Here is a 70,601-nt window from a genome sequence, read left to right as displayed (position 1 = left end):
GTGTAACTTTCTGTTCAAATCTATCTGTCTGTCTGCCTGTCTGCCTGCCTGTGTAACTGTCTGTCTGTTTTCTGTGTAACTTTCTATTCAAATCTATCTGTCTGTCTGTCTGTCTGTCTGTCTGCCTGTCTGCCTGCCTGTGTAACTGTCTGTCTGTTTTCTGTGTAACTTTCTATTCAAATCTATCTGTCTGTCTGTCTGTCTGTGTAACTGTCTGTCTGTTCTCTGTGTAACTTTCTATTCAAATCTATCTGTCTGTCTGCCTGTCTGCCTGCGTAACTGTCTGTCTGTTCTCTGTGTAACTTTCTATTCAAATCTATCTGTCTGTCTGTGTAACTGTCTGTCTGTTCTCTGTGTAACTTTCTATTCAAATCTATCCATCTATCTGTCTGTCTGTCTGTCTGCCTGTGTAACTGTCTGTCTGTTCTCTGTGTAACTTTCTATTCAAATCTATCCATCTATCTATCTGTCTATCTGTCTATCTGTCAGTCTGTCTGTCTGTCTGTCAGTTTATCCATCTAACTATCTATCTGTCTGTCTATCCGTCTGTCTGTTTGTCTGTCTACCCATCTGTCTGTCTATCTATATATATATCTGTCTGTCATACAGACAGATATATATATAGATGGAATGAATTGTGTGTGACATGATGATCCTTTCAGTGTCCTTTACAAGTGAATGAGAAAACTTAACTTATATTAAAGATGTTTTTCACATATTTTCATCCCTTCTCATTTTTATTTCACGTCATGTTTTTGCCGAGGTCTTTGTGTAAACGACCAGCATCGTGTTTATGTGAGGAGGTGAGATCATCGTGTTTGTTAATAATATGTCACAGCTAAAAGCACGTCTGTATAACATGAAATCACATCATTTACACTGAGCAGGAAAACATCATTTGTCCTGCATACATTGAAAGAATCCAGTTTACTGTTGCCTGACAACGAGCTCAGGAGAAGTCATATGTTCTGAGAAGAATGATTTATGTTTGAGCAATCAGAGACTTCCTATGGTACGGTTGGATTGATCAATACGTCTATATTGATTCATTCTCACTGTCTGGATTCATGTGTGTATGTACACACATTGATTTACAGCGTTTATGTTGAACTTGATAACGCTCTATGTTTATTTCATTTGGATGTTTTGATTCTAATCTCTTCCCACCAGCTTTGAGCATCACAAAAAATATGAATCTATTGGTGGATTAAAGTCGGCTGCAGGTCAGCTGTTTCAGCAAAGCTTCATTTTTGGGAAAAACCCATTCAACTTATCGCGGCAGGATTTGCGTGATGCTTTCAAATTTTAAAGCTGGATATATTTTATGTGGTCACTTGAGGGAAGCGTCCACGTTCAAAGCCGAGTCTCAGGAGTGTTTAAGGAGGAATAACATTTATTCTGCGTCAGAGCGTCTGATAAGAAATGAAACCCCTCTGACATTTTGTATTGATTTCTCCCTCCCTGCTGCCTCCCCATCTCTTCGTCTGCCTGTCACTCTTACACACTCTTGTGAATGAAGCGACTAAAACACACATAGACCCGCATGCAGCAGCAGCACAGCATATCGTATGGAGTGGGCAGCTGACATTTCACTGCGAGCAATCTGCCAGTCAGAGTTGCTCTCACGCTAACACAAATCTTTTCAGTGATTGTGGGATTTTTTTTCCTTTAGCCCGGTTTACTCGATCGAGCACACGTGTGCTCTGATTTCTCATTACATAACGCTTCATTCCCCGCTCTGACTTTCTGCCATTTAGCTCTCCATGTGTGCGATGAATCAGAGAAGCCGCCGCAGTTTAATATAGCCCACACGTGCAACCTGTTATGCAACAAGCCAATCATTGTGTAATTAATAGCTGCTGTTTTCTCCTGTGTGAAGAACCCGCGCCAAGAAGGAGGGAGATGGCAGCTCGTTAGCTGGCAGGTACACAGAGGTGATGACGGCTGAAATATCACCTCGCTCACACACATATGATCGACACACTGTGTGAATAAAATCCAGCGCGTGTCTGATATTTAATCACTTTAATTTTGGGGGATAAAGATAAACAGACCTTTATTTGTGATTGGTAGAAAAACAACGAAAGGCAGATTAGCAGCACAGACGAAACACAGGACAAAAACACGCTACATCAGTTTGTATCAGCTTGTTTGAAAAGACGACAAAAGGATGTCTTCCAACGATAAAATAAACATGATTGACGGTGATATTGACGTTTAAAATGCGTGAAAACCAGCCACTCCCCCAGGGAAGGTTTTGGCTTCACTTCTAGGGGAGCCGGCATGTCCTGTCATGAGCGTCTACCTCGCGGCGGCACTTCAGAGTGGAAGAGTAAACAACAGAGACCGGTTGAATGTCTGGAACTAAACACAAAGAGCCGGTCACCCGAAAACGTCTCGTCATTGGGTGTTCCGGAGTTATTTCAGGAGGAGCAATGGTGTGAAACCACAACACACAACGCAACTAACTTGTTCAACCAGCTGAAAGAACAGCACAAAGGGCAGCGTGATGAGTGCATGAAGGCCGAGAGGAAGAACGTCGCGACTAAGGGTGATTCACGACACGATAACGATAATATCACGATACAGCGATTCTGCGATAATAGATATATTACAAGACAATCATATAATGATACATATATAATGAATTAAATTCTAGGTAGATAGCTGAAGGATTAAAAAGTGTGTTCTTAACCGCATTATGTCTATTTATATTTTAAAGAGACGACAAAAAATGTATTTTTTTAGACGTTATATTGAAACAAATTATAAATACTAACCTATCAAACTCGGGGATAACAAAACTCCCCTGAACCTCATTTCCCAGAGTGCATCATTCCAACAATCTTCACAAACATAATGCCTGAACCTGCTGCGTTCAGCTCTTTTCAAGCCACACGAGATGCTAATATAAGCATGACACAATGAAAATGCTAATAAGATGATGTGTACCACGCTCACCATGCTAATGCAGTTTGTTTGACTAATTTAGCTAATTTGCAATGATTTCAATGCACACCTGAGGCTGATGGGAACTGTAGTCAACTAGAGCAGATGCGCTTTATTTATTTATCAACAGTTTGTCATCACATGACTGTCACTGCTCAAATGTGGGGACTATTAGAAGACGAGTAGAAAAGCACAACACGAGTGTAATCCTACACACTTTATTTTATTGTTAAACTTTGCGCCCGCCGTTATTTAATCTACCTCTGCAGCTAACGTGGGCTTAAGATATTTAATGGAGCTTAGCTGGAGTTCAATCAGGAAGAGTACTCCATTCAGTCCTCCCTTATGCCTTCATTCATTCCCTCTCCTGCAGCGGCACGTCTTTGCTGCTATCCATTCATGCTCACGAACCGGAGAAGAAAACACGCCGGGCGTTTAATCTGAGCAAATAAAGTCTGAACCACACTTAAATACACAAGTCAATAATATGCACACCTGTATTGTAGTGTAATCAGTCTGGCGTAATGATTTCTCTTTTGTCGCCAGAACAACAAGTGTAAGATGCATTTCCAACAGCTGTTTTGTTTGACTCGGATTAAAGTACAACAAGTTCACACACACATGCGGTTACATAAGCGTGCATTCGTGCGTCTCTATTCCCTGCAAATTTACTGCGTACTCAAAATCTGATTCACTGAAACTGTCAGAATCTGGGTGCTTCTAAAAGTCAGAGAAAAAGCCGCTCGTTTCCAGCTTTCCTGCCAGACCTCCATTGCAAAACTGCTAATTTAAGCCCGAGTGTGTCTGCACGTGACAGGCGTACGTGTAACCATAGCGATCAGATAGCAGGAGCGGGGAAAGATGTTTTTAGAGACAGTCTAACGAGGGAAGGATTATCAGTTCTGGTTTTGCTGAATTGACACCGTCAGTAAAAAGACCTCAGCGTGCATGTGTGCATATGTCTTCGTCCTCGAGTGTTGCTAAGAGCAATATAACATGGCACCTTGTCATGGCCCAAAATGACAACGTGCAGTTAGACAAGCAAGGTGTGCGTACGCCTGGAGGGAGCTGGAGTTTTCACGCCATCGTTACCTCGCCTCCTCGGGGAAAGAAAGTAACAAGACAAGGAAGTTCGGACTCGAAGAAAGTTGAGGAGAAAATGTGATGAATATGTAAGGACATGTGGAGAATGTTATGAATAAAAATGGACCTCCAGTATAATCCAGAAAATATGACACAGCTGATTTTGACACTACCAGGATCCACTACATGAATATATATATATATATATATATATTCAAGCCAAATGTCTGCAAAGTTAAGCCACAAAAAGTCTACAACTCAAAGGTTAATTTTGCTGCATCATGCCCGACTCTGCAAGCGGACCTGCAGGATTCTGATTAGTCGTACGGTTATGGATGAATCAGATCTGCATTGCCACCAGCCGCTAATCGATTGTTCCTTGGCTCAAGGCCGATCCGTCCAAATAAAATTCACAGGAAAGTTCTTAAAGACATCCTGCAGTCAGTCTGAGTCAGGAGTGAAAGCAGGTCATGAAGTCCTGAATGTAGGAAGATGCTGCAGATGAAATTAAGACCCACATCTGTGGGCTAAGCAAGTTAGCCCACATGTGATCTCATTCTTTCGGTCACTACACAAAGCCGATGACCGTATGTGGCGGCTGGAACGTTGTTGCCTCCTTCCCGGTTTCATCTCTCTACAATCACCCTGTTGTTTTGTTTTTGCCGGCAGAGAGCCATGACCTCACACCTTCACACACGGCTGCAACACGAGGGCGTCACCGAGATTATTGATGAATAATGCGGTGGTATTGATTATAACAAATCTTCGCCACTGTCAGTCAAAGCTCTCTGTAATCGATAGAAGCAATTATATTTGAAATTGGCGCCATAGCTGTGGAGAAAGTCGTACAAACAGCTTGTGGTTTCGCCCATTCTACATTCCTACAACACCCAGCATGCATTGCGCCCCTTCCCCTGAAAGGAGCGGCCCAGCGAGAGACACTGGACTGAAATACTACCGTTTCGCTGCAGGCGACGGCTCAGAGCGGGACAGAATCCGAAACACGACAAGAATATACCAGTAGATCGTCTAACAAATCTTCAGGTCTGCAGTCTACATTTCAAACCTGACGATTTCTAACAGGACATGACATCAGAGGCGGGTGTCCCAGATTGAGGACGTGTTTTACGTAGTCTGGAGGAGGTTTTACAGGGCCCATTGGAGAAGCGGATAGCGTCCTCCAAAGGAGAATATTCATAACAGCATGATAGGACTGAGGTTGAAAATCAGCGCACTGGCCCTTTAAGAGGTGTTGAAATTCTTGAGTTTGTGTGCCTGATTCTCTCAGTGCTCAGCGCATTATAGCTCATGTATTAGCTAAGAGTTAAAAGGTCAATTCTCTCTTTGCATCACAACAAATCCTCATGAATGACTTTCTTTGTTTACTACATTACGTAACGTTTTTGTAATCTCGGAGGGAACGCAAAGAAAAAAGGCAAAAACAAAAACAACAAGGTGATTGTAGAAAGACCGGACGGGACTATTTTCACCGAGGGAAGGAGGCAACAAGTGACTGCGAGGGGAAAGTGTGAAGCAGTCTCTCTGATCAGAAAGGAGTAATAGGAAAGGGTTCAGGTGGAGGACAGAGACGTACGCAGGAAAAATGACTGCCATGGTAACAGCAGCTCTGGCATCAGGATGTGTGCCTTAAATAACCCTCGTCTATTCCCGTCTGTCTGTGACAAACAAGTTTATACTACGTGGTGCAAACTTTGACTTCCTCTTATCCGTAATTATTCTCCGTCACAGGCAAACACACATTCCCGAGATAACCTGCCATTAATTAGAGACATCAGTTAATTAAGGCCAACTAGCTTGATTGACGTGTGGTGGGCGTGTAGCTCCACACATGCAGCCCAGAGGCACACACACAAGCAAGTCTCCTCTACCAAACAACTACAACTATGATACTGCAATTTCTTCTTCTGAACGATATAAAAAACAGCTGCAAGAGAGGAAGTGAGCGCGTGAAAGAGTCAAAGGAGAGAGCTCATCTGAAGTAAGGGGTCAGAGTGTACAGCAGATGGCGGCCAGCGGCATCCACCGCAAACATCCCTCCGAGTGTGTGTGTGTGTGTGTGTGTGTGTGTGTGTGTGTGATCGTATGTAATTTACATCCACATCTGCCGCTAAAGCTCTTTGAACGTTACGTGACTCTGCTTGAGAGAAACTGTCAGAGTGTAGATCGCTGGGCAGCCCACTTCTACTAACAACACATCACATTACTCACAGGACTGGTGCAAAATGTCAAAGATTGGTCATCAATAAGCTTATTATTATTGATTATTTACAGGGTTTGAAGCAGTGTGTATAGATAGAAAGTGATGTAATCAATGTACAAGGTATGGAAGGTATAAAAGTATTGATAAATGTTCAGTTTCAGCTGTTGTAAAGGAAAATATCAAGCTGAAAAAAAATAATACGAAGACAAGCCAACTGGTCCAATAACAAAGTTCTGATCAGCCAGGCGACTCCTCCAGAGACTCTGAAATGCTGCTCGACATACGGACAACAAAATCCAGAACCTTCTCAAAAGCAAGATCGTATATTCAAATAGATGCAACCCTCCCGTTCTCTAGGGAAAACTCCAACAACTGGGCCCCCCACTGAATGCAGCATCCGACATCCGCCTGCTGAGAAACTCCAGCTTCTCTCCAAAGCTGCTTTCCCACTGGTCAAAAAAACCTGCTCACACCCGTCTTTTTTGCTTGATAGGAAAGGTTACAATCAGCATTCAGACCCGGGTAATTATCGCCTCGGTTCCGCAACACAAACCCCGTGTCGACACGCTAATCTCCGCCTCCTTTCTGTCGGTGACTTCTGCGACTCCTCGTCATCTCAGCTATTTCCGCACCGTCTCCGTCCGAGCAGCGCCCAAAGTTGTTGGCGCCGACTTTGATACACAGACTGAATAAGTAATGGATCAAATAAAGCTCTAACCACTGTAACATCTTCATTGTTTACTAACCCTGTCTCCGGTGCGTTTGTGACGTCACACGGTGACGCAGCAGAAAAAAGACTGAAAGGAGTATACTTCACTGGCAATGGGAAAAGAGACAATCGGCATTTATTAGCGACTCCACAAGACTCCAAGAAATGAGAGTCATGCTCAAGCTTTGCATAGCTGGGAGCCTAACTCTTTCTATTTTGTGCTGCTCCAGCAGAGTGTTGACACTGCCTGCAGAACCCAAACCCATTACTGATCCAAACAGGTGGTGGTACACAAAGGGCAGCAGCTCCAGGTTGTGCATGACAGGGTCCCCAAGTAAAGGCCCAACCAGAGGATGCTCATCACCCTCCCAGAAGCGGCTCCAGGTGCGGGCCCTGGTTTTACCGCTCCGGCAGCTCGTCTCTTTCGCAGATTGAGAGTTTAAAAATTAAAATGATATTTGAAGCATAAATTATGTAGAAACTGTGGATGCAAACAGACAAACCAATCAGTATTTAAAATAACGACAGATTAGATCTACCACAGCCGACTGACAGAAAGACAGTACATTCCTCCTCTGCCCTCGATCAGCTGTGTGTGTGTGTGTGTTTTCTCAGCAGGGAGCCCTCCGTGTCACGTTGCCCCACATCTGCTTCTGCTCATGAAGAGTAATGCAATATTTATCCAATACAACATCTGAGTCTGGTTATTAAAACAAATACAATATGGAGCTGACTTAAAGGCCAAATCCTCGGGATCGGAGTGCTCCAGCTACGTGCAGACGAACACAAAATACTGGTCGGAGTTTACACACAATACAAACCGTTCGGAGCTTTGGAGTAAACGCTGGTGGCTCGGAGATCTTAACCCCCGCCCCCCCTGCTGCGAGCTCAGTCATCATGAGCTACTTTTGATTAAATGCAAACAGGGGAATAAATCAGCATTAGAGTTTGAGTGCTCTTACTTAATACAAGTCTTCGAGATAGTAAAGATTAGAGGATAAAGTGTCGCCCTGTTATTGCATTTTAAACCTAGGGAGTGGAAAGTTTTGAGTGATGAACAGGCGGGAATATGAGACGTGCTGGCTTGAGGTTAGAGCGATTGGAGACACTTCCTGTAGCCTGAAGGTCACATGGTTGATCCCCATAATGTCCCTTCAAGGAAACCAAGGTCAGAAGAGGTCAAATTATAAGGCTTTCGATGACAACTGGAGCATTTCTGCGAATGGGATATGATCAAAAGACCAAGAATTGCATAATGTTAATATTTTTCAGTCGATTGTTACCTAATGTCCTGGAAAAGCTGGACACAGAAGTGTGTCGTGCTTCTATTGGGGACTATTTTCAGCCTTAAGACTAATTCTATTTTAGTTGCGGCGCGTCGGCCAACGCAGGCGGCACTCCGACCATTTGGTATTTTCCTAAACCGAGGAACGCACCAGGTGGTATTTACAGTATGTCTCGCTGGTTTGGTTTGTTGTTTGTCACAGCAGAGGTGCAAACAGGTGGTGGGGTTATTCAAATGAGGCAGGACAATGCGACAAAGTGTTTTGTGGAAGAAGAGGAGACGTCACTTTTTTGCCCGTCTATCAGCAAGAACAAACGTTATACTCAGAGAAAATTTGAATCGAATGCTTTTACTTAGAAAGAACCCTTTCCATCCATCCATCCATTATCTTCCGCTTACCCGGGGCCGGGTCGCGGTGGCAGCAGGCTAAGCAAGGCGACCCAGGTGTCCCCCTCCCCAGCAACGTTTTCCAGTTCCTCCTGGATTCCGAGGCATTCCCAGGCCAGACAAAAAAACCCTATATCGAAGCAAACACGTATTACAGCTACCTCACCCTGATCAGGGAGACCTGTTCTACCCCCTGGAGCCAGACCTGGGGGGGGGGATGCTCGTTGGCGAGCGTCTGTTGGCTGGCTGGGCTCTGACGTGGAGCCGCCGCCTTGTGGGCCCACAACCTGCAGGGACAGGCATAAGGGTCGGGTGCGTTGCAAACCGGGGCGGCAGGCGAAGGCGGGGGCCTTGGTGTGCTGATCCCCGGCAGCGTAGAACCTTTTCATCAATCACTAATACCGGAATAATTGGTGTATAAGACGCACTTTCAACGCTACCGCAGGCTGAGCTCAACTACCGCACCAGTAGCTAGCAGGATTGCAAACTCGACATGGTGAAAAGAGACGGTGGGCTGTAATTTGTGTGTTTTGAATGTGTTTCAAACTAATTGAAATAGCAGCACGTTTTTATTAAGAAAACCTTTTTCCCCTCTAGGATACCCCCAAAACAGACTCGTCTTATATTCCGGTGCACTTATATTCCAGATTTTACGGTAAGTTTCATCGGGCTTCGGATCCAGATTGCTTGATTTTATTAAGTGCGACTGCTCTACCCCATGAACCCTGTCATACCGAAAGAACGTCCCACAGGAAGTCCAAACAAGGAAACTACATTTCCAATAAATCATGATTAAAAAGCTGCTTTTATCACATGATTTCAGCTCCACGGGCTAAATCTGAGCTAAAATAACTCTCAGGAGGAAAAATATCTAATAATTTTAATAACCATTTCTGCTTGGGTACATATCCTCCTCTGTCTGCCTCACACACACACACACACACACACACACACACACACACTCACACAGATGTTGTTTATATTTTAAAAAAAGCCCTCCTCCTGTCTTTCCCAGAATCCCTTGTTGATTCTCCCAGCGTGCTTGCAGGTTGCAGGGAGAAGAAGGAGGAGCTAAAATGTCAGAGGTCACCTGACAGAAATGTTTGATCTCTCTTCTCCTTCTCCTCTCTGCATGTCTTTTTACGATCATCTACATTTTCTCCTTCAGAGCGGAGATCAAGTTCAAGACGGCGGGATGGAGCGTACGTGCGCTTTAACACGCTCCTTCTCGTCTCCGGGGTCAGAGCGGTTTCATCCTGGGACCAAAAACACTTTCAATTTTAAAAGCCAGACTTTTTCCACTCGATAAGATCACACAGGAAAGCATCAATTTCATGGCTGAACGTGGAGTCTGCACACTGATCTCTGCTCCCAAGTCACATTTTTATGCACTAGTCATGGGACTTCCCTTTATCTAAATCGAGCTGTGGTTATTTCAGGTCAATAAAATCTGTTAAACTGACCACAAAATCTGTATTAAGCAATGAATTTACAAAGCATGCCCGAATGGATAATCATCTAAATCTGCATTTTAGCGCTTGCTAATATAATCCTTGTTCCCATCCTCTTTTAGGGAGGTCAGAGGTCAACGTTTTTAAGAGTCAACCTCCTTAATCTATGTCCCTTCTATTCTCAGGAGTTGACCTCAAGTTTGTGTGGTCTAAGCTCCAACAATTTGTCATCTGAAACTGTAGCTCCATCTTCTGGACAATGTTAGAAATGACACTAAACTGAGGGTCCTGAAGGAGCTTTTGTTTACTTCCCTAATACGGCTCGAAGCTTGGAACATTAACGCCTGTCAATTACAGATACAGTCTTACACTTTGATTTGGTCGTCACTTGCAAGAGGATTGGAGAGGAGCTTGACTGAAAGGTTTCTCTGAATCCAAACAGGGTTGATTGACAGCCTCTTTAAAGGCCTGCATGCTCCGTCAAGCCTCTTCAGCTTTTGATACTGAAACACAATCTCTTGACAAAGAGCAGGGCGGCACTGTGCTTTTGATTCACGGTGTAGTCATTGTACCTAACAGCTGCAGGGATGACTGCATGGATGTCAGAGGTACCGGCGGCCTTAAATGGAGCCACTTGTGTGGTGCCAGTCCTTCAAACGACTCTACTCATTTGGCAAATTGTTTTCTGACGTGTTCTTGTTAGCCGACGTTCTTTAAACAAACTCAAAATCTCCTCATTGCTTTCTCTTTAAAGCACGTTTTAGAGTCCGTCTATGTTTGAGATGGTATTCCAAAGCGATCAGAGTTATGCGGCATGTGCTGAAGGTCAAATAACTATGACGAAAGTTTGCAGCGTCTATCAGTGGCTGCCCCAAACACTCCACTTGAAGAGGGAGCTATTGTCTGAGAATGCAGGCGACAACTGTCAACACCGGATGCAACCCCGTCAGGGCGGGAGTCTGTTTGCTGCACGAGTACAAGTGCGTGCTCGGGGGAAATTATAAGACAGAAACATTTTTTGAGTGTTATTCTGATGTATCATAAACATCATTTGGTACAACGTATCGTCCTCGACAATCTATAATCCGTTCAGGAAGTTCAGGCCTGCACGATAAAGGAAGTTGAGTTAAAGGAAGTGGTAAAACCATTCCCCAACACCCTGACAGTGAGGATTTCACTTCCCGGATCATAATGGGCTTAAATTCTTCCGACACTCGGGTAATCTTTTCCTTATCAGTATCAGAAAAGTCTAAGCTTACACAGGCAGACACTTCCACATGTCGCAACGGTGTCTGATGCCAACTTGGTTCAGTTTAACTAGTTCTACTGGTCTCTACTGATCAAAATGTTCTTTCTGAGGAATAAGTAAGGGGTATAAATAAAGCCACAACTGCATATTTGTTCCTGAAAACACACTGACATGCGAGGTAGGTTAAGTAGCAGAAAAAATAAGACGTATTTAGCTCGAGAGACGTTGATAGTTTTGAGTATTCTACTGCCATTTTGGATGGAACCACTGACGCAGTTCTCAAAGCCCAATGGCTTTGTTTGGTTCCCTGAAAAAGCCAACTCTTTATCATGTGATTCTGAAAATCTAACGCTGTTTGTACAGACTGGAGAGGTACGGCGAAGACATTTAGATACTCCTTGGAGTTCACATTTTCAAGCAGCAGTTTGGGGGCCTCTGAATCTTATTTTTGCATTGTAGTCCTTAAAAATGCCGTCTTTAGATCATTGCTCCAAATAAATCCTTTTCTAACACTATTGTGACTCTAAGTCGACCCTATTTATGGCTCAGCATGACTCATGACTCAAGGAGCCTCAGCAGCTGGGGTGTCCTTTCTTTTCTGAGGGTTTAACTCAGGATATCTGTTTATCCGAGTGATCCACAGCAGAGCTCGGCCACCCCTCTATCTTTAGTGAGCCGCGGCCTGTGAATGGAGGGCCCAACTTTATCTGGCCCACTGTCATCGAAGCTGCTGGTATTTTTAGGTAGTGGCTTGCAGTGGCAGCAGCTGCAAAAGCATTTAATGCCCCCCACCCCCGATTCCAACCCCTTCTCTGTCACTCTGTAGCTGTTGGACAATGAGTGTATCAGAGCTGACGCATGAACCAAGAACTCAGTTGAAAGACCGCGGTCATATTCCTCTCTGCCACCTGTAACCTAATGATAAACCAGGGAGACACAACCAAGAGATGATACGTTTGATCGTACACCACCAGGGCTGCCTCAACTCTCAGTGACCGGGACTAAATCTGAGCCAGAATCAAGGAACAAACCAAACCAACGGGCAACAAGCAAATGCTAAAGGCTCTCACAGAGCTTCATGACTGACGGAACGGATATCTGCCATCAAAGACTACTTCAAAGAGAGGCCAAAGGTCATATGTATGAACTAATAACAACTTGAATATTTCGAGGACACACTTTTTAAGTTTATATCAGGACATAGGCAGAATGGTTTAAGAGAGCGACTCAAAGGGGCGGTAAGTGTTTCATTGACTGTTCTTTAATGTTTTCAAATTAAAAACAAATGGTTCTTTCTTTGGTAATATTCTCAGCTGAGCCAGATTCATGTCAAAACTAGAACCATATAATATGCTACCCGAAGAGCTATTTTCCGGCAAAGACATGAGCACATGACTAATGCTCCATGCTGTTCAGAGCATGTGCATCGGATGGAAGAGCATGGTGCGTCATACAGCAGGGATGGTTGCAATTCTTAATACCAAAGGAAAGACGGTGACAACATGAGGGTAACAAATGAGCCACATGAGAGGGACTTAAGTTTTCCATTGACTGCTATGAGATCAAACCATAAGAATGCAAAGAGTCTTCAGAAAGAGCAGTGTGTCTTTGAATAATGGCTGCCTTAGGTCTGCAAAGGTATAGACAACAATGCAACAATCCAAAGATACAGCCTGACATGCTCCAAACGTACACACACTAATGGGTCAGTTTTGCCTTATTAGTGATTGCAGGTGTGTCACTGTGTGCTATTTGAAACATGGTCTCTGGTGTCTTTTTTAGGACAGACTACTTTATAAATACACTCTTCAATGAGTTACAGCACCAGCTGAAGACAACCCAGAGTGGTTCATGTTGGCCAAATACCTACTGTAATAAGCCACGAGTATGTGATAAACACCTTACTAAACCTCGGCTAAGCCTTGGCGACTTTATGAGGTAGTTTGAATGTTTAAAACATTTCCATTGTTTCCATTAAGGTTAATTGTCTTCTAAAACATACTCTCTCTTTATCTTACAGCTCCTTCACCAAAGATAAGTGGCTCAAATCAAGCAACCCAGCAAAAACAATTTCATTTAAACCAGAGATTTGGCGACATTGCCATGGATATTTTTGGAGGTGCTCCTCGTGTTTTGGGCTATCCACGCCCAGTGGTGGCAAAGTGTGGCACAGATGCCACTCTGAGGTGCCAAATTGATGGGGATCCCCGTCCTGATGTTATCTGGGAGCGTAAAAATGTGCAAATCCAGTCTGAAGGACACTACACGATTTCAGAGGAGGGAAAAGCTTACCTACTGACCATTACTGGAGTGACCCTGCAGGATGCTGGCCAGTATACTTGCAAGGCCAAAAATAGCATAGGTGAAACCTATGCAGCGGCCTCTCTTAAAGTGGAAGGAGAGGCCCAGCCACAGGACGGCGGGCAAAGGCAATTAGTGGTTAATGGTGTGAAGCAACCAATGAAAGAAAATGGGGAAATTGCAGGACACATGAATGGCTACTGCACAGTCCCAAATGGTGAACTGAGGAGAGAGAATGGAGAGGGGATGAATGGAGAACACAAGATGAACAGCAAATTTAGTGAAACACGAGAAGAAGTTGATTTAACGTCCAATGACAAACCACGATTCCTCATCAAGCCCCTCTCTCTGCGTGTGGATCGGGGAGAAGATGCCGCCTTCTCCTGCAAAATCTGGGGTACTCCTCTTCCTGAGGTGACATGGGAGAAAGATGGGAAGAAGCTAAACGACATCTTTGAGAGTGCACACTTCAGTGTGAACAATCAAGATGGTGGCTGGTTCCAGCTCAAGATCTACAGGACACGCATGCCAGACAAAGGTGTTTACACCTGCAGGGCCATCAACTGCAATGGTGAGGCACTGGCTGGTGCCGTCCTGCTTGTCGAGCCTGTTCCGGAGCGAGAGGAGAGTAAAAAGTCCTCAAATGGTCAAACGGGCAGCCAGTGGTCGCCAAAGAACAGGAGCGGGAGGCTGAGTTTGTCGAGGCTTACAGAGGACTTACCTATCAGTGCTTCTAAAGCCAAGAAGTTTGCAGTGGCAGAGGGGAAACATGCCAAGTTTCGCTGCTTCGTGACAGGGAAGCCCAAGCCAGAGATCATTTGGAAAAAGGACGGGGTTCCCCTAGAGCCCGGGAGGCGTCATTTGATATTTGAGGACAGAGAGGGTTACTACACACTGAAGGTTCTGTACTGCAAAGTGCAAGATACGGGACTGTATGTGTGTGCAGCATCAAATGCACTTGGAAACACACTCAGCGCTGTTCACCTGTCCGTCAAAGGTAGGAAGAACCTCCCAACTTTCCTGAAGTGAATCGTCTAACATTCATTGACAGCTTAAAAAAACAAACGAAATCATCATGCCAAACATCAGCACAGATTCTGAGCCATTTTTATTTTTTGTAAGTAAATATTTAAGATGAAGAACTAATGGTCCAAAGTGATGAATCATTTACTCACTGATGCATCCACATAGGAAACAAACATTAAGCTGATTGCTTTTTGTTTCTTGTTGAAATGCATGACATCAACGTTTGAAGTGGTTAATTATTTTGTCCTCATCCCTTCATAATGGAGAGATAATTGTCAGGGTCACATTCCTTTTCATATACACAGTCCTACACTGTGCCAGCTGCCTCTATCATAAGTGTCAGTTAAGTCTTAGGGTCAACATGCCAGTGCTTAATATACAGATAATGGAGAGGCATTAGAGCAACTGAACACTGCTTAAAAATTAATCAGCGCTGGCACGAGAGATTCAAATGAAGTCAAAGGGTTCTGGAATGAAAACGTGTAATCTGAAATAGATTGGAAAGGAGACTGAAGTAAAATACAGACTACATATAAATGTATGCAAGGAGAACTTTAAGCATTCTCATCAAAGGTGCCCGTTTACCTTGTTCTTCAGGTCCAGCTGTGAAGTTCAGGCGTCCACTAAAAGACGTAGAGGTAAGAGAAAGAGATGTGGCCGTGCTGGAGTGCGAGGTGCCCGATGAGTCGATCCCATCAGCCTGGTACCTGGAGGACCAGCGGCTGATGCCAAGCAGCAAATACGGGATGGAGCAGAAAGGAACCAAACGAAGACTGACCATCCATGATGTTGGGACAGATGATGATGGAGTGTATCTCTGCGAGATGCCCGATGGAGGAAAGAGCATTGCAGAGCTATCAGTTAAAGGTATGTTGTATTCTAGATTTCTCAAATAAAGGAAATCCCTCATGAGTACAGTGGCTGAATTTTAGAGCTTCAAAAAGGGTCAATAATAATTAAATTATTAATGAACTCGAATACAATATTTTGTCTACTCTCAGGTACTATTATTCGCAAACTTCCTCGGAAACTGGAGGTCCTGGAGGGCGAGAATGCTGTATTCTGCGTGGAGGTGGAGAGCGACGACATGGAGGTCCACTGGTTCAAAGACGGTTTGAAGCTACACGAGACTCACCAGACGATCCTGAAGTCTTTCGGCAAAACTCACATTTTGGTCTTTGTCAACGTGGCCTATCAAGACTCAGGGGTGGTGACGTTTGTCGCAGGAAGATCCAAGACCTCTTCACGTCTCAAAGTCAAAGGTAAAGTTTCACTACATTTGATATTGATTGGTATTGCACCTGCCAGGCACACCAAAACTGTATCTATTGTTATTCATTTCTCTTTTTAGCCACAAGACATTGCCCTCCTATCTGCCCTGTGGGAGTCAAAATGGAAGTGGATCGACCCAACAGTGCCCTGCTTACCTGGGTTCCTGCCCCCAACAGCCAAACCTCCACCCGATCCATCTTTGTCGTGGAGAGGCAGGAAGTGGGCTCCCAAGAGTGGCAGAAGTGTTTCACCTCAGAGACCACAACAACAGCTGAGGTTGCCGGTGACAGCGTGCCGTGCGAAGGCGACTACCGGTTCAGGGTCTGTTGCATCAACAAGTATGGACGAAGTGGCCATGTGGAGTTTCCCAAAGCTGTCCATCTGGGTACGTTTGTGTTTTATCTCTTGAAATATTTGATGAAGTTGTAAATTCACTTGACTGATAATGCTACTGTTCCCTTAGTTCCTGGACCGAAGATTCACAGTTCCCTCAAAGGCTGTGAGGTTGTGGAAGGAGAAGACGCTCACTTCTCTATCGAATTGTCTGCCACAATGGTTGGAACCTGGTTTCTGAATAGCGCTCAACTGCAGCATGGTGGCCGATATTCAATACAACAGTCCCAAACAAAGCATTCATTGGTTATCCATGAACCTTGCACTGCAGATGACACTGCAGAGGTCACGTTCATCGCCAACGGAGTGCGAGATTCAGCTGTGCTCAGAGTAAAACGTAGGTGTAAAAATCAGTTTTTCTGGAACATTAAGCATGTGATGTGTGTGTTTCTTTGGGGTTTATTTGTTTGTTTTGTTTTTTGTTTTGTTTGTTGTTCTTTGCAGCTGCAGTGGTGAAATTCAGTCCTGTGTCCGACATAGACAGCAAAAAGAAGGTAGACACTGGTGACGCCATTGTGCTCTACTGTGAGGTGTCCCACCCCTTCGCAAAAGTATCCTGGTTCAAAGATGGCAAGGAGCTCGAGGTGACCGACGGCCTAAACATCCAATCGGATGGGAACATGAGGAGGATTGTGATTCAGTCAGCTGATGCCTCTCACTCTGGAGTTTATACATGTGAAACTTCAGGAGACGCCATCAAATTCAATGTGGATGTTGCAGGTAAAAATGTACTGATTTATGTTCATCGTTTTCATCATATTCAATCAGCTGCTAGCGTGTCCATGTTTGGTTTTCTGATTTCTGATTTTAAAGACGCAAGTTCTTTTGTCTTCCAGCTGTTGACTTCCAACCCTCCCTGCTTCTGCTTTTTTAGGTCCTCAGGTGGAGTTCACCCCAATCCCAGAGGAAGAGCTCCATAAGAGCAGCATGGAGCTGGACCCCGTGGTGCTGCTCTGTCATGTCTCTGCAGATGATGCTGAGGTCGTATGGTAAGATGAAGTGAAGCAATGCCTGTTGGAAAAACTCAATTCTAAAATTGCCAACCTGTGTTATTTGAGCTCCAGTGTTTTACAGTCACATGTCTGATTTGGTTTGTCCAAGGTATAAGGATGGCTGTGAGGTTAAGCCCAGTGACAACATCACTCTGCAGGCAGAGGGAACCATGAGGAGACTGATCATCCGCTCTGCAGAGACATCGGATGCTGGAAGCTACACCTGCAGGGCAGGAAACAACAGCATGGAGTTCAATGTCAATATCAAAGGTACGTGGACATTTACATAAATAGATTTGCTGCAAAGTGCAGAACATTTCTCTTAATTGAAAATAAAAGACAGGAAGTTAAAAAGTTGGCATTTGCTTCCTCTATATACAAACACAGAGCCTCCAGTGATGATTGTGGAACCAAAGGATGATGTTGTGATGGAGGGCTACGTGTCAGAGGAGATCCACCTGCAGTGCGAGTTGTCACGTTCCAGTGGGAAGGTGTGTTGGTTCAAGGACGGCCAGGAGGTGGAGGAAAGCAACAACGTTAAGCTGATATCTGAAGGCCCTTACAGGAGGCTTACCATCCTCAGTGGCTCAGTGGAGGATGGTGGAGAGTATGTCTGCGAAACAGACGGAGACTCTGTCTTTTTCCAGCTTACAGTCAAGGGTAAGAGTGGATTCCCAATAATACCCGCTTCCTATTTTACCATACACCTATTACAAATGTATGGAATCTTGCAGTCAAGTAATTAATGTTTCTCTCCTCCTCCAGAACCGTTGGTAAGAATTATTTCCCCAAGTGAATCAGACTTGGAACTGACCCATTTAGCCCCCGAGAAGTTGGAGCTCAGCTGTGAGATCTCCCAAGCCGATGCTCCTGTCCGGTGGTACAAAGACAGCCTGGAGGTAGAGGAGGGTCCTAACTTGATCATGGAGGTGGATGGGGCCAAACGGCGGCTGGTCATACCCTCTACCACTGTGGACGACGCAGGAGAGTACATATGTGACACTGAGGATGATTCTGTGGCCTTCCTTGTGACTATTACAGGTAAGAATGAGGACATGAGAGTAACTAGTATGGTAAGTTTACTTTTGATGACCTTATTCCTCTGTCATTTAGAGCCACCTGTGATGCTAACTCGTCCCAAAAACATGCCTGACAAACTGGAAAGTTTGACCGGCAAACCGATCGTGCTGGAGATTGAGGTGTCCCGGCCAAATGCTGAAGTGAAGTGGTGGCTAAACGGCAGAGAAGTAGAGGAGAGCAGTAACGTGGCCATCACAGAGGACGGACTCATCCATTGTCTCACCATCCACTCTCCGACCACAGAAGATTCTGGAAAATACACCTGTGACGCTGTTGATGATAAAATTGATTTCCAGGTCAAAGTTTCAGGTAAGATGCATTCCCAGGTCAGCTTCTGAGATGACAATCTTTAAGACCACCATCGTGTCAAACTGAGTGTCAATGTGCATTCCTGTATCATCAGAGCCTCCAGTGAAGATCCTGAGAAAGTCAGAAATTAAGACAAATCTCAAATCCCTGATTTCTGATGACATCGTGCTGGAGTGTGAGCTCTCAAGAGCTAATGCTGTCGCCAAATGGTACAAGGACAACTGTCGTGTCCAGGACGATGAAAGATTTTGTGAAGAAGAAGAAGGAGCTTTCCGCTCGCTGGTCATCTTAAGCGCTGAACTCGGAGACTCAGGGGAGTACTTCCTGGATGTCGGAGATGACAGCATCAGCTTCCAGGTTACAGTAGAAGGTGGGGTTCATTGAGTGAGTTTTGTTATTTATATGGTTTGGTTTGAAAACTGTTCCTCAAATCATTCATCCGTCTCTTCCCCTTGTCCTTAGAGCCTCCAGTGAGAATCGTGAGCAATTCAAATGACCCTGACTATCAAGAGATGATGGCAGGGGACGACCTCATCCTGGCCTGTGAGGTATCCCGTGCCAATGCCCCCGTCCAGTGGTACTGCAATGACAGGCTGCTTACAGAAGACTCCCGTACCTACATTGAAATGTATGGCACTTTGAGGAAAATTATTATCTCTAATATCCAGCCATCAGACTCTGGGAAATATGTTTGTGATGCTGTTGACGATAAGATGATCAGCATTGTCAGGATTCAAGGTAAAAACTTAAAAGTGATGTCTACAAATATCTAACTGTCCAGATGGCAGGATAACCTATTACTTTCGCTCTTTCCTTTTTTATCAAAGAGTCTCCAGTTACGTTTGTGAACAAGAAGGATGACATTGTCGTGACGGGCTATGAAGCAGAGAGTGTGACCTTGACGAGCTACGTGTCCAAGGACAGTGCTCTAGTGCGCTGGGTAAAGGACTGGTCGCCTGTAGAAGGCGAGCGTTTCCAAGCACTCATGGAGGGCTATGAGCGCACCCTTACTATTAATCCATTGAGGCGCTCCGATGCTGGCGAGTACACCTGCGACGTTAACACGGACCAGATCCACTTTAGTTTGCTGGTGAAAGGTTAATATTTCAGCTTCATTTTATTATCAGAAAACATTCTTCAACACTTAAATTGGTTGAAAAGTCATTTTATTTTTGTTCTAATTACAGAAATGAGAATCAAGTTTGTTAGTCCCCTGCGAGACACTGTTGCCCATGCTGACGGTATGGTGACTCTTCGCTGTGAGGTGTGCAAGCCAAAAGCAGACGTCCAGTGGCTGAGGAATGGTGTGGAGGTGGTTCCAAGCAGAAGGTTCTCAATTCGGGCAGATGGAGTCGAGCGAAGTTTGACGATCCACCGTTTGACAAGGGAGGATGCTGGGGAGTACGCCTGCGAGTCCAGAGATGATCGGACTGTGGCAATGCTAAGAGTAGAGAGTACGTATTCCTGGACTCAGATTTTCTGTCTTTTCTTAGGTGAGGTGGCATGTTATTGATCTTTCTTTTGCCTCTTCAGTGCCTCGAGTGGTGGAGTTCCTTACAGAGCTCCACAACACCACTGTACTCGAAGGAGAAGATGCCACCTTCAAGTGTGTGGTCTCCCCTGAGGATGTCCAGTTGGTCTGGCTGATGGACAATGAGGCTATCACCCTGGGCGATCGTTTCCAGGCAAACCAGAACGGCCTGTGCCACACGTTGGTGATCAAGAAGTGCCACATGTTGGACTGCTCAAAGATTACAGCAGAGGCCGAGGGACATAGCAGCAAAGCCAGCCTCAAAGTTCAGGGTAAGACAATTTAAATTGGGGTGGAAAAAAGAGAGGATCCGGTGTATTGACAGCAGTTCCTTGACACACTTCTCTCTAATTTTCAGAGGCTCAGGTCATGTTTACCAAGAAAATGGAGGCTGTAATGGCAGAAGAGTTTGGGGACGCCACCTTGGAGACAGAGATCAGCCTCGAGATGGGAGAGGTCCAGTGGATGAGGCAAGGAGTGGTCATACAGCCCGGTCCCAGGCATACCCTGGCCCAGAATGGCTGTAAACGCAGTTTGACCATCCAGAACCTGAATCTGTCAGATCGGGGAACCTATCGCTGTGAGACTCTGCATGACAGGGCCCAGGTCAAGCTTAATGTGGAACGTAAGTGTACTGGTTTCCTTTAATGGCAGTAAATGTTCTTCTTATTTACATTTGACCACCGGCGCCTGAGAGAGTCTCAAGCATTTCTCAGAACTTGACCCAATATTTCAAGCTACATTGTAACTATCCACTCTTTACAATTTTGAGCATTACAATTAGAAGGAAGTCTGTTTAGTGTAACACTTTGTGACTAAAATCTCATCTGACACAGATTTCTGTGAAACTGAAGAACAGCACATATTGTAAGGTGTTTTTCAAAGTATGTCACACTGCAATAAGATACTAAGAATAGCAGTGCTAGGCCTGTATGTGTGAAAAGGTTTTTGCAACACAGCCAGGGTGTTATTCAACAGAGTGCTGAATGACAGAGTGACAATGGACCAAGGAGCTTCTGTAGGTGTTGTTCTTGTAATGGGATGAACTGAGCTGGGTCTATATTTGAACCACATTTGTTGTCCTTGAAACAAAGTGTTCTTTTCAATGTACAGTGATAATGTTTGCTCGGCCTTAAAGAAGTTTGATGTTATTTTTTCTCCAAGGATTAGGGAATTATTATTCACTTGCTTTTTTTCTGAATATCTGGATTGTAGTATAATATATTGTATGTATTTAAGAGACACTCTTTTCCAATCTAGCCCGTAAAATCATCATCCGCAAAGGCCTAACTGACCAAGAAACCTTTGAACGGGAAACTGCCTCCTTTGAGGTGGAGCTCTCCCACACGGATGTGGAGGGAATTTGGCAAAAGGACGGCATCCGGGTGAAACCAAACAACCAGTGGCGGGTGAGCACCAACGGGCTAGTCCACGGCCTCACCTTGTCTAACCTGACCCTGGAGGACACGGGCACTATCGTGTTTTCAGCTGAAGGGGTGCGCACGACTGCCAGGCTCACAGTCAAAGGTAAATACCGGCATGTGGATGTCAGTGATTGCAGATGGCATGGAAAAATTGACTCATGGAAAACTTTTGGACCTTTGGAGGGTGATGGACGTGTGTGCTAACCAAAGGGATCTATGTTGACTTTATGCACTGATATAGTTAGCTTATATTTAATTTTAATCAATTCTGGACATGGGTAAACACATGATTATTCATTTGTTGTTGAATTGACAGAGACTCCAGTGTCTATCCTGAGAACACTATCTGATGCCCGTGTGGAGGAAGAATTCCCCGTCACTATGGAGTGTGAATTCTCCAGACAAATCATCGAAGTCAGATGGCTTAAGGTAAAAACAAACCAGCAACAATTGCTCTTAACTAAGCTTTGCTCATTCTGTAAAGAGTTTAAGGCTCATGAGAAATACCTGTACCCCTTTGCTTTTGTGTGCCAGAACGGGACGGAGCTGAAGCCGGGAAAGAACTGTCGGATCTACTCCATGGGCCGAAAGCGATTCTGTCAGATCATGCAGTGCTCCCTGGCTGACTCAGGCACCTACAAATGCGACACCGGAGAAATAAACACTTCCTGTTCATTGGAGGTTTATGGTCGGTGTCTGAACATAATTATCATAATAAATACTGAAATAATGTTCATCATCTTGCTGTTTTTGGCCTCTAATATTGCTGATCTAAATGTCTTTCAAACCTCACAGAGCATAAGTTGGAGATAGTGCAGCATCTGGTGGACCTTTACATCCAGGAGGATCAGAACGCTGTCTTCATGTGCGAGGTTTCTCTGGAGGACATCACCGGGGAGTGGTACAAAGACGGCCACAAGATCCGGTCCACTTGCACCATCAAGATTCGCACTGAAGGTCAGAAAGGAGGGGGCTCTGTAAAGATACAGAAATACATTCTAGCTTAGGCCCAAAGAACAGGCAACATTATGTTTAATGTCGAAAGATGTAAGGAGACAAGACAACAATGATTACAGAGCTGCTACTTTATTATCGATATGAGTGTAAAGGAGGACCTCTGGTGGGCGCAAAGCGCATAGCAAGCACCATATGAAGAGGATAAAAACATACAGATGGTTGGAATATCAGAGGATAAAACAATATAAAGTGGCTTAGTAACAGCTTCAATATAGATCGATTAAACATGTCTGTTTATCTCTACAGGGACCAAACACTTCCTGCTAATGTGTAACGTCACAGCAGAGGATGCTGGGGAAATTCGCTTTGCAGCCAGGGATGTTGAATCGACAGCTTACCTTGAAGTAGAAGGTAAATCCATTTTCACCTCTATCATATATTAACTGCTTCTATTTTTGCATGTTAACAGATTAAACGTTTACCACACTGAATCTCAAACATTTTCAGAACTCCCTGTCTCCATCGTCAAACCCCTGCGAGATCGAACAGCCCTGGAGAAACACCGCGTGATCCTTGAATGCACCGTTTCCTCGCCTCGCAGCAGCGCCGTCTGGTACAAGGGCAGGGAGGAGCTGGTTCCCTCAGATCGAGTGGAGATCGTGGCCGACGGCTGCTCCCACAAACTGGTGATCCTGCAGGCGGCTGTGGAGGATGAGGGCACCTATAGCATCGAGGTTGGGGAGCACACGTGCAAAGCCAAACTGATGGTGGAAGGTAAGTTAGGTGGAGAATGTCAAATATCCGTTGGGTGTGTTTTTAGTAATATCATAATAACACATCTGTCCGTCTGTGTTGCTGCAGCCCAAGCCCTTGTGATGGTAAAAGAACTAGAGGATGAGGAGGTAATCGAACCTGATCCAGCATGTTTCCAGTGTGAGGTGTCCGTTGCCATTAACAAGCCCCCCGTTTGGACTCTGAACGGAGAGGCCCTGCAGCCAGGCCCCTCGGTGCGTCTGGAAAACCACGAGACGGTCCACAAACTCACCCTGAAAAACACCAGCGTGGACATGAGCGGGGTGGTGAAGTTTACCATGGGCAAGGCCAAGAGCAGCGCCACGCTCACTGTAATGGAAAAGTAAAGATAGAGCGAGTAAAGCAAGTGACTCAGAGAGAAAGAAACTAAAGACTGCAAAGACCTTTGGACATCTACTGCCCTGTCCTGACAGGTGGAAGTGACTTATTTTAAATTAAGGGTATTTTAAAGTATTTTAAACCTGAGGCATGCTACTTCAGTGAAGTTATTCCTTTTTTACAGTGTAGGTTGTATTTATTTGCCTGACGAAGATTTCCAATTGACTTTACATTCTTGTATTCTGATGAAAATCCCCTCAAATAAACTAAAAGTAACAGTGGTTAATTAGGCGTCAGTTGCATGTCATTGTGTTTCCTAACTAAGGGAAATGAACAGGCACTGGTACTGTCTCGGGAATGTGGACTAGATCATAATGGAAAATTGGTCGTTAGAAATTAACTGCGTTTTAGTTGTATAGTTACTTGCAGATCACACATTGTTTATTTGGTTTTATTAAACAGCATTGGAAAGCTACATGCTAGTGCTTGAGCCTCCAAGTCACGTCCGTTACGTGGCTCAAAGAACTCGGTGCCTGAGGAAAGAGGTCTGCATTTGGACCCTTCTCCAATATTTAGACTATTGTTTCTTGAAATTAAAGTTTTCCCATAACCATATTATTTCCGTAATTGCACTTGGAGAGTTGAACTTGTTATTTTCTGCCATTAAAAACACCGTCATTTTCACACCAAATCCTACATAATTGATATTTAGCTAGTTAGCTAGATAGTTGCACAACCTCTAGCCTAATTAGTTAACTTCCGTATTTTATAACTGAATGACTATCCATGTTACGGGTACAACATTTAAAACCAAGGTTATACGTTTTAATAACAAGTAAATATGTTTCTGATTAAAAAATTAATTAATTAGAACGTTTATTACTCTACCTGCCCAGCGGCTACAGGCTGAAGTTCGTCTTCTTTGAGTTTTAATGGCGGTTGGCAAACCAGCTTAAAGGCGCATTACCGCCACCTACTGGACTGCAGTGTGGATCAGTAGATTACAGGCTGACGTTAGCGAAGTTAGCTAATGGTTATTAGCCCAACTGCCACTCGCCGACTAGCTTACATGACACTAGAATTTAGCGGTTTTGAGACAGATATTTTACTAATTTGTGGCGAACAAATAATAATACTAAATAATAACAGTAATTATAATAATAGGAAAAATATTTAGACAGAAGAAATGCTAAACAAAACATCACTGGGACCATCTTTCATTTAGCATTTATGGGGAAAATGGCATTATTACATAGTAGAATCCATATATAATTTGGTATGATAAAACAATAGGTCAAAAAAATTAGGTTACATCTATTCAATCATGAGTACAGTAACATGAATATTCCATATATTAATGAAAATTTGTTTGCTTTATTACTGTGCAAAACAAAATATACATATCTACTGAATGTGAGAAGTACAGTATCAGTGAATGGGCCCCTGTAGTGACACACTTGTTTTATATGTAATCAAATGACTGAACATTCCTATAAATACTCTTTTTTTTTGCCAATGAATTACAGAAAACAACAGTTATCAGCATTGAGCCTAATTGAGACATATGATGATGGCTTACATTATACATACCTAAAATCCTGTTATGTGCCTACAACAGTAAAATACTAATCGTTTTAGTCATTTGCTGGTGTTTATGCTCCATATATTACCTATTAATATATGAGGTAACCAACCAGGACCAAGTAGAGGACCAACTCCATGGCAAAAAAAAACAGACGGAAAATCAGTAATTATTTAGAAAAGAAACAGGCTAATTTGATTGACAACAATTTGTTAAACATAGAAAAATAATGTAATAGCTCTTAATATGGTGGATTTATTTGTCATCCCTGCCCCGTCATGATAAAGTCACATCACAAGCCTGCTGTGGAGGCTCTTAGTCAAATCCACCTTCATTCATCAGTGTCAACACATGGTATTGTCAACGCATATGAGGGAGATAACAAGAGTCTGAAAGGTGTCTGTTTCACCATCCTACATTTCCCAGAATGCCTTTTTTTAAACTCCAAAGAAGTATTTATGCCTCTTCTGGGATTTTTCTACTCGAAGAAAACACTGGTTATTTTTTAGGTCCAAGATGCAAAAGAAATTACCAACAGCACCTTTTTTAACAGTGTTTCAGGGTGAATTTCCACACTAAATCTGGACTTAATTAAACCACTTCTTGTTCTTCAGACACCTCACACATCCTCGAGTCCTCATGGCAGCTCCCCCCTCGACACACATTTTACGACAAAGTCCTGAAATAGTTTCCAGCCTATGTGTACCGCTTGGAAAAAAAACAAAACAATGTACTTTGAAGCTTATGAGAAGCCAAAACTTTCTTTTACCATTCAAATACAGTCTGTAAATGCTGTGAGAAATTCAAGTTTTGTGCTTGTGTGGCTTTAAAACAACAAGACAGGCACTGCTTTGATGCGACATTCACAAAAGACCAGTTTCCAAGCGGTTTAAGAAGTCATTCCTGGTCCTCGTGTCTCAGGAGGGAAGTTATCCATGTCCGATAAACATAGCAGCTGCTGTCTTATCGTCATGTGCGGATGGTTTTTGATGTTCATATTAGTGTCTGTTATTTTAGGGAGAACACTGCAGTCATCATTTGTTTCTGTGATGACACTTAGTCAGCAGGATTTAGGGCTCTTGCACCAATTTTCCCTGCACAAAAAAAACTAATTTTCCCACTGATTTATGTTCCAACAGATCAAAAAAGTTGTGCTGCTTCTCGTTGCAAAAGCACAATTAATATTTTCCAAGTTTTGATACTAGAAGTAAATTTCATTTTAACAGCCGGTTTGGTGATGGAATTGCGCTGAAATCAATTTCCACGCAGCACTGAAACTTTTGTTCAGATTCATCCATAACACTGTCACGATTATTCAGAAATACCTGCTCGTATCGCTTTAAAAACTCTAAAATGACGCCATGCGTCTGACTGCAGACAAATAGTGTGATGATCGAGGGGATGAGGGTGACAGAAGAAGACATCTACAGTACGTATCCACCATCTGCTCTTTCAATAGCAGGACTGATCGAGTTCATTCGCGCATAAACCACCCTAAAAAATTCCTTGCATCTTCTGCTGGATCAGACCGATAAATCCGTGATAAGTCCAGTACCCGGTCTGCGTCCAGAGGACTCATGGCTACATCCATTGATTCATTCATTCAAGGCTGGTAGGAAGAAGTTAAATTCAGGCAGTTTCCTCTTTGACCAGCAGGTGGCAGTGTTGACGCCCCAAACATGACCTGGGTTTGATACTAAGGGAGGTGAAGGCTCGGTCAGCTGTGAAGCAGTCTGTGCTCAGGGGGGCAGTGATAGCTGGAGCTGGTGTTGTTGTTGTGTGTATGTCCTTTGTGTACGCCGTGTTTTGTTCAGAGCTGAGATGAGAAGAAGAAGACCGTTAGCTTGCGGTGCTTTGCTGCTTGAGGACCGTGTAGACGTTGTCCACTTTGCTCAGCCGCTCGAAGAAGGGGATGAGGTCCAGCAGCTCGGTGTCGGACATGTCGTCGAACCACGAGGCCACGGGCACCTGGAGGAAAAAGTCAGTGAGAAGACGAAACAGATGCATGACAGGGACTTTCTTAAGCAGCTGCCCCACCCAAACACGTCACTGTCACAAGCCGGCATGACTCAGGTGCTGTGCGAGCGTACTCACCGCATTGTCGGGATGGAAGACGTAGGAGGCGGGGGAGTTGTCCACGATGATGACTTTGTTGAGGTCGCGACCCAGGCGACTCAGGTCCTTGACGTAGTTGCCTCGGTGGAAGACGCACGACTCCCGGAAGAGGCGGCAGCGGAAAGCGCCCCACTTGTCCAGGAGGTCGGAGACGGGGTCGGCGTACTGCGACGGAAAGCCATCAAATGTAACCCCAGCACACTTCATATTTATAACAATGCACTTCAAGTAATTTAAAAGCACCTTGGCTAAACTGGCAGTGAAGAGGACGCACTCAAACAGCTCTCCCATCCTCTTCAGGAACTCGTCGACGTGCGGCCGCTTCAGGACATACACCTGGAGGACGCAGGAATTTTTAAAGCAGGTTCCTGCACAGCTTGCTTTTCAAAATAAAACATGTTTCTACAAACCAGCTCTGCCCGAGGAGCTGTGACGCTTTATCTGGCTGCTAAATCTAATGATGTCATACATGAATGTAGCATCCAGCTCAGCTCCTCTATGTTGTCTTCCTTCTCGGCGTCTGAGGGCAGCGTTCCTGAACCAAGTCATCCGGAATAGGCTGAGCTTGTCTGAACAAACCTATCCTGGATTACTTGAATCAGGCCCAGACCCAGCGTACGTCATCCGTCTCCAAATCCCTTAAACGCACGACAGCAGCTACTACCACAACCACACAGGACGGCGAGGCGCTGTCAACGTTACCTGGTGCACTGTTCCATCGATTTCCACAGGAATGATGAAATCCGCGTTGTTCACAGGCTGTTGGGGCGACAGAAACAGAAAGTTCAGATGCTGCAGGCTTTGCAGGTAGAGACAAACAGTCTGCAGTGTGTGTGTGTGTGGGTGTGTGTGTGTGTACACGGAGGAGCCGCTGTGTTTATTTGGGTTTATGAAGCAGCTAGTTTGGGTTTGGCATTCACCAGCGACGACAGAAATGTCACCGTAAGAGCCAACAACAACCAGGTTGAGGGAAAATAGTCGCTGACAGCGTTTTTAATATTAAACACACAAACTCTAATGTGTTGTAATATTGTCACAGTGGACAAACAGGGGCTGTTTTAAGAGATAGAATAAGACTTGTTGCACGTTTGTCGGTGACATCACTATGCTACATTTAGCGCAGTAAAAATGGCGGCAGGAGATTCCTTTTTTACATCATCCTGTTTAATTTGATCTAAAATAAAAACTACACTTGATAGAGACGTCTCTCGTTGTGCAACTGAAAGCTAGGGCTTTAATTGGCCTTGTCGTGTTGTAAATTGGTTGATTATGTCATTATTATGTCATGCAGTGACGGGCACGGGCGGCAAGTGTGGTCGCAATTTGGGGCGGGAGTTTGAGTTGTTTTGTTCATGCATCAGGGCTGCATGATTATTATTTGGTGCTTCTTCTAGAGGTAGTTTCAGCAGCCTCTTTTGCGCTGCGGTTCCGCCTCAGCGCCGTATCGAAGCTCCGTCCTCACGCCACCTTTGTCATTTTACATTGGACCAAGCAACGTCGGCGTAAAGCCGCCCCAGTGTGGGTTTTTAAAAAGCGTTCCGGCGTGTGCGCGAGGTGTACACAAACAGTGCGTGCTTCATATACACACACACTACAGAGGCCTTTTTACACTGCCAGTTCAAGGCGGGAATATTACGCCATCTTTTATGTAGAACGCACGGAGGAGGAATGGTGGGGCAAAGTCGTTCCGCCTCTGAGCCGGCGTCGGAGGCAGCAACAGAGGCGAAACGGTGTCTGTGTAAACAGCGGAGACGGCAGGCCGGAACAGCACCGTATTTGAAGCACGCGCTGTTTGTTTACACCTCGCGCACGTTTTGCTTGCGCAACGCCGGAACGCTATTTAAAAACCAATGTCGAATGACAAAGATGGCCTGAGGACGGAGCTTCGTTACGGCACTGAGGTGGAACCACAGTGCCGTACTCACTCTCTTCCTGTTTTAGTGTAACAACAAGCAAAACGCGAGTGAGCGTCAGCAGCCAGGTTTTAGGGATTTAGGCATCAGTACAAAGGTTTAATCCCCCTGCATCATCCAGGAAATGAATGAATGAACTTGTACAGCTTTAAATAATGCAACAGAATGTTTCTCCTTACCTTAAACGAGCTGTGAACTAAGGTCTCGTCCAGATCTATAACCACACAGATCTTCCCCGAGTCTTTTGACTTCACTGAAGGCAGCAGCGGCTTCACCTGGATCTAAAAAACACCACATGATCAATATTGAGAAGTTTGATCTGTTTGAATCTGTCCCACACAGATCGGATCTTTCCTCTGCTGTCACAACAGGAACGAAAATACACGCGGTTAACACACCTTGGAGACGGTGCCGTTCTCCTCCACCAGCAGAGGGGCGTTGTTGTTGACGGGCGGAGGCTCGGGCTGGTCCCGGCACAGGCAGCAGAAGAGGCTGGAGAAGAGGCCTCTGCTGCGAGGCTTCTTGGAGGATAGAGAGGGGGAAGAGCCTGCAGAGGAAGAGGACATTATTTGAATGACATTTAAAGCGCTTGGAAGTCATGGAAATATTTAGGGGGTTTTCTTAAATTATTTTTTAAATTATTATTATTTTAGTTTTTTTTTTATTAATTTAATTTTTAATTTTAATGTTTTAAATTTTATTATTTTTTGTGTTAATATTGTTTAATTCATTTTTAAATTTTATTTAATTGTAATTATTTATTTTATTCACTGAATTTTATATTTTTAAATGTATTTCTTTTGTTTTTTATTAAATTTAATTTTAATTTTAATACATTTTTACATTTTGATTTTTTTTACTTTTTCTGTGTTTTTTTTTAAAGTTTCTTTTACATTTTTTCTGTAATTTCTTTTTTTTTTTTTATCTTTGTTTTTGGAATTTTTGTGTTAAATGTTACCACTTTGTAAAAAAGAGATCTCCTTAAAGTCGAGATGTCCTTCCTCTGCCTGAGAGTAAGTCAGCTGTCGTAGACGCATTTCAGGCATTGCTCCTCCTAACTAATGACTCCATCTTGTCAGAGCACTTATGAAAACAGCAAAAAGGCTCGTGCTGCACTTTTCCTCATACTTCTGTCATGTGCACAAACACTCCTGCAGACGCACGTCGCTGCCAGGAGCTCTTATGCAACCTCCTCTGTGAGGTCAGCAAACAGCCCTAAACACCACCAATGAAAAAGCAGCACAAACACGATGATTGCACACGGACAAAAATGTGGATTTAAAATAAAAGTTAACCTGTAACAACGATGTAAAGCAGTAAAATACTTTAACAACACAAAGACGCTGACAACACTGGAAGTGAATTTGCCTGGTATGCAAGTTGTAACCTCGATACTATGCGACCGAACTGCTCGAGCACAAACAAAAGTTCACTCTATCGCACGCTCCACTCAACATCTTAATCCAGAGCAGGTTGTTAAAGTTAAAGTTTAACGCCTTGAAAAGCAGCTTTAGCCACAGATTAAGGAACACGTATGGAAACGTCAGAACAAAAGCGGCTCCCTGCCAAAAAGATGATGAATCAATTACTGCAGTGTGATAAAGGAGCACCTGTGCAGCTCGACAGGTGAGACGCTCAGTCCTTACAGTGTTCTGTTGTTCTCTATTACATCAGCAGTTTATCGGATTACTTTTCCTGCTTTTTGCTTTTATTTATAGGACAGCTGAAGAGAGACTGTAGCGCCCCCACCAGTTTTAATCTGAAGTATAACTTCCTGTTAAATTGGGTTATTTATTTATGTAGTTAGAGGATTCATTTAAAATGCAATACACGGGACAAATGTACATATTTCTGACACATATTTGTGTTTAAGAGTGCATGTCAACTTGTAAACATTAATAAGCTGCATCATCATCAATTAGACTTCCAAATATTTTCCTGCTAAGATGTTGCGCCTAAAAAAAGTGGGAAAATACAGACGGATTTGTGGTTTAAATTCCAGAGTAGTTTTGAAAACTAATATCGCACATGCCCAGTGGCGGCTGGCCAATAGAGGGCGCTAGGGCACCGCCCTCCCTAGTGGAGAGTGTGTTTTTATTTTTATTTATTTTATTTTAAAAAACTAATATTAACAAAATTACTTATTTCAATATGTACTATATATATAGATGCATATATACAAAAAAATATACACATTAATTAACGTTCATTGGAAATGTGGGAAACAAGCGTTAGGCTGCTCGTCTCTGCTTTAGGGGCTTGAAAAAGCGCCCATAAAGCAGAGACGAGTAACCAATCAGGGACTGTTGCTGGGGCAAGATACGTGCATATCAACGTGAATTTTGCCAATCAGTGTCGTAGAAAATAATTCTGAAATCACCCTTCGGGTAAATTCGGTTAGTCTCGGTGGTTGAAGTCCGGATCAGTCTGGACCGGATCAGCCAGATATTAAAATCAACCAACAAGCGAGTGAAAAAGGTAAAACCTACACCAGAGGATTTTCTCGCAACTGTTACACCACAAAGGCTTGGCTAGCTGGATGTAGCCGTGTAAATGCACCATTTTGCTTCCCGTGTTTCCTGTTTAAAACCGTCGTAGTGTGTGTTTTGACTTTGCGTTCTGGCGTTGCGGAAGCAAACTGTGGGCTCTGAAACACCAGTGTAAAAGTGGCTAATGTTACGTTAGCCAGTCAGCCATTCAACAATAGTTTACAGTGGAATTTCCCACCAATAAAACAGCGGGAACACTATGCAAGGCTTTAGTTTCTAGAGGTGCTGCTGGTTAGATAATATCATGTAGATGTGTAGGGGGGGAATACGGGCAAAATGACGCACATAGCATGTTAGCATTAGCGGAAATAGTGCCTGCAGCCAAGAAAAACATGTAGCTGCAATGATGATATGATAGAAAGTGAATAATACCTGCTTTTATAGACTTTGACATCATAATAATTAAAGTTTCAGGCATGCAAAACACAAAAAGGAGCATTAATTTTGTGGCAATAAGTCATTCATGACTCCATGGTGTCATCTGAAAGGTCAGCAGGCTGCACAAGAGAACTTCTCAGAGGCGAAATATAAGGTGTTATCACAAGTTTAACGCACCATAGTTATCGGCTTTAGCGCCCTACAGAAGTTTCTGCCACTGAGACGATCGTTTCTCAGGCTAACACTCCAATCTGTTCGTTTCCGTGTCCCATAAATCTCTGATCAAGTGGCACATTAGTCTTTGTGTTGTCCTCTTTATGCTCCCTCTTTCTGTGTCGCTCCCGACGTGACTGTGTTACCAACACTCGGGCCTCTGTTGTGCATCCCTCACGCCTCTTTCATTCCCTCCTGCTCCGCTTGTGGATTCAAACCCCGTCTGACCCTCCGCTGGCCCCTGCCGCGCGGAGGCCCGGACAGGAAGAGGAAACAGACGGGTATCAGTGCAGGAAGCTGCCTGCCATCAAATCGTTGTCAGCGTTGTTTCTTCTCATCTGTTGTGCATTTATAGATTTAAACGCACATCTTATTGTTCATTTTTCTGTGATTTGTGCAAAAAAAAGTCGCCTAATTTCCAAATACACACAAATGAACAACAGGAAGTGGAAATTTGTCACATTTAAACTCTGAAAACGACCTCTCTTTTCTCTCCTGCATCCTTATTTGCTCCCCAGAGTCTCTGTTAGCCTCACGTCTTCTGATCACACGCCTTCCACTGGACAGAATGACGAACCGTCTGCAGACCACGAAACACAGAGCGTGCATAATTCACAAAAAGAGGCTTTATGAAGATGAGAAGGAGGGAGTGACGAAGGACGAGCGCTGATGCTGTGCCGCCAAAATAAAAGTCCTCCAGGAAACAACAGCAGTGTTTTCTGTTACTTCCTGAGAATAGTAATTCTCTGCAGCAGAAACGTTATGCAACTCTTCAAAATGTTTTCTAACACAAATGAAATGCATTATGCAAGAGTATAAAATTACACATTACACGCACATACAGGCCTGAGGAGGGATTTGGCTGCATTTTGTTATGATTTGTAATGATCATTTTCATTATTTATTAACTGATAATGAAATCATAACTCATGTTTTTATGCAATTCACTATAATCCTCACATTTTGGAGGTTGTAGACGGACAAAATGGGCCATTTTTGTCGGAAAAATTTGTGTAACGATGAAGCGATTATCAACAAAAGTTGTCCGATTAATTGTCTGAAAGTTGTGTTAAATATTTTAGAATTTTCAAAGACTAAATCCTGGATTTTCTGATTATTTCATAAGCATTTAGGAATCAAGCATCCACTGTGTCTTGATGGAAACTATCTATACTAGGGGTGGGAATTGCAGGGTAACGCACGATATGATACGCAAACGATATACAATACGATACGTGGCTCACGACATCGATTCTGCGATTATTGATATTTTGCAAGACAATCACATAATAATACACCACGATAATTTCCGTTTCACGTTACCCTCATTCATGTCATATTAGTGCAACGATGAATCTATGTCAACAAAACTTTTCTGAAAATCGGTTTAAATATTTTACAGTTTTCAAATACAAAATCCTGGATTCTGGTCCTGATTATTTGACATGTACTTAGGAGGAAAGCATCCACTGTGTCTTGATGGAAACTGTATTAATACTAGTAGTGGGAATTGCAGAGTAACTCATGATACGATACGCCATACGATATGCTATATGATGCGCCATGCGATATGCCATGCGATGCCTTATGCGATGCCTTATGCGATGCGTTATGCGATGCGCCATACGATGCGCCATACGCTATACGATACACAATACACAATACGCGATACGATACCATACGTGGCCCACAATAACAATAAAATCCTATAAAAATACATCACGATAATTTGTGTTTCACGTTACCCTCAAACATGTCATAAGCGCCACCGTGAGGAGTCATGATCGCTGGGAAATCTGCTTTGAGCGCCTTATATTTGTAAATTAAAATATCAATATTTTGTCCCACCCCTAATCTATACTAAGATTGATCTCATATTTTCTCTCCTCATTATTCAGAGTTTTGCAGCCCAGGACACAATGGATTTAACTCCAGTTGCATCTGTATTCTTGTCATCATCTCACCTCCTTTAACTTTAAACACCAGTTTAAAAAGCTCATAATCTGCAAGTGCTACAAAGAAACTATTGACATATATATATATAGTTTTAGTCCAACAAATTAAAAGTGTTGTACGTGCACTGGTTTGAAAGAATCACCATGTAATTGTGCTTCATTTTATGTTGTGGTTTTGTTATAAAAAAGAAGCCACCAACAGATTCAAATAAGGATGAAAGATCCGTCTGACGTGCGAGGTCTTAAACTCTTCTATCAGCTGAGGGCATAAACATGATAAAAGCTGCCTTTTATTTTGATATTCCAAAAGAAACGGCTAAATTAAGCAGGAAACAAAGATGTGAGAAACACTGTTGGGTGAATGAGCTGGAGATAATCCTGAAGTTTGTTGTGACATCACAGAGGTAATCTCCACAACAGCGAATACCAGAAGATTAAACGCAGCTGAACAGACTCCCTAAACATCACGTGGGATTTATGCAGAAGTGTAGCGATCAACATGTTACCTCCTGTCCCATAAAGGAAGAATTCAAACGCTGCTGCGTGACTTCTCTCATCAGATCAGTTTATCAGGACAGGATCAGTTTGTGTCGATAGCTTCCCGTAATCAACTCCCGTTATTGATCATATCTGCCTCTCAGGCAGCTGAGCGTCACATTCTAAATTTAGACACTAATGTTATCAGTTGAATCATCGCAGGAAGTCTAGTCACAAGTTTTTGTTGACTAAACTGCACACGTTTTTTAATCTCCCTTAATAAGTGAGAGCAATTCGACTATTTTTAAGAGTTTATTATGACTCTAAGAGCATCTAAAACAGCTGTTGAGACTTTCATGTGACAATAAAACTCCAATAAAACACAAACTAATGAAGTGTATGAACCAAAAGAATAGGTGCAAAGCAAATAGAAGGAACAGTTTGATGCAGATTCCCTGTTATATTTTATACATCCAAGACACCGTTACCTGCCTGTTTGACTGATAATCTGACACATATGAGAATTCATTCAATAAGTTACAGAAGCTACCGCGCCGCAGTGAGTGCAGTGAGAGACTTCAAAGTTTACAAGTATTAAATACAACTTATGATGGATTCTTATTTTTTTAAACTGATGCAAATACTTCAACCACTCAGCGTGTTGAGCAACGCCATGTTTGGTCCTGACACCAAAGTTGAGAAACACTTACTTACTTCATCAAACATGGCCGCGCATGGCGAGCCCTTTATGCTTAAACCACAGACTTTTACAAGAGTTCCGTCGACCGTGTGAATTGAGGCCCTGTCAACACAAACTGACACTGCAGTAAAACTGAAACTAAAAGTTTCATTTTGATTTGCTGAAGCTCTTAAACTAGAGTTTTAATGTCTCAACACTTTCGGGAGGACAGAGTAAACATGCTGTTTAATATGGTGGCTGTTAGGGGACAAGATTATGTAATAGATTAGGCTACTACACATTTACAAGAAGAGTTCTGCTGCGTCAAATCTCTGCTTTACTATCATAAGTCTGAGTGCAGGTTTGAATTTGACCTTATGGAAGCCTGGAAGTGACATTATGCTTAAAAATGAGAGGTTATGGCGTTTACAATAAGGACAGGCAGTTTTCTCAGAGGGATGATGACCGACAGGCCACCTGATTATTCAGTAACCTGCATTTACACTGTGGTATCTCATTGGTGTGTGTGTACAGCAGGAAAGACAGAAATCCATGCTAGTGAACATAGAGCTGATAAAGTTAGTGTTACACTGAGGAAGGCCTTTTATTTAGATAGAGGGGAAACAAAGTAGTCTTGTAATAAGATAAATAACACGTAGACAACAAGACTGGAGGTAATGAGATGATAAAACATTGTTCTAATTTTATTTATGTTATTTAATAACATTAAATAATGCATTTGTCTTTAATGTATCATTTATAACTAAATGTTTTAACTATAACATTTTATAATGATTTAAGGTAAGTTTGTGGTGACTTTGACGTTTATCTATTTATTTTTTATACGTTTTTCAGTCTTAAAATATCACCATAGCAACAGAGGGCAATATTTTGAACATTTCTTAAATTATTTAATATAGTTTAATATAGTGCTTTAATATTTTTTATAACCAAATGGCATTACTATAATGATATTTACTGATTTTAGGCGGGTTAACGGTGACTACGATATTTTTAATTTTATTTTTTCTTTAAATTTGATTCAAAAATATTTCAATATAAAAATATAGCAGAGATGTCCTCAATATAACGTTATACAAAGAAAATTCTACTGAAAATATGTATAAAAAAGAATAACATACTTATAATATTTATAAGTTCGTTGCTTTTATTAAAATATTACAACTATCTTGATTAAGTCTTGTTACGTCACTTCCTCTACTTTCATCAGGGCCGCAGCCATAATCTATGCAAAACAGATAAACAGTGACAGTTTGTCCTGGCGTTTTTACTTGCATTCAGTCCACTAACCTTACTGTTTATACATGTGCAGCAACTTAAAAGTGTTGTGACATAAAAGCAGATTAATGTGACGTTCTTATTTGAGGATAATGAACTCGTACTACGGAGCTGCAAAACTTTTTCTGACGTGAGTGCAGCAGAACCAAAGCGGGACAAAAATAAAGACACTTACCCCTCTCTCCTGCGGCTTTATTTCCCTCTTCATCCCGGCTGACTTGGGTGATTACTGAGGACGGAGTGTCCATCACATCCAGGTCTGGTCCAGAGTGCTGACCTCACACTTTAAAGTTAGAGATAGTTCGCTGACTCGCTGCTGCATTAAACCAACTTAACATGTAGGAAGACGAGGCTGTAACGGCCCGGGAAACATCGCAACAAGTCGCCTAAAGTACGTCCATGACACTCCAAATGTTGTTGAATCCCGGTAAAGTTTGAAGTCAAAAAGTTATAAAACATTTGACAAGGAGATGGCAACTTTGATTCAATATGGAGCTCAACTCCGCTCGCAATTTCAAGATACAAACATGGAGGTTTCAAGGCTTCCCATTTCACTTAAAGTGGCGCAGTAAGGGAATGGCCGTGCACAACACTCCCTCTTCTGGCGTCTGCAAGTTTGATGATGATCCCTTGAAGTAGACTGAAACAAAGTTGCCGAAAAAGTGTGTCTTGACTTGAAAAATCCATATAAACGCCAGAAAATATGCAAAACATAGACCCAACCTTTCTGTCTTCATTTAGTACTATCTGTACACAGTAAAGTGCTGTGGGAGCCTGTTTTGTTTATTTGATATTTAATTTATTTGTGTTCTTTTTTGTTTCCCTTTATTATAACACTCTGTCTTTAAATGTCTTTTATTTATTTATTTATTGGTGAAAAAACGGAACAAAATAATTGTGGAAGTGGAGATGAAGTACACAAGGACGTACATTAAACAGGACAAACAAACAAAAACTTGAGGTGGTACAGTATATAAAACAAACATGATGAAACAGTCATAATAATGATAATAGGATCTATTATAGCCTGCATGTTAATGTGCGTGATTAAGGGAAATTAGTCAATAATAATAATATTGATGTAACATTATTAAATTACATAATAATGATAATAGTAACAATACTAATGATTATAACTATAGTTATATTTAAATAATAATACATGTCTTTTATTTTATCTGTATTATAATCAGTGGACTACCTCGAGTTTACGTGCTTTGTTACCGTTGTTGAAACCTGTTGTAAGTTCCATTGTGTCAATAAAGTTATTGAAAGAAAGTTTTGCTTTAAAGAAACTTTGCTAAGCTAGCATGCTAGCTACAACGGACTTTTAAAACTTAAATAAACTGTTAATACACTCCGTGAAAACACATTTCTTACGCCATTTACACCATTAACGTCTGCACTTTTGTTTAACAAAGTGACCGTTTATTTAAAATACAATATAAAAAATACGTAATTAAAAGGTACAAGTAGCTAACACACTTTCAAACTTCAGCTAACGGTTACTCTTGCGATATCACGTGATGTTTAAAACTATAACTCGGACATAGCGGGACAGGGTTTCCTGCATGTTTACTACTTATTGACCGACATGTTTATGCATATGTTGGTCTGTGTCATTACAGTCGTTGTGTAATGACAGCTGTTAGTAAAATCTTGCCCAAGAGCAAAACTTTCAGTAGGATTAGCCGCTAAGAAACGCCCAGTTTGGGTCCCCTTGAAACTGCCTGCAGCCAGGGAGCGTCGCACAAGTACCGTCTCTGAGTCTAGTGTACATTTTATTCTCTCATCCAATACAGCTGCAGGCTGAGGTTTGACTGCTTGTGTAGACACATCTTATTTAATTGTTAGAAATGTGTCAAATATTTTGCCTTGATTCACATGTAATTAATAATGATAATAATTACCCTTCCTGCCTTTTTTATGATTGTGATGTCTTGAAGTTTTTGTCGAACCCTAAGTTTTTAGTATTTTTCTGTGAGGTTTTTCCACAATTAGTACTCTTTGAGGGGAAAAGTCTACATAGAATTAACTGCAGAAGTATAAAACTACACTAAAAAAATAAAGTACTTTAAGTCTGTATGTTTTTTAACATTTAAAAGAATACTTCCTGTTTTTTTATAATAAACAATTTAAAGAATACTTCCTGGGGTTTTTTATAAACAATTTAAAGAATACTTCCTGTCTTTTATTATGTGTGAATATCATGCTAAGGTTTTTATTTGTCATTTATCTGAGTTGAACAATTTTTCTGTCTGTCAAACAAGGTAAAGAAGTGGTGTAGACACCCAAATACATCCAACATACAGAGAAAAACAAGTTACTTTTCCAATGGTATCAACAGTTTATTACATACTATCTCATAAAAACATTTTCCACATATAAACACCGCAAATTGGTACATTTACAAATCTTCAACCGTCCAAATTCATACAAAAAGGAACACTGCGATAGATCGATACACAAGACGTTCTATTATTACAAGGACTGCATGTACTGTATGTATGCATGTGTAAGAATCTATACGCATCTGCATGTTGGTGTAAAGTCCAAATATTGCAGTCAAATCTTTGATCCAATGGAGACACATTTACAAGATCAATATTTTCGATCCGATTCAGGCACTGACTGGGTGATCCGACGGGTAATACTGAGAAACCACAGCAAATAACCAGTGTTTGACTCTTCAAAGTGAAAGTATCTACATTACAGACTGCTTTTCATTATAACGGTAAGAGTTCAGTTTAACCACAGAACAAGAAGTTGTACCAAAAATCCCTAGCTCACCCTAAAGTAGTCCGTTTTTACTGCTTGAATCTTAACACCAATCACAAAGACACTCCGTATTTTTTTTGTTTGTTTTGCCTCGATGCAATCAGAAATGTTTGCGCGCACACAAACACATGCAAATAAATTAACATGAAAAAAGTAAACAAGAATATTTTTGGTTTTGATTTTAAAATGTAGAAGTAAAACGCAAATAAAAATAAATTAGCAGCTTAAATCATGGTACATTCACATGAGTTGTTCACTACTAAATTCAGTGACATAAACAAGTAGAAACGCTAATGATACACATGTTCCAGGCTGATCGTGCAGAACAATGTTTACCGAAATTAAATGTGCAATTTCAGAACTCACGATGTGACTGAGAAATTGTGCAATCAAAGAAAAACCAAAGAACATCCGGTGTCCTTTCTGTGGGCAGTCCTGAACTTCATTAAAAACACGACACGGCGGTCTGCTTCTCTCTTTCATCTCAGAATCCTACAAGTGTTGAATGTTGAAGTCTCCAAGTCTTCTCCTGCCCATCCTTGTGACCTCTGCGTCTGGAGTTAAGTTGCGATAAAGTTCCAACACAAATGTGCGTCGCTGCATTTTTCACCGTCGCCTCACTTCGGGCTGGGGACGTGCGTCGCCGTCCCAGACGCCGGGGACTTGGGTGAGCTCTGGTAGGTACGCAGCAGCACCTTGTGCTTGGTGGCGTCCTCTGTGCGGCGGCTCTGTTGCTCCACCAGGAACTCTTTGAGCCGGCCGGAGGTGAAGGTGAGGGTCTGCCTCCTCAGCTTCATCAGGTAGGAGTCCTGCAGCCAGGCCTGGGAGAAGCAGTCTCGAGTAGTCGGGCGGGCCCTGAAAACACAGATTTTTATGTTTCTTTGGCGCTCTTAAAAGAAGTTTAAAGTGGAATTTGTGCAGCTGCTCACCATGGGTAACTGCTCAACATCTTCTTGAGAAAGGCGGAGGCACTTTGGGACACATTAGGATACAGTTTTGTGGGGTCAAACTTCGCCGTGAGGATTTTAGATTCGACTTGTTGAGGGTCTTTATCTTCAAAGGGCAGCCGACCACTTAGCCTGGTTTTAAACACAGAAGAAAGGCAAAATGTTGCTGCTACTTTGGCAAAATACAGTTAGAGAATCATGTATTTAATGATGTCTTTATATTAGGCGCATAATTCACCCAAATAAAATCTATGTTTTGAGCCACCAACTGATGTTTTACTTACATGATGTAGCTGACGACTCCAACACTCCAAATGTCTGCAGGAGGACCGACCACCTCTCCTTTGATCATCTCAGGAGCTTCATTCATCACGTGCATGAATAAAAGATAAAAGGCATAGATTAATCGTGGATCTATAGGATTAAAACATGAGAAGTATCCGCGCACCACTTCCTGTCCTCACCCATGTACTCCAGCGTCCCTGCTCCTGCCTCTCTGTGCTTGAGGCTGAGCGGGTTGAAGCTCTGCGCGCTGCCGAAGTCCACGATCTTGATGGCGTTCAGGTTGGTCACCATGATGTTGTCGGGCTTCAGGTCCAGGTGGAGGACGCGGCGGTTGTGGAGGTACTCGACCCCCTGGAGGATCTGGACCAGGTAGCCCGCCACGTCGTCTTCGGAGTAACGGAACCTTTCGGAAGCAATACAGGAAGTTTATTATTTCAAAAGACGGAAAATGCCTGGATCGTCAGCGGTGACTCGTCCGCTCTCCTACCTGTCTATGAGGCTGTACAGCAGCTCTTTGCCGGTGCAGTACTCCGCCACGAGCACCAGGTATCTCGGCGTGACGTAGGCTTCGTGCAAAGCCATGACCTTCTCGTTGTGGAGCGACTTCAGGATCTCGTACTCCTTCAGGATTTCCTGCTTGCTCTCCTGGATGTAGGGAATGATCTTCGCCATGTAGATTTTGCCCGTCAAGTTCTCGCGGCACTCTCGCACGACCCCGAATCGACCCCTGGGGAACACATTTGATTTAAAGAAACATTTTAGATTTGTCCTAAATGTGTCTGTGTCTGTCTCACCTTGCTTTCTCATCCAGGAAGGTGTAAGGTTTCTGTGGAACCCCTTGTCGCAGAGCAGTGGAGGGCGTAGCTCGTCCTGATGGGGTTCCTCTAGAGGGGGTGTTGGCTCCGTCAGCGATGGGGCTAAGGCTGGACGTCTGGAGCACTTGCGGGGTAAAGGAGACTGGGCTCGGGGCGACTCGAGCGGTGACGGTGATGGTCGGGACGTATGTCGGCACAGTAGGTTTGGTTGGTGTCGCTGGTGGAGTCACAAGAAGGGGTGGTGATATAGGCGGGGTCTGCGTCATAGGAGACACCACGTTTATTGGACTTTGAGGTTTGGGGAGGACAAAGGGTGGAGGTGCTTTGACGGAGGGTGAGGAAGGGAGAGCAGAGGGAAGTTTTTGAGCGTCCGGGCTGGAGGGCAGAGAGGGCGGAGGGGTGGGAGAGGCCACGCTTGTCAGAGGGGTGGAGGTGGAAGTGATGGTGGAGACTGTTATCCTGGGAGCATTGTTCTGGGCTGGCCTGAGCGGAGGCACCGTGACTGAGGAGGTGACAACCGGCGCGGGAGGAGGAGGAGCTGGGGCGGTGTGGACGACGGCGACGGCGGGTGGGGCTCCTCCAGCTGTGGAAACAGGGACATTGAGCTTTTAACCTTGTAAACATCTCCATGTGGTGTTTTTCACGTGCTACAAGACACATCAGGGATCATCCACGGCTGGGCCTGCTTTTAAACAACGCGTTTTCAGATTGGCAGGTTTGTGACGTCACAAACCTAAAGAGCCAATCCTGTTAATGGATTTAATTATTTCAAGCAGAGCATTTTAGACGTCTTAAAACACGACTGGAGCTGCTCTTTGAGTGAAGAGTACCTGCTGAGTCGAGGCAGACCGGAGCAGAGCTGTTGCTGTGCGGGCCCTGCCCTGCCTTGTTGACGCAGCAGACACGGAACCTGAACGCACCGCCTGCTGGTAAGTCTGACACGTTGTAGTAGCAGTCGACGACTCCAGTGGCCACAGTCGTCCATTTAGACTCACCTGCAGGACGAAAGGAAAAGAAAACATGCTTGTTGCAGTTCACATATTGAACACCAGATGGCGGTGTTGTCAAATGTATAGATAGGTGGTGACTGGGATTTGCACATGGATAAAACTATGTAAGATCTTGCGTGTATGCAAACAAGTTCATGCTCAGTTTGCCTGCAGAGAAATGATCTGTCACAGCATCTTATTTCTTCTGCACGCACGGCGAAACACACCTGAATCAAAATGCAAATAGGCTTGTGACGCGCTCTTCTGCGAGCGCATCCGTGCTGCCTGGCAGAGACCGAGTCAAAGAGGCGACACACAGACCAAAAGAAGTTTGATAAATATTAACGAACTCTGCGCCTGCTACTCCAACTTCATTAACACACTGTGAGATAATTAAACTTGCATAAAGGCAAAAAGCTTCAACAGCAGACGAGTACAGTCAGTATTCCCTCGTGCACTGACTCATTTCCTCAGTCTAATTGGCGTCTGTGGATTAGGGAACCTTTTTCCGGGTACAAAGCCAAACATTGTCAGAGCTTCTCAAACACTGATGTCATCTACGAGTTTTATTTCACCTTCCGAACAACAACAAAAGAGGACGTCACTTTTTACTCACCTTCTGTCTTCCTCTCCAGGGTGTAGCTGCAGGGAGACTTGGTGTCTGCCGGCTTCCACAGCACCAGGGCCGTGTTGTTGTAAGTCTGCGGGACTTCAGGGGTCCCGGGTCGTTTTGGGACACCTGAAGCGGGGAAACGGAAGAGTCTTTCAACTGTTGTGTGGTTAAAGTAAATAATCTTGAAGATTTTTGTTTAAATAAATGTCTGTTAAGTCACTATCTATCGCAGAATGAGGTAACACAATGGTGATTGAGCCTATGGCCCACTGAGGAAAGCCTTGTGTTTGTGGCGAAAAAAATCACAAGCGGCGCCCAGTTAGTGACACGTTTTCCATCAGCCAGCAGTGATTGGTCTGCCAGAGAGGGTAGGCGGAGCTAAGCGGCTGCTTTTCCCGCTCTCTGTTGCGAGTAAACAGTAATCTACTATTGCTGAACAAACAAAGAAAAGATGACAGATGCAGCTTCAAAAATAAGTGAAAATCCAAAGAAAAAGAAACACATTCAACGCTCAGACGGAGGCGAACGAAACAAATGAAAGTGAGGAAAATCAAGAGTTACAACCGGAGTGTCCTCCCATAGGTACAGATTATCACCAGTGGGTGGCGCTCAAGAGTGTGAAACTGAAATATTCGAGACTGTATCTTTAACGCTCAGTTGGTCCTGTTATTTTCCAAACTGCAAAGAGTTCACAGACAGCATGAATTATCAAAGATTAACATCACAATGTTGTTCCTGTAATCATGTCAAAAAGCTCGTTTCCTCGAGCCCAGGGCACAAAAACGATCCACATGATGGAATGAGTTTTGTCGCAACAAACCAAACTTGACACACACGTTGTCCTCCCTTAATTCCAAAATGCATTAAGCTCGGGCATCAGCAGGAACAACGGAGCCGCCGCTTCAGGCGAGATAACCTGTCTGGTGTACTTTTCACGGTGCTGATAGATCATCAAGGCGAGACAGACCGCTCCGCTGGCTGAGATGAGTAAATCTACAGGTCCAAAAGCCGTAACAAATACAGTTAAAAAGCGATCGATTGCACCCGACGGCTGAGAAATACATTTCCAACAGAAGCCTCCGAAGTCTCATTATTATCCAAGCACTGCTGTTTTCATTACACTCCATTTGTGCAAAGGCCTTGAATGTGACCTGCCAGCTCGCAGGAAGCATCGTTTGTTCCTGTTGCATGATGAATCTGAGAGAAGCTAAAAAACCCATTAAGTTAATCTACTGTAAAGCTAATCTGTTGGCATTAATATTCATTCCCTCTGTATTAATAGCCAGCCCATTCTTTGTGCTATTAAAATTAAATCATGCAAAATACATCACACTTTAATGATAATTACTGCATGTCCATATAAGGAGAGGAGCCCTGCCACCCCTGGCAAGAGAGCTCATTCCATTTGCAGCGACGTCCCATTTCCCGTTCCCAAATCCCATTTCCACCACTCAGTTCAATTAACTTTAAAACAACTGAAGAAGCTACTCACAGGCGATGGAGAGCGTGCAGGAGGTGGTGATGGTCGCTATAGGGTTGGTGGCTACACATTCATACACGCCAGCATCCCTCCGGCTGGACCTCATGATCATGAGAAGCTGCCTGCCGTCCGGGTGGGAGACCAGGCTCATGCCGTCGTCCACCTCGAGGGGTTTCCGATCTTTCATCCACGTGATTTCCGGGTGTGGGCTTCCTGCGGGAAGGCAGCTCAGAGTGACCGGCTCCCCCTCCAACAAGACGTGGTCCTTCAGTTTGATGTGGAAAACGGGGGCGAAATCTGAAGCAGAGCGTATGAACTGCTGGCTTCTCGACAAACCCTCCTCTTTGGGGGCGGAAGAAGGCAGGTCGGTTTGGGAGGGGGTCTTCTCCTTCTTGCTCCTCGACAGACCCCACCTGTCCCAGCGGGATCGCCTGTCACTCTCCGACGTTTTTTCTGATTGGATGCTTGACGTTGATTCGATTGACTCCTTGGATGCGCCTGCGCCGGTCTGTTTGGCGAGCTGATTCTCGGGGATGCCCATTCCTTTGAGTCCCCGCCCCTCAGATTGGGAATGGCGATGGCGGGCGAACAGGGGTGTCCTCGTTCCCTCCGCGTCGTCTTTTCTCTCCTCAGACTGGCTGCGGATCTTTGTGGTTATTCCCGCCACTTTGTTCTCAAACTTGTGTTTCATGGCGAGGACGGGGGAATCGGAGACTTTCTTCAGATCCTTTGGCGCCAGCTCTTTCTGACTTCCCCCTGCGTCTTTTTCCTTCCTCTCCTCTGACTGCGTTCGTATTTTGGCTGAGATTCCGGCAACTTTGGACTCAAACTTGCGCCTCATCGCAGAAACTGACGACTCCTCCGCTTTTTTCTCCTCCTGCTGCTTCTGTGATGCAGCGCTCCCCAGCTCCTTTGTATCTAGGGATTTACTGCGACCAATAGCCCATGAAACCCTCTTGCTTACGGCAGTCTCCTTCCCATCCTGTTGCTTCTCCTCCTTTGGTTTCTCCCCTTTCTTATCAACAGATGTTGACCTCTTAGCCCGCATGGAAAACCTCCCAATCAGACCAAGGCCTGTTTCCTTGTCTTCCACTCTTAAATCTTGAACAGATTTGGATTTCTCCGGCAGTCCTTTGGTTACCATTTCAAGCGGCGCCCCCCTCGGCCCCGGCCTGTACACCTCCTCGCCGCCCTCGACCCCCTTCCGGCTAAGCACAGGCGATTTCTCCTCTGATTTGTTTCTGGTGAGTTTCCGGAGGCCACGGGTTAAAGACGACTCCCTCTTCTTAAACCGGGCTTCAAAGAGCTCCTCTGAGTCGATGTCTTTGATGTCTGTTCTGAGCACAGGCTGGCGGGGGAGGGCGTGGAGATCGGGGTTTGATGATGTGGAAACGGGAGATCTATCACCGGTTGCTACTTTGGCGAACACTGCTGCGTGTTCAGGTGATGTGGGAGTCTCCGGGGACTTTGAATCATCTGACGTGGCCGTAGCAGCAGGACGTGTTGATTCAGATGTTTGCGATGGCAGTGAAACATCTTGAAGGATACTTTCATTTGCAGACGATGCTCTGCTATTTTTTGGCGATTTGTCGCCTCCCTTCATCTCCTTTTCAATCATTTGTAACTCCTGATTCTCCTTCATCTCGTCTTCCTCGTCATCCTCCTCTATTACAATTATAGGAGTAACTACAGAGGGAGATCTAGACTCTGACTCTACTTCATCTGCCATCTGAGTTTTGGTCCTTTGTTCTGTCGTCTCATCCATCTTCTCACTTCTTCCCTGTTGGTCCAACCTTCCCGACGTTGGGAGTACAAAGGAGGTCGTATTTGTGGGTGAGGCAGACTCCAGTGTTATTTGTTCTGTTAGTGCGGACATTGATGTTGCCTCCTGGAGTTTCTTCCCTTCTATGCCGCCGTTTCCCGCCGATGGGATCTCTAAGGGGGCTCCAAACCTGCGGTGCAGGGGCATGGGCTCAGAATCCCCCTGAGAGAAGGAGGAGCTTTTCCGAAATACTTTGGTCTTGGGCACGTCCTCTCCAGCGGTCTCAGAGGACGCCGCTCTCGTGAGCGTCGCTGGCCCAGCTCTGGATTTCCTCAAATTCCGATCGAGAGAGCCTGTCCGCTTTTCATCTTCCATGCCGAGTGTTTCAAACAAGGGCCCCCGCAGGCCGCTCATCTTTTTGTCCATGCTCCCTCCCCTGAGCAGCCGCTGTCTCATCAGCTCCAGTTTTAGGGCATAATCCTCCTGGCTGAGTTTTGCCGCCCCGGGGCTCGGGCTGCGATTGGGTAGCTCCATAGAAACAGCCTTCTTCAGGCTCTTGTTAGTCGCCTCTGCGTCGTTATTTGACTCTCCCTCCTCTGGTTCAATGTGGAGAAGCAGCGCTGAATCAGCAGAGCTGCCTCTCCTCATCGTCGCCCGCCTGGATTTCGTCTGTGAATCCTCTGACTCTACACTTGATCCTTTCTTAAGTGGGGCTCGTTTTGTCTTCTCCACTGACTCCTCATTTAAGACTCCCTCTTCATCCTTTACCCTCTTATTAGCCCCACCTCTTATACTTCCTATCTCCATATTGTCCTTTCTTCTTGTCCCATCAGCAGCAACAACGGGCCGTGCAGTCACGTCTTCGTCCCCGGGGATCTCGTTAAGGGAGACCCTGGAACCAGAGAAGACCATGGACAGCGGCATAGGGATAAAGGGAAGCTCATCCACGTCTGCATCCGAGTCTGAGGACGAGGAGGGCGGCGGGGAGCCTTCCTTTAAGTGCCGAGCCACCGCGATGGAGACGTGGCTGGACGAGTCGTTCAAAAGCTCTGGGATCGACCGCATCACCATCTTGGATTTGTAGCTGATGAGGGAACGCTGGAGAAGCCAAAAGAGAACATGTTCTTTATTTTATTTCCCTTCTTTATATGCAAAGTCTCCAGTCAGTCTCTTACCTGCCATCGCCTCCTGGACAGAACTTGCTTCAGCATCGCTGTGCTGATGCTCTTGTTCGTCGGCGACTGCAAGACAAAAAGAGGGGAGTCGACATTTACCTCGGTGGGGATGAAACACAAACAGGAGGACACAGTGAAAAGTTTAAGGCAGGTGATATATTTTAGAAGAGATAACTCACCTTGAACCAAGGATGACGAAGGCACTCGATGGCACTGGGCCTCCTGGGAGAGGGGGAAACACACATATGAGGAGGGAGCAAATTTTGGTTCTTCAAAATTACGGTATCTTAAAGAGCAACTTGCAGGTTAAATATTTTACTGCATTAATACTCAATCTTGTCTAACATTGCATTTCACCAGACCTTATGGCTGTTAAGTTTTTGCGCTTGTGTCGGTTGCACAAATTCTAACTTTACGGGACATCAAGCGCACCGCTCTCCTGACAAGAGGAACAGAGCTAGCTTTAGTGCCTGGATGCGTTTTGTGCAGGTGAAGAGGCGGGACTTCGTTTCTGCATCGGTGTCGCCTTTAGCGCTCACTGTCGACAGAAGGATTATGTTGCGAGCGATATCATGGAGTTCCGGACTCTAAATTAGGGCATAAGAGGAAACTTTTCATCACTCTCTCCCTCTCTGTCTCTCTCGGTCACACAGCGCTGTGGATTACGGCTCCCACTTGCTACTACTCATGATTTGTTATAGCCTTTGGTATGTGATAAACTTTACAATGTTGTGTTGTGAGCACAGCACCAGTGACTCATCACGACACCTGCCCAGTTCTCCACTGGTTCTCAACGTCTCTCCTGTGGCCGTTATTTTTCCTCATCCTGGCCTGTTCCTGCTCTCTTTGACGCCTCATAATTATAACCCTGTGGTCCGACAACACTGGCATTTAGATCCATATTATTAACGTTAAACCAAGCGGCAACCTCCAAAGCCAATGTGCAAAAAACTGCAGTTCCTCAAGTGGCCACTTGGCGCTCCAGAAAACAAGAAATAACATTACAGCAGATGGGAAACAGCAGAAATAAACATGTTCACAGCCTGGTACAAAAAATGGTTTTGTTGTAAATAGCTAATTTTATGTTCAAGATAACTCTACGGGGGGTGACTTTTTTTATAACACACCCGTTTTAATTATATAAAGCCTTAAATTACAGGGGCTGGCTCACTTGATTGACAGGTGCATCCTGCTGGCTGTCTGCTAGACGTCAACACAGACGCACAGACACTGAACTTCTCCTGTTTGTGTTGTTGGAGCCTTTAGAGGACAAATAATCCCTCTCTGTGGGATTTATGGAACTTTACGGCCGTGCAAGAAGTCTGAGCTGCAGCTTTTCAGTGAGTTAAATGCTTGTATTATTTTATTGATATATTTTTAGCACTAAGTAGCAGGTATACTGTGCTCGCTTTAGCTGCTTGTTAGCCTGTGCAGTGTTTGTCAAACATTTATTTAATCATCGGCAAGTGATAACTAAACACGAAGTCAAACTAGCTCATTCATTATTTACACAGTCTATGGCTAATAACTGTTAGCTACGCTGAGAAGCATATAGCCTAGCTTCTTAGCCGTAGCTGGCCGAGTCATGCGGCCCGCCCACAGAGCTCAGCCATAGGCTGTAGCTCGCTCGCGCTCCGCCTCTTTGCCTTTCTTTCTTCAGAAACCTACGAGTGACGTCCATTATTTATACAGTCAATATGTTAAACCCCTGTGTGTCATTTTCCGACACATTCATTCACTGGGGTCTCCAACCTGCAAGTTGCTCTTTAACGGTCAAATCAGAGAGTCGTTAAGGCGCTTACAGTCGGTCCACCACTAAGAGCTTGATGACGAATCCTTTCGCCTCTTTGCAGAGGTCGGAAAACATGCTCTCCTCGAACGCCACGTTGTAGTTGCGGATGTTTAAGGCGGTGGCTCGGTCATTCTCGCCGGCGAAAGGAGACACTCCGGTCAGGCTGAGGGAAACAAAACAACATAAGTAGCAACAAAATTGGCCTTGAGCGGCTACTGGACGGTGAGAGGGCCAAAACTCTATAGTAGTGATAACATACCAGAGGTAAGTGATGACACCAACAGGCCTGTGGGAGAGAGAAGGACACATATTTCATTAATATATCTCCATATATTTGCCTGCAGCGTGTTCATCATGTCTCGAGCTCGAGAACAGGTGGCCCACCATATGTCTGTTGCCGTGGAGACGGGCGTTTGATTAACAATCTCCGGTGCGACATATTCAGGCGTGCCGTACTTGCAGTAGAACTCCTCAGAAGTGTCCAGTTTGAGCGCGTTACCAAAGTCACAGATGCGGATGCGGTCGCTCCCGGGGCTCGCCATTAGAATATTCTCTGGCTGGAGGGGGGGATAATTAATAACTGAAGGTAGGTAAAGAAATTGAATGCAACACAAGGAATAAGACGGGCAGGCACCTTTATATCAAGGTGGGCGATGTTTTTCTGGTGGAGGTAACGCAGTCCTTCCAGAAGCTGCTGCACACCACAGCGGATCTGTGGAGACACACAAGCGAGCGGGCTTAAAAAGTCATGTTACATAATGTTAGCGCAGTGCAGTCAGCAGAAGCAGAACAAACCTCCACTTCCTTCACTGTTGTTTTTTTGGCCATTCTTTCCAGCAACTCCTCGTGACATCTTTGTACAAACAGTCGAGGAAAACACAGAAAAAAAACACAGAACATAAAGCAAAGTCGCAGCGGCTCGCCTGCAGAGTCCAAGCGGTAGGTGCATGAGAGATGAATTATAAATGAGCAAGACTCCCACACATCTCCCCTCTCTCTCTCGCTAATTCCACTCATCGGGGGATGAGTCAGAGAGAGAAGGCCGCGCTGCGCTTCATTCATGCCTCCAGGGGTTTGAGGAAGACATTAGGATTAATGCTCTGGATCTTTAGTGTCCTCTCGATGCATGTAAGTGCACTTTTGTTCCACAGATCAAACTCGAATCAGTACATCGGAGAAAGGTAGCGGACTGTCTGAAATAAGGATACGGCTCCGTGATCAGCACCACCACGTTCTTCTTCTCGAAGGCGTCGTGGAAATAGAGGATCCTCTCGTTGTCCAGCTCGGAGAGCAGGTCCATCTCTCGGAGGGCGACGGCTTTCCTCTTCCCGCGCGCCGAGATGAACTTGGCGGCGAACTCGGCCTTTCCCTTTTTCTGATTCACCCTCTTCACGTAGGAGAAGGCTCCCCTGCATTTCAAAGAGGGATAGATCACACACGAAAGGAAGAGCTTCTTGTTTATTAGCTTATTTTGAGTTGTATTTTGTCAAGGATCAACAGAATACTTCCTGTTTGATACAAAGCAGCAGATGAGGGGGGAATAGAGAGACAAAGGGAGAGCTTTCCTGCGAATGCATCAACTTTTAAGCGACAAATTTTCCCTGATTGCTCAACCAAATGTCTGCCTCAAACAAATCATCTGCCGGCTGCCACATTCCCTCCACTCAGGCTGCTGACTCATCCCTCGCCGTCGTTCAGCAGGTGCTTCCCCCCCCGCCCTCCCACTGCCCAACCTTTAAGCGCTCAATCAGACATTAACGTCGGTGTACTTGCTGTGCGGCGGCACACACACACACACTCACCTCCCTATCTCTTTGTGGATATCATAATAATCCGTCAAACGCCTCATCTTCCTCAGGATGGTTCCCTCGTCCTCCATCGGCTCGGCTGCTTCTTGTCGCTCTGCGGGGAGCAACATAGGCATCTTTATGTGTGTGTGTGTGTTTGGCTGTAAGTGTGTGCCAGCAGAGTGACAGATGGCTTCATATTGTCGTCTCAAAGCACCTCGTGGTCCCGCCCATATGGTGTGGATTTAGAGGCGCAATCTTAAACAACAACTACCTTTTATTGGACTGTTGTGCTCGTTATATCAACAATTTATTGATCCTGAACGTGCATGCAAGAGTGTGTGCGATATGCTGACCTGTATGAACCGTGAGCTCGGCCTTGCAGGAGTTGGAGCCGGCCAGGTTCTTCGCTGTGCAGGTGTACACGCCGGAGTGTTCGGGGCGGGCGTTGAGGACGACGAGGGAGTATTCCGGGTCGTCGTAGACGAACGTGAAGTGGCTGCTCTCAGCGAGAAGCACATCATCCTGCACGGGACCAACACATTATTAATATGGTTTTAAATTACACACATTATACTGCTACGTATAGCCTCTGGGGACAACGCCGGGGCGTGCAGCCAGGGGTTAGCGACTTGCAGGCAAGACTTCCTAGAAAAAACTACTTTTTAAAGATCCATCATTTCTGATGCGTTCAAGGAAGTCGGGAAATGTAAACGCTGAACGGCTTTCATGACACAGCGTCAAGGGGATTTATCAAGTTGAGTTTTAGATCTAAAACGTGTTGTTAGCTGTTAGCATGCAGATGTCTGTTTATAGAGATTAATAAGAAGGTAAATCGTCATCAGGTGGCGCTGATGTCATAACAGCGGACTACATTCCACGGACTGTTTTTCCTGCATACGGCGCAGCATGCTGATACGTGATTGGTCAATATTACTCGGACTATAAGCGTAGTACAAACGGAAAACATGGCGTTTAAAAAAGTTAGATACCTTGTACCACAAAATATCCGGGTCTGGTTTCCCTTCGACCTCGACAGCCAGACGGGACGTCTCCCCGACGTGCACGTCCACGTCCTCCATGATGGATTCAAACTTCGGAGGCACTACGGAGAAGATGACAAAGAGATATACGTGTGTTGGTTACTCACTTGTAACGCATGCACGCTGCAGCAGTTTGTGCTGACGCCTCTGGCAGCATGGAGCCATGTGATTGGCTATTAAAGGTGCAGATTATTGTTAAGCTCTGTAATGGGTAATTTAAATGTAATTGGTGGAGCTGATTGTCAATTTGTGCAGCATGTTGGCTTCTAATACCTCTCTTCCTCACATGCATATAGAGCATTATGTATAAAGACACACTGTGGCCTGTCTAAACCTGCCAGCACTAACTAGTAAGTTCTTTGGATTCAAGCTGAAACTCTAAATGTATCATGTGCCGCTCTGCCCGGACTGAGCTGACCTGCCATGGCCAGCTGGAGCGTGCAGAGGTCGCTGCCAAACTGGTTGCTGGCGGTGACCACCAGCTGACCGACGTCTGCGCTCTTCACTCGCTGGAGCTTCAGGGTGTGCTGGTCGTCGTCTGGCATGCTCATCTCGTACGTCCCCGGCCTGTTGACCAACACAACGCCCCTCCTGGGTGAGACAAAATATCACAGGTCAGAGCTGTAGGATGGAAATACAGACACTTTTATACATACTGATTTTAAGACACATTAGCTGAAGGGAGACAGGAAACGTGGGGGAGTAGAGAGTGGAGGCTGACATGCACTAAATGATCACAGACTGGGAGTCGAGCCTGCGATCAGTGCGTCGAGGACTGTAGCCTCTGTACATGTGGCGTCTGCTCTACTACTCAGTGCGCCAGTTAAAGGGCCAGTACGCCGATTTTCAACCTCAGTCCTATCGTGCTATTATGGGGAGCTGATGCCGTTATGGTAGAAACAAAACGCAATTTGGCTCTGTGCTGTTGGAGGACGCGATCCGCTTCTCCAATGGGCCCTGGAAAACCTCCGCCAGACTACGCGGACTACACTTCCTCAATCTAGGACGCCCGCCTCCGATGTCACGTCTCGTTTAAAATCATCAGGTTTTAAATGTAGACGATCCACCGGTATATTCTCGTCGTATTTCAGATTCCGTACCGCTTTCATTGCCTGCAGCAGTAACGGTCGTATTTCACTCCAGCGTCTCTCGCTGGGCCGTTCCTTTCAGAGGGAGGGGCGCAATGCATGCTGGGTGTTGTAGGAATGTAGAATGGGGACGAAACCACGAGCTGCTTGTACAACTTTCTCCACAGCTATGGCGCCAATTTCAAATATTATTGCTTCTATCGATTACAGAGAGGTTTGACTGACGGTGGCTTTTTCCAGGGGTGATACTGCTCCTTTAAGACATATTTAAAGTCTCTCTGGACTTAGAAAACTACAGATCTTGAGTTTGATACCTTCTAGTAGTTTCCATCGAGAATAGAAGTCCAACATCTCTGAATTCAAGTTCTGATACACCAGGCTGGCAGAGAATGAACACCCAGCTCGCAAACAACTTCTTGTAAACCCAGCAAACTCCGCAGAGAACACGTGCTTGAACATCAAATGCCGAATTCAATCAAAGCGGCGTGAACCAGTGCGCAGCGGTGCTCCTCAGTCCTGCTCTGCAGAGGTTTGGATAAGTGCGTTGGCATGTTCTATCTCAATCTCTGAAGCAGTCCCTGCAGAGGACGGGATGAAAACCAGCAGCGCTCCGGCTCCCGAGAGACGACTTCTGTTTGAAATGAGCTTCCTGCACTTCAGACGCAGTCGTAGTGTTTAAGCAAAGATTCAAAACTCATCAGTTCAGCAGCTGCTTGTGCACACGACAGGTGCACTTCACTTGTCACACTTTTCTTAACTCATAAAGGGGACTGACCTTTTCCAGGCCACAGCTGCGTGCACGTGGTTCAGCGTGATGGTGATGCTCGCAGGTTGGTTCTCAACCACGTAAATGACGTCTGGTTTGTCCGTGATGATCGGTGCTTTCCTCAGATAAGGTCCTACGGATGTAAAAAGCTTCCATTTAACATCAAAAGAAGCTTAACGTGCTCATATTTTAACTTAAAAAACTATGAACCTCTGTCCAGCAGCTGAACCAGGTCTGTAGAGGGCGACGGTTTGCTCGACGTCTTCCCGGTGGACGTCAGGACTCTGAAGGCGTAGCGGACTCCCTTGGACAGGGAGGTGACGGTGTAGTTGGTCTCCCTCAGGTTGGACGCCACGACGGACCACTGGATCGAGCCCAGAGGCTGCTGCTGCACCACATAGAGCAAGGAGCCGGCGTCTGCAAACACACGCGGGCGCTTTAGTTACTTAAATGTGGCGACACAATTTCAAGAATGGAAGCGCAGACGCCTGAAGCACTCACCAAACGAAGCGTCGAGCCTCTTCGGCCTCTTCCAGCTCAGGGTTATATTTTTGCCGGTGATAGCCTCGATCACCGGGGGACCATCAGGCGGGTCAGGAACGATATCTGTTTCAAATAAAGACATACTTTACATCTATCATAAGGAAAGTATTCGTCTAGCATCAAACATTAAGCGTCCAAGTCTACCTGTGACGTATAGATGTGCGTAGCAGGCTGCTTTGCCTACTTTGTTGGAGATGACGGCCTTGTAGACGCCCCCGTGAGCGTGACAAGCGCTCCGAATGACCAAATTGTGGACATCCCTGTCTGGAGAACACACACACACGTTTCTTATTTACCGATCTCCACCCTTAAAATAGTTCAGCGTGCGTTTCTTTTGCTTACGCTGGGTCACTTTGCGCTCCTCCGTGCTCTCGATCCGCTTCCCGTTGTGGTACCAGCTGATGGTCGGGTACGGCAGGCCCGCCACCTTGCATTTCAGCACCACCTCTTTGCCTTCGATCACCTCCACGTCAGCCAGAGGTTTGACAAAGTCCGGCATGGTCCTCCTCTCTACTTCACTCTCCAGGACCTCAGGCTCCTCGGGGATGGATGGCATCTTTTCCAGCTTGGTCCTGGAGGAGAGGAAGGGACGGGTTTATTGTGTTATTTTTATGCGCTGTCACGACTTTAGAAGGATTTACTTCCTCCGTAAGAACAAAAATGGCTCCTCCTTTCTCTCCTTTTCAAGACATTTACACCTCTTACATGTGTGAGGAGATGGCAGCTCGAGGTTCCTGCATGTACAGCTCAGCGGTGCATTCGCACTTTCCATGAACGTTCTGAGCGACCGCCGTGTAGAAGCCCTCCGTGTCGCTGCTAACGTGTGTGATGACAAGCGAGTGGCGGCCCCCCTCCTGCAGGAAGCGGACATTATCGCTCTCCTCCACTCTCGTCTCTGGAAGGACATTAACATGACGGGGGAAATTGAACAAGGGATTTCCATTATCTCGACAGCCGCGTGTCAGACGCTGGAGATTCTTACCGAAGTGCATCCATGTGACTCGTGGAGGCGGGGATCCGCTAACCTTGCAGTCGAAGCGGGCTGTGCGGCCTTCGATGACCTCCAGGATGTCCAGCTTTCGGGTGAAAAGAGGGTCTTTGGTTGGGCTGACCGTCAGGTTTGCGCTTGAGGTCAACTCCTCTGCAAATTCAAAGACAAATTACTCTAAGCCAGTCAAACAGATATGAATGTTTTTTATCATCCGTATTTTCCATGTTAGTATTTGCTGCTCACCTTTTGCAGTGCTCAGCTTGCAGGTGTACGTTCCACTATCATCCTCGTGCACTGAATTTAGCAGCAGGCGGCATCTGAAAGAGTTAGAACAATGGATTTAGAGATCAAAGGCTCTCCGCTGTGGAACATAGCCTGTAGGAAAGAAGTGGATGTAGCCTCTTTGTTTCTCATGTGAAGTGGCTTAAATCTGCGTTCTTTCTAGCGGCCAGCAGGGGGCGACGACACTGGAAAGCCAAAGCTGAATTCTCAGTTGATTTATGACCTCGGTAACATTTATGTTCTCAATCGCTAGTTTCAAGTCTTTTTTTAACACAGCATGTAAATAATATTGTTAAGTCAAACTGATGATTAAGCAGGATATGCTTCAGGGCGGGGCTACCTGTGATTGACAAGTCGCTACTAGGGCTGGGTTTAAAAAATGATTCTCGTTTGAATGACCCGATATCGATTCATAAATCCCGAGATCAATATTTTAAAAATATGTGCAAAAACGTGTCTGATCACTCACGTTTCCGAGCGCTCCTGAACGCAGCACGACTCAGCACATGCCCCACGAAACACGGCAGTGAGGGAGACATGCCCGGACTTGTTTACTGCACCCGGCTACGGAGACATCAGTGATCGCTGACGGACTCTTTTTATCGTGTGTGCTTCCATGAATATCTAAGTTAGTATGTTACTCTCTGCTGGCGTCGGTGTTGGTCAGCGATATAGCTTTATATAATGGTTGCTACAGCCACTCCTTTAAAGAGGGGGTATTATGCTGCTTCACATTTTAAGATAAATATATAATATGACAATGTTGGACATCCAAACTAAACAGGGTGAAGTTTCAAACCTGTAGGTGAAAGTATGTCGGAGTAATCCCCTGCTAAAAAAGTCTCCGTCTGCAGGCTGCTGTGAACGCCGGGTTTCACACTGTTTTTTCTACACGCTTCGGAGAGCTGGCCAATCAGAAGAAAGTGGGCTTGCAAGAATAATAATAATCTTTATTTATGTAGCACTTTTCTTAAGAAGGTTATAAAGTGCTTGACAGAAAGATAAAAGGAAAGCAGATAGGGGCGGGGTTTCTTAAAGGGACAGAGCTGACTGAGTCGTTTCAGGCAGAGGCTGTGTGAGGGCCTGCACGGATCGCAGTGTCAAAATAATGATGACTTTTTAAACTGTGAATTATGCTAAGCTCCTCCATAGGTATCACAGAGTGAAATATGAAGCTTTGAAATTAGCACAATACCCCCCCTTTAACCTTTCTGTGCATTTTAACTAAATTTATGGAAAAGGGAAGAAAAGAGTTCGTCACCTCCTGCCATCAAAATGCATCTTGCAGTTGAGCAGCGCCGGCTGGATCAGCTTCCCATTAGACAGCCAGTCGACATCCACATCTGGAGGTCCGGTCATGTAACACTCAAACATGGCTGACTCTCCAGCCCTCACCCCCACGTCTTCTACCGCCCTGATGATCTTCAGAGCCGCTCGTGCTCCAGCTGCACATAAAAACGAAGCAGTGAAGAAATAGCGCAAGACATTCATCACAGGACAGATTCACGCTCCTCGCTCCTCACCTTTGACCTCCACTCTGCACTCCGCCTGCTTGGCTCCGTACTCGTTGATGATCTTGCAGACGTAGAGCCCTGCGTCTGACCTCTGAGCCGAGCCGATTCTCATTTCGCAGGTGCCGTCGGCCGCCTCTCGCACGGCGAAGCGCCCCGCTGTCTTCACCGCGACTCTGTCCTTCAGCCTGGGTCAAAACAAAGTGGCTGTCTGAGTCGTTTACACTCAGGTGTTCAATAAAGCGCACTGTGTGTGTGTGTGTGTGTCTGACGGGGAGCAGTGGGTGACCTTGGTTGAGATAATAGCCTCATGTGTCTATAAAGATGTTCGGCTGTAATAAAGCTTTAAGTAACAGTGTCTTACCAGTAAACCATGGGCTTGGGCTCCCCTCTGACCTTCGCTGAGATGACGACATCCTGACCCTCTGTTACCTCCTGGTCACATGGTGCAACCTGTTAAAGAATCACAACAAGGTGATGTTTTAAACCTACTTCCTGTCAGATGAGCGGCCAATTTTGCGGCTGCTGTACAAACTGAGAATCGTCTTGTGACGCTCTCCTACCTTAAACGAGGGAGGCTCTGTGAAGTGGACCCTTTTAGCGGGAGCAGGCGACTCGCCGAGCTCCATCGCCTCCTCCTGAGGGCTCAGATACTCCTCGTCTGACTGGATCGGACTGCTGACTTCCAAGGCTGATTTCCCACATTGCAAGTGGGTTGGCTCTGGAAGGAGAGGAGATTCATAGTGGACATAAGTATGATCATTCTTAGCAGCTGAATCTAATTTACTTTCCCTCTGGTTCATGAAGAAGTCAACTCTGATTTGCACACTTATTAATTACTGTAATCAAGTGCAAATGTCTTTGAGATGCGGCTAACACGGCACCAGGGAGGCTTGTTAAACCTTTAGAAAGGGGACAATCTGTCAACGCGCTCGTGTTTACGCTCTTTGCTTTGCTTTTCTGGAGATGACTATCTCTGCCAAGATGTGTTGGCAACCTAGAGCAGGGAGTTCGAGATGAGTGGGCCATGTGCTCCCACGTATACACACGCGCAGGCACACGCAGAGAGCAGAGGGAGCGGGGACCTTTCTGAAGTGACCGTCACTGAGCAGATAATGAATTAAGCCCTTAATCCCTGACCCAATCATTCGCGTATCCCCGCGGAGTTCCACAGCGGACGCAGCGTCTGAAGTCGGAATTAATTCACCGCTGGATAGAGACGCGACGGTAGACTCCTCTTTCTTTCTCCCTTTTGTGTTTGCTTCTCACTTTCTGTGTAAAAACCTCAGACGTCTGGCCTGAGCAGATAACACTGAAACAGCTGGAAAATAACAACATCCAAGAGTGGGACAGAAGCAAGACAGCAGAGCGGATAGTCCTAACACACAAACGCATCCAACCCTACATGCTAGGACTCCCTTACAGCTATAAAACATTGACATTAAAGGTTTCCCCCTCAATTTACGCTGGATTATCATCTCTAAGCACTCAGGTATTTCATTGAATTGTCGCTACACCGGCGATAAAAAGCAAAAATAACTTACCTAGAGTCACATCTCTGAGCGGCGTCTGTGCACCCGGGGGATAACTCCCGAGAGTATTTACCCAAACCTGCCAACTCTTACACAACTGCTGCACAGTCAGAGCCAAGCTAACCTTCCCTTTTCAGCCCCATCCTCTGCTTCCCGTCACTGTCATGTCCGTATTCCCTTGTATTTCTAACAATAGCATCGGAAAAATATTTACTGTGTTGTAAACCGGGCCTCACAGAGGCTGATGGGATTGTGAAATGGATGTGAAAAACGGCTTTGATTGATTGTTTAAGCGGAAAGTGCAACAAAACAATGTTAATCTCCTTCGCCATATTGAGTTTGGCATCCTTTGAAGCTATTCAATCATTCTCGCCCTCAGTTTCGGCGAGCAGTGCCAAAAATCTACACTGTTCCCAGCTCCAATGACTCACATAATCCCCCCCCTCCACACACACACATTTTGACAACTCCGACTCTGCAGCGTGAAATCTACAGCGATGAAAAACTCTGTGATTGCGGCAGTAATCTCACACGGGGACATAAAGCAGACTGCAATTACCCGAGAGAACAAGAGGGCGGCTAAAAATACTCCGGCAAGTTCGACTCCACTGGCCTAATATGGACACGCAGGCCTGCTGCTGCTGCCGAGGCTGTCGCAGAGTGTTCGCTCACATTTGTTGACAAAACCGGGTAAGTGCAGGTTGCATTTACATGAGCTGAATCAACACTCTGGGAGTGGTACAAGCTTTTTACACACACACACACACACCGTGCAGTATAAACACACATCCACCGCAGGCTTATTTACAACATGAACCTTCTCCAAAAGGAATATTGATTCTGTTTACTCCCGACTCTGAATGCCATGCCTGCCTTTAAGTCTCGAGGGACCTTTGTGTGACGGGGCAGGTCTGCGTTTTTGAATCGGCACCGAGGGGGAGCTCAGTGCCTTAAAGAATTAATGGGTTGCCATCGGTCGGGATGCTGAGCTCCGGCAGGCCTTTGTAGTCATTAAGACAGAATGTCAGGCGGAGGAGGGCTGGCAGCGGATGAAAGCGAGTGTGCGTGCGAGGCAGCATGCTCGTGTGCATCAAGGAGAGCATCTTTTTTTATGTGTATTCATTTAAATTTATGTTACATGCCTGTAAAAGTGTCACAACAAATCTAACGGCAATCCCTTCCCCTGTCAGATCATCCCTCCGTCCCTGGCCTCGTCTCACCTGACTGGATGTAGACTGTAGCGCTGCAGGACGCCCTCCCCGCCGGGTTGACAGCTGAGACGCAGTACGACCCCGCGTTGTTCGGCCTCATGTGCTTTATCGCCAGGCTGTGCCGCTCACCCTCTGACTTAACCACGTGGAAGGCATCGCTCCGGATCTCTACGTTATTCTTCTTCCATGTTACTGGGGAGAGGAAAACACATTCACACACACAATGAAATAAATACAACCTCCCACTGAAAAACAGATATAGCACAATCCAACTGACAAAGATGTGTAGTGAATAAAGCACACAGATTATCACTGAAAAACACAGATTTGCATAGAGATTGGTGCGTTTTTCTGTAACTGTAACTGTAAAAGAATTAATGTCTTTTTCTTTTAAAATATCAAATTAAAAAATATACAAAATGCAAAACGTTTCTTTAAAATATAAATATATATATCTTTCAAAAATAAAGAAATAAAAAGACATACAATATATAGAAAATACAAACAAGAAAGAAAGGTAGAAAAAAAGAGCCTGTAATCAACACTGTAAAAAGCATTTCCCTGCTTGTACCTGTAGGGGGCGGGCTTCCAGTGATGACGCACTTCAGCGTAACCTCTGCGCCACTGATTGCCCTGGTGTCATCAAGAGGCCTCTCAAACCTCGGCCCCTCGGCCGGCTCTTCATCAGCAGACAGGTAAGAGTCGTCAGATGATCCCCCTAAAAACGACAGGTCGGGTTTATATGGAGCTCACCTGGTTTCACAAACGGGTCGGTCCCTAAAATAAGTCATGGACTAGTTTCTTTTTTTGGGTCCTCATCAATGTCTGGACTGGATTTATTTTAAGTATTTTAAAACATAATAGAAACATGCTCCACTTTTTTGTTCAGTTTTAGATCCATGTGGACAGTTTAGTTTTTAGTGCTTTACCAACGGTTGTTTTACTTTGTGATCTGTATTACTTGATGCTTCAGATTTCAACTTACAGAATGTTTACCTAAGCTAGTTGTTCACACCTTTTTTTACCCTTTCAAAACTTGAAAAGAAAAGTAGATTTTGAAAGATACATTTTAAAGTCGACAGTTAGTTATTGGTGTCTAAAAACCAAAAACATGGCTTTAGGAAAGGAGCCTTGTGGGAGCAGAGTTAGGGCATCCAAGCACCAGCCATTGTGGTGTGGTACTCCCTCAGGGACCTGTCAATAAAGACAAACAAGCCCGTAAAAAAACAAAGTACTTTTCTGTTTGTCCCAACTTGAGAGGCTTGAGGGCTTTCTCTTGACTTTGGTAAAGTCCAAGTATTGTTAAGGCCAGTCGCCTGTGGCTCTTAAGGGAATTGCGCCATAACTCATTGGCCTCAACATTCGTCTTCTGTGTTACGGTTAGTTTAGATTATCACCAATGATCATAAAAAAAAGTCCTACCTTCCTCTGGAGACCTGGGTTGAACGGATCGACCTTTCTTGCTCTTACGAACTCTCCCCTCCTTCCTCCTGGTCCTGCTTCCCTCCTTGCTCGTCTCTGGATCACATTCTGTCTCCATTGGTTCATCCTCAATCAGGATCGTGGGGATGTTCAGCTTCAGGGCTGGAGACGTCCGCCCCACCTCCGCCTTTCTCCTTTTCATCAAAGGACTGATGGAAGGAGTGGGCGACGGGGTTAACCTTGGTGGCTTGGGTGGATACTGGGACCCTGGTTGCTTCACAGTTATCGGGGACGCTCTCTTCCCACTCGGGCTTGGAGATCTACGGTCTAATTTGTCGTCCATCTTGGTTTCCCTCCTTGAATCCGTCCCCAGATCTCTAACAGGGGATGAGGATGTTTGAGACGTGGCAACAAGTGAATCTTTGTCAGCTGCCGGAGAGCTTTGTAGGGTTTCCCTGTGTGCCAAGACAAGAAAACTGTTATGTAAGACTCGCAAGTGTGGACTAAATAATCAAGTAGTGAGGAAGGATTTTCAATGTTGTGATCGGATTTGTTGACAACCAATCATGCAAAGAAAAATACATCATTTAGAAGTATGATTTCAAAAACACACAAATTTATTGGTAAAGATAGTCTTCTCCAAACCTGGTGAGGCTTGTCCTTGTGGCTGTTGGCAATGGTTGCCCTGGTAACTGGTTAACTGGTGCCGTCTCCATGGTAACAGAGATTTTCCCTGTGCTTCCTCGTGATGAGATATCAACTGGTAGATTTGGTTGTGTCATCTTATGCTTTTCAGGGTTGTTGCTTTGATCCCCCAGATCTTTGCCTTGGGCCCGTCGAGAATTCTGCAATTCCCCAACTTGTGTGTCCCCCAGGGTTCGCTCCCGGGCCTCCAACTTTTTAACCACCTGGGGAGGAATTGGCTCTAGTTTCCCCGTGGTCTGCCTCTCCTTCTGCGACAGCTGCTCAGTGGAATATGCTTTTTTCAAGCTCGGTTTCCCCACGAGTTTCTTGATCCTTTGCAGCTCTTCTGCAAACTTGCTCTGGTAGCTCTGGACCCTCTGCGAGTAGCTCGTCTTGTCCTCCAAAGACGAGGCCCGCTGCTTGAACGCAGCTCGCTTTTGAGCTACCCCCTGCAAGAGTCGACCCTCCTCTTTGCTAAGGCCTCCTGCCTTCTTTCCACTGTCGTCCGAGTCGAAGGAAGCTCCTCTTCCAAGCCCAGAACCAGATACTGATCCAACTACTCCTGGAGAATCAACGCTAGCCCTTCGCTCCTCAAAAGCACGGACCTTGTCGAAGATCTTGGGCCCGGCACGAGCCAGTTTGGGAGTCATTACAACACTTGATGCTTGGTCTGCCTTAGATGATTGTGAAGTTTTGGCTTTATCCTGGGCTTGGTTTGGGGTACTGATGCTGTTTTTATGTGTAGTGGGAGGTGGCTGGGAAGAAGACAAGGGGGCATGGGAGGAATCGGTTGCAGTTTGACTCCTAGAGGGGTGAGGATTGGGAGGTGACAAGTTAGCTATAGTGCATTTGCTGAAGGAGTTGGAGTAGTAATAAAGAAGCAGATGAACCTCCATTAGTGTCATTTTGTCTTGTGTTTTCATATTCATGAGTGAGTTCCTTGTGTTTTGTCTGTGCTCTTTGTGTCTCATTTTCAGAGATCAGACAATGTAAAATGAAATGGTGGAGAAAGGAATAGAAATAAAATAATCTTGCCCACATTTAAGATTCTCAAGAAGTTCTAAAGAACTAAATCTAGCAGTGGTGAAGTGGAAGACACTCTAACAACAGTAATAATTGGAAATTATTGGCTTGTGCAGCAACAAAATTGCAGATTTACAACAGGAGCTCTTACAAAATGCCAGAAAAAATATCCCTGCTCTTACTTCAAATACAAAAACATCATGCCTAAAAACAACCTGTGAAACACATGATCATTAATTTGTGAGCGCATTCATGCTAACATTAGCTCGGATCAAAGCCAGCAACCCATGCATGCCACAGCAAACCTATAAAGATAAGGTGTTAATCCAAAAGTGCAGGGCTGCTCTACAAAACATGCAGTGGCTAAAAAGAGTAATCACAGTTTCAGAAGTGCTGAATAATATATATTAGCAGATTGTACCATTGTGTTCTTTCTAATGGCTATAAGATATTTGTAATCTTTGTTAGATTGAAACCAAACCACACTCACAGCAATAAAAACACAGAGTCAAAGGAAAGTGTGACATCAAAATTAAATTGGGAAGTAACAACACTGTATGAAAAAAGCGAAACAAGATTAAAAAAACTTTTTTAAATCATAACAAATGGATTACAATTTTTGCGAGTTGGGTTTATGTAGGAGATATTGTCTTGTATTATGTGTATAATGTGTCAGTTTCTTTGCAATTTGAGTTTGGGGCCAGTCTTTTTTGGTTTTTAAAAAGGACTCCTTCAAATAAAATGCCATGTGCTATAACGGCATGGAAAATGTTCTCCCTCTGTAGAGGCTGAACATGCTCCCATAGTAGTCGCTGCCTACAGAAACACTTTCCTCTGACCCCTGAACAGGCCGGGCCAGGTTAGCGTGAGACGCCCGGATCAGTGGTTCCACTCCGAGGTGACGGACTGGGGCCCCCTCAGGGGGAGCCCCACCAAGGGCTTGCCTGGCTGGATTTGTGGGGTCAAAGTGGGACCCCGGAGGGCGGGAGCCCAGAGCGCGGAGCTCTCGCTCCACAACAGGGTCGTAGCCACCAGGGAGAGTGGCCCTGCGATCTGGAGCATCTGGGTTATAGTCCATCATCCCTCCTCCCTCACCTGGAGAAGGAAGAGATATCCTTGATTAAGGTTTAGCTATCAAACATCATCAGTTCCTTTTAGTGGTTAGTAAGGCTTATATGAATGTGAAAGTTAAGGCTGATGTCATTATATCTGGAGATCTGTGGCACAATCAGGCTTTGCCTACTTTAACAGGATCAATTCGTTGTGGGTTCTAGTCTTACATAATATTACCAGACTTTATTAAGACGTTATAGGAAAAAACTAAGAGAGAAGACTGGGAGAATGTTTCAATAGTTTAAATTTGAGGTCTTTTTTAATTCATTAATTCATTAACTGAAAGATTGATCGATACAAAAAGTAAGAACCCTGAGCTGGTAGAAAATGTAAGGCACAGAGCAGGAACATCATTAAGCATGAAAAAAAGGCACGATGGATAAAGAGTCTATTGATTCCTGGAAGACAGGAAATGAAAGAGAAAGTGGAACGGCTACGTTGCGGAGCGCGCACCACTTAAAGAGATCCTCCCCCGTCGCAAATCAGGTAATGATTGACATTTTAGTGATGAGCAACGGAGACAGGAATGCTTTGGCAGCGAAAAGAAAGAGCAGTCAGCATCTTCCCGTTAACGACAGAAACCTTGAAGCGGTGAGGGTGTCGAGGATATAAAACGACAGACTCCTGCTGCAATCACAAACGATACTGACTCAGCTGCACAATCAGAAAACAAACTGTATCAGTTCCTTCAACAAGGTCTTTGTAGCTTTAAAACTCTGCTGTCATGTCTCTGCAAAGTTGTAGCGCAGCACAAAATCCTGTCTCGTATTGCCACTAAATCTAAACAAGGTCCGTCTGGAGTGACACAAACCAAATCTTCTGCAGAAATGCCTCAATTTAGGAGGAAAAATTATCTTGTTTGTCTTCCACAAGGCACTTTAGCATTTGTATGCAGCTGAGGCATCCAGAATCTGCTGCTTGAAGAGAACAAATGATGTATCACCTCATCCCTCCCTCATTTGATATTCTCTCTCGATTTCTTTGTTGCTCGTCTCCAGAGGGATGTGATGAGGCCCGCCAACACGAAAGCGTAGAAAGTGCAAACACCGTGTACAAGCGAGGGAAGAATATGAAATTTCTTTGTGGTAGAGGAGAAGGGTGTCAATATTTCGGGTCTATATTCAGACATCCTGTTGCCTGGTTAGGGACGGGTGTGAGGGCCATGCAGGTCCTGTGACGCTGACACCACTTTAGCAGATGAGTAAATACTCTGTGAGGAAATCTCTTGCTATACGCAATGCTGACAGGAGAAAAAGGCTTTGAAGAATTTAATTGTTTAATCTGCAACTCAGAGAAATCCCAACATATTAGACAGTTACATAAGGAGATGAGAGCGAGTGAATTATCATTTCTAGGGCTCCCAATGAAACGGCCTCACACGGGGCACCAATCCAAACCTCCCAGGTCTGATAGGGGTAATGATTAAATTTGTGAGCCAAACATGAGTCAATATAAAACTTATATTTCTATTATATTTAAAATTATATTTACAACTGTTACAACCTAGTATGTGGCTGACCGCTTCAGGTCAATGTGCGCTTTTGTGGGCAACACTGGAAGCGTGGCGCATGCGGGACGTGTTCATTTTCATTTGAAATGCATGAAAACTCACGCAACTCAGGCACTGAGAATGTAGAGAATAGGAGGCTCGCCTATTTTTACCGCGTGGTTTCTTATTCATTTTCTTTGAAATAGAAACATAGTTATCAGTCTCCCGCGGGCCACAGGTACATATGTTAAATAAATAAATAACATCTTATTACAGACGTAACTTCGGTGAGATCTGTCCCTCTCTCCTCCTCGCTCGCTCTTGTCTCGGCTCATATGATTGTTTTCGCTGTGTGTTAATTAAGGTCCCGTTTCTAAAGTGACTAAGATAGTTTTCTGTTAAGGCAGACGAGCAGCCCCGCCTACTCCCCGAACAAAGAGCATGTAGACATAGAGTGGCATCAGTAGAGGTCCAATATTCTCCATGATCCGCCATTGCGATGTCGCAACTCTCTCTCTCTATATGGCTCTGAGGGTACCGTCACTCACTCAGTCAGTCAGTCACATACAGACCCATGTGCAGGGCTGACCCCTGCAGTCAGCCAAAATTACCAATGGTATAATACAATGGCAATCACTTCTGTGCGAAAATATTTGGGATTTGGACTGACCAGGGAATTGTTGGAATATCTTCTTGTGCCCAACGACAACAAATACTCGGCTACAAAGATGTAAAACTGAGAAAAGCAGCAAATCGCGCCAGAAAAGCTCGGAAAAACATGACTTAAATGATGAATTACCAAATTAGCTGCCTCTTTATTTTCCTTCACTTGGTTAATCACTGAATCAACTGTTCGTTACAGCTCATAAAAACTGTAAATCAACAAACCTTAACATCCAATCTAATGTAGCTCTAACTAAACACAGCGCTAGTAAAGCAACAGTACACCTTATTATAAAATAATTTGCACCATTAGCTTCAGCCTCATTTATCTAAAAGGTACAGTCCCACTTTCTAGGCTGGACTCTCGTTGTGGAGCCACACATCGACATCTAAACCTGAGACAGGTTCCTGCTGGAAACTAGGGCAGTGTGTCACTCTGTTGCATCACACCAGGAGGGATTAATGCATCCCGCCATATCGGATTTTATCCAACTCGCATCTTGCCAAGATGGTAACAACCGTCCATTAAATCTATCAATTCGCATTGAATCATAATATTGGAAAAGTGTTTTTTTGGCAGTGATGTTGTACTGCAGTAAATCATACAGACTCACTACATAAAGAGATGTTGAATATGTGCATGCTGTACTCTTTTCTTTAACATCTTTCGCAAGCGTTTGCATCTATAAAATACATAAATTTAAGCTGAAAAAAGGCTGACATGTCAGTTGTAAGGAGCTAATCTAGAAAGTGTTTCAACCTCAGCAGGATTTTGGATAAAATACCTGAATGTCCTCTCCGTCCGGCCTTGTCTTGGTGCCTCCCGAGCCCTTCTTTGGTTTCCATCTGAGGTTCTGTGGTCTCATCCTCTGTGGTCTCAGAGTCTGAAATAAACAGACGTAAAACGAAAAATGAGTCACTATGAAGAAAGATGGCGGAATATTCAGGAAAAGACACCGAGGTGGAGGAGAAACTGAGGTCGAAAAACGACAACAGAGTCCGGGTGAAAATGACATTTCACATTAGCTTAGCGCCGCGGAGTTTGATGGGTCCTTGAAAGGAGCCTGGGAGAGCCCCCAGAGTGAAATAAATGGGCTGAAGATCAAGCGTGACATGAAGCCAGCTGTGGCTTATAAAAATACACGGCTGATACATGAAGGGGAGGGGGGGGCATATAAATGTTCTTTCCTTGGGTATGGGTCTGTTTGACTTTGGCAACAAAGCAGCAGGGTGAGCTGGGAACGCTTTGATCGTTGTATTTATGCTTCATTTTATTTAAAAATTCAATAAATATGACGGTTGTAACCTAGCAAATCATTACTCATACACTTGAAAAGCAAAGTACCTCTTAACCTAAGCACATTCTCTTTCAATTAGGTTTTAAATAGCAGGAAATAAACTACCACTTGGACAGAGGCTAAAGCAGAGGTAGCGTAGCCATACCTTTTGGGAAAGACAATGGGTTATTCACTGTTGTTGTGTTGCCTTTTTTGTTGTTTTAGTGGTGGATTTCTGTTAAAGGTATATTAAGTAGGATTATTTTTTACAAATATAATGAATCATCACTTATGGGCCTCTAATGGGTGTGTTGGTGAGTGTGTGTGCAGACCCTTCCCTCTGCATCTATTCTGTTGTTTTGTTTTGCACGGGACGTTTTCAGGAGGGGCGCTGTTGTGGTTCCCTGAGCCAATCACAGCGTACAGGTGAGCGTGGGCGAAAGAGCGACGCAGAGTTGGCCTTCTGCTGTTGGACAGGTAGGTGCCTCAAACCGGGTAGGACAAGCTAACCGGCGGTTAGCATGCTATATCAAAGGTAATCGGTCGGTTAGCATACTAGCGCAACGGTAACCGTGATGCTGTCGGTGTTAGCTCGGCGGGGTGGGCGTGTTCTCGCACAAGAGAGCCCAGGAGGAGGAGCCCGGTTTGAATGTGTTGAAAGGGAAAAATCCTACTTACTATACCTTTTAGTGAATTTTTGCTTTATATTGTACTTGTTTTGTAATATTTAATTTAAAAGGTGCCGGAAAAGCAGGCGTTAAGACAATGACTCCTTTTGTCTTTGGGGATTTTCACAATAAGACTAAATTAAAAGTAATAGCTGATTACTGGGTTTTTTACATTTATGATTGATATTGCATGTTCCCTTTAAAAATAAAATAAACAGATGAACCACCACCATCAAATGACATGAACTGATATTTCTGTGCAGCAGTGAAAAGAATGCATGTAGAAAATGTCATGATAAGTGGGAAAAACAGCCACAAAAACCGACTCTAAAACCATATAAATGTCAAAAAAAGAGGGATGGACATCATTCATTTGACTGTGGTCTGGATTTAATGAGTAGCATGCGAAAACAGAAGAAAAAGACAAGTATATAGGGGTGTGGTAGCAGTGCAGACGAATATAATATGGATTTCACGAGAGAGCTGGTTTTAAATATTAAACACGAGACAACACAATAAAAGGACTGAGAGGGAAACAGGAACCACAGATGGGAATAGCTTGAAACCCCGATCACATTACATCAGCAGGATGAACACATGAACTCAGGAAGTGAAGCAAAAGAGAAAGAAAAAAAAGAAAAGAGGATGAATCAAATGAAGACAGGCAGGTTTACCATAGCTTTGCTTTCGGCAGGAGCGGAAAACTTCGCTTCCATAGTGGCAGCAAGAGAGGGCAGACGGGAGAGCACCGTTACTATGGAAACCAGCATCTCGCTCACCCACACGACCAATCCTCTTCGTACCCATTAAGAGTCTAAAATCGCCAGCCAGGCTGCTGGGTGGCTGACGGATATGTTTACTGGTTAGAGAGCTCGAGGAGGAGGGAGAGGAGGAGGAGGAGGACGACTAAGACAACCACAAAACAGGTTGCACCTCATTGCGCCTCGCATCAAGTCAGATCCTGATTAGATAATTCCAGAAGGTCTGCCTAATGATAAGAAAGCCAATGAACAATCACCATTAACTCATTACATCGCTCGCAGCATGTGTGCGCGTTCCTGGGTGTGGGTATGTAGATCCACCCGTCTGAATCTAATCAAGTTAGGTGAAGGAAATCGACTCAGCAACGTAATTACAAGAGAATATACTCCAGATACTTTATTGGGATGTAAATATGATTTAAAGCAGCAAGCATCTGGTTTGGCCTGGCTCATAGATTGCCAAATATTATACCATAAACCATCCAGGCCAGACATTAGTCACTCAAGGATTTTATGCAACAGCGTGATTATAACAATATTGCTTTGTGGGGGTGGATGTACAATAATAAAACCCACTCTCGTTGTAAGCAGGCAAGCAGTAAAAACATGTAGAAACGCTAAAGCAATACAGCGACTTTCATGTATACAAGAGTTATTAGAGGGATAAATCAAAAGGGAAGCACATGCTGTACACAGAAGCAGGGGGGGGGGGGGGGGGGGGAGAAGGCCGGAGAAAATCATAAAGCTACAGCAGGTTTAGATTGGTAACAGAAATAGACCAGAATACAGTAAAATTGGGGTAGAGCTCATACTGACAACACACCATGGGTGAATCTGCCAAATGTCCGTGTGGAGTGCCCAGTTCTCTGAAACAAGATACAGAGTAAAATGCATTATTCAAGAGAGACGGTTCTGTCATCACTTCCTCGACTACAAGTTGTAGAAAGTATTTCCCTTTCGATATGCTACGTCTGTGCGACAACTTCTGGTTGTTTCATTTAGTAATGATAAAGAAATGTAACCTCCAAGGTTGAAAAAACGTTAACAGCGAGAAACATAAGAGATCATAATGACACCTAGAGCCGTGGTTCCCAACGGGTGGGTCATGGAGCTGTTTGCAGCGGGTCGCACAAACAGTTGTGCGCTTTTATTTTGAAGGACACAGGTTTCCTTTGACGTGCATGAAGTAGTAGTGTAGTTT

The 70,601-nt window shown here is 44.6% G+C and overlaps 3 protein-coding genes across 3 annotated transcripts; 1 reads left to right on the top strand and 2 right to left on the bottom strand.

The window, feature by feature from the left end:
- The first annotated feature begins 13,437 nt into the window (after positions 1-13,437).
- obsl1a (obscurin like cytoskeletal adaptor 1a) lies at positions 13,438-24,026 on the top strand. The gene is made up of 22 exons (XM_069675491.1): positions 13,438-14,632; positions 15,259-15,528; positions 15,663-15,923; positions 16,013-16,318; positions 16,397-16,663; positions 16,771-17,046; positions 17,201-17,315; positions 17,428-17,588; positions 17,706-17,978; positions 18,084-18,359; positions 18,432-18,707; positions 18,802-19,077; positions 19,170-19,445; positions 20,241-20,510; positions 20,597-20,863; positions 21,499-21,765; positions 21,979-22,091; positions 22,197-22,350; positions 22,458-22,619; positions 22,926-23,030; positions 23,127-23,393; positions 23,481-24,026. Exons 1-22 carry the CDS (start codon positions 13,438-13,440, stop codon positions 23,756-23,758), a joined length of 6,111 nt encoding a protein of 2,036 aa, XP_069531592.1. The 3' UTR covers positions 23,759-24,026.
- A 953-nt stretch (positions 24,027-24,979) lies between these two features.
- LOC138603491 (carboxy-terminal domain RNA polymerase II polypeptide A small phosphatase 1-like) lies at positions 24,980-37,457 on the bottom strand. The gene is made up of 7 exons (XM_069675304.1): positions 37,086-37,457; positions 29,759-29,907; positions 29,540-29,641; positions 28,150-28,206; positions 27,691-27,783; positions 27,427-27,612; positions 24,980-27,300 (listed from the first exon to the last, which is right to left on the bottom strand). Exons 1-7 carry the CDS (start codon positions 37,156-37,158, stop codon positions 27,172-27,174), a joined length of 789 nt encoding a protein of 262 aa, XP_069531405.1. The 5' UTR covers positions 37,159-37,457; the 3' UTR covers positions 24,980-27,171.
- Positions 37,458-39,237: 1,780 nt separating this feature from the next.
- Positions 39,238-70,346, bottom strand: spega (striated muscle enriched protein kinase a). Its single transcript, XM_069675647.1, has 41 exons — positions 70,224-70,346; positions 69,314-69,627; positions 67,480-67,578; positions 64,374-64,524; positions 62,368-63,210; positions 61,723-62,177; positions 60,872-61,018; positions 60,310-60,492; positions 58,121-58,278; positions 57,922-58,010; positions 57,570-57,745; positions 57,308-57,491; positions 56,008-56,081; positions 55,756-55,914; positions 55,479-55,668; positions 55,116-55,345; positions 54,918-55,037; positions 54,732-54,836; positions 54,441-54,647; positions 54,240-54,363; positions 52,795-52,967; positions 52,326-52,438; positions 51,690-51,858; positions 51,349-51,448; positions 50,755-50,955; positions 50,342-50,399; positions 50,181-50,258; positions 49,931-50,103; positions 49,806-49,832; positions 49,557-49,709; positions 47,934-47,976; positions 47,755-47,820; positions 44,830-47,677; positions 43,341-43,463; positions 42,566-42,730; positions 41,715-42,318; positions 41,408-41,647; positions 41,100-41,323; positions 40,920-40,995; positions 40,618-40,767; positions 39,238-40,543 (listed from the first exon to the last, which is right to left on the bottom strand). Exons 2-41 carry the CDS (start codon positions 69,444-69,446, stop codon positions 40,306-40,308), a joined length of 9,849 nt encoding a protein of 3,282 aa, XP_069531748.1. The 5' UTR covers positions 69,447-69,627; positions 70,224-70,346; the 3' UTR covers positions 39,238-40,305.
- Between the last annotated feature and the right edge of the window lie 255 nt (positions 70,347-70,601).

This window comes from Semicossyphus pulcher, unplaced genomic scaffold (assembly GCF_022749685.1).
Source record: "Semicossyphus pulcher isolate SPU_LCO1_2020_fin unplaced genomic scaffold, fSemPul1.0.p SCAF_24, whole genome shotgun sequence".
Taxonomy (NCBI): Eukaryota; Metazoa; Chordata; class Actinopteri; order Labriformes; family Labridae; genus Semicossyphus; species Semicossyphus pulcher.
This window is presented reverse-complemented; position numbering and strand designations above follow the sequence as displayed.

Excerpts from the sequence above, each read along its gene's own strand:
- obsl1a (XM_069675491.1), top strand. The coding sequence starts at position 13,438 with ATGGATATTTTTGGAGGTGCTCCTCGTGTTTTGGGCTATCCACGCCCA. Across the intron at positions 22,351-22,457 it reads CTGTTCATTGGAGGTTTATG|AGCATAAGTTGGAGATAGTG; the intron begins GTCGGTGTCTGA and ends CAAACCTCACAG. Across the intron at positions 23,031-23,126 it reads AGCTTACCTTGAAGTAGAAG|AACTCCCTGTCTCCATCGTC; the intron begins GTAAATCCATTT and ends AAACATTTTCAG.
- spega (XM_069675647.1), bottom strand. The coding sequence starts at position 69,446 with ATGGGTACGAAGAGGATTGGTCGTGTGGGTGAGCGAGATGCTGGTTTC. Across the intron at positions 47,977-49,556 it reads CTCTTAGTGGTGGACCGACT|GAGGCCCAGTGCCATCGAGT; the intron begins GTAAGCGCCTTA and ends CCCCTCTCCCAG. Across the intron at positions 47,821-47,933 it reads TTCGTCATCCTTGGTTCAAG|TCGCCGACGAACAAGAGCAT; the intron begins GTGAGTTATCTC and ends TTTGTCTTGCAG.
- LOC138603491 (XM_069675304.1), bottom strand. The coding sequence starts at position 37,158 with ATGGACACTCCGTCCTCAGTAATCACCCAAGTCAGCCGGGATGAAGAG. Across the intron at positions 29,908-37,085 it reads TAAAGCCGCAGGAGAGAGGG|GCTCTTCCCCCTCTCTATCC; the intron begins GTAAGTGTCTTT and ends CTTCCTCTGCAG. Across the intron at positions 28,207-29,539 it reads TAGTTCACAGCTCGTTTAAG|CCTGTGAACAACGCGGATTT; the intron begins GTAAGGAGAAAC and ends TCGCCCCAACAG.